A 72,089-nucleotide genomic window follows, 5' to 3' on the forward strand; every position below is an offset into this window, starting at 1 on the left:
CAGATTAAAAGAATAGTATAATAAAGCTTTAGCTACACTTTCATGATTGCATATTTAAATACACAAAAGTAAATGTGTAAGGTTAAATTGTTAAAGTTCTTTTCAAATGCTGTATTAGGACCTAGCACAATTTCCATAAAAATATCATGGGAAGGGTTTTTTTTAATATTAGCTTAAGAAAGAAAGAAAAAATACTCAATTGGAGAAAAACTGACAAACTTGTAACACAAAATGCAGTTCAACATCAGTCAATGCAAAATGGACTCTCTGGTCTGGCAGGTCTTTGCCTGTGTATACATTTATTATTTTAAACTCTTTATTATGCTAGGGTTTGCTAATGGATACTATCTTGAGCTATCTTTAATCTGCAGAGCAGTCACAGCAGATTAAATCAGTGAGGTGTGCTAAGTACTCTGCTACAGTTACACTGAAGGATGGGTAGAGCTCTTTAAATAGCGGTGATCTGTTGAGTTGTGGATGGGGAATTATTTAGCAAAAACCCAGGAGAGGAGCAGTCCTGTAACATCAAGAACACAGGAGGTAACGAGTCTGCCCGCCAAGGACACATTTCCTTCTGATTTCTGGAGACACATGGGGGCCACCAACATTATATATCTATATATATTAATGCATATGCTTACAAAATATATGAGTAAATATAACCTAAATGTGGAAGCTGTAGTGTGAAAGGAAAGTCCTTTCTCACTGGTGCTCATGGTTGCATGGAAGTGGGCTCCAAACTTCTGTCTGCAGTGAGTCTCTCCTCCAAGCAACCACAGCAAGGGAAAGGAAGCCCTGTGCACTCGGAGGGGACTTTGGTGGCTTGAGGTCCAATATGTTTATCAGTCACACCAATATGAATAAAATCAAGACTTATAGACATGATGTAGAACATGCAGAACCGTGATAATCTGAAAATGTTGAATACTGTTATTATGGCAAGGCCAGAATCCACGTTGTCTGGTAGATAGGGATGTCCTTGCAGGTTACCATGTGCAATCCTGTGTGGAGAGGCCAGAGATATCTTGGATATAATATTCTGGTAAATGGATAAGTGCTTAGCTAACTTCTGAAAGATCAGATTTCCATTCTGTGAGATACCTCTAGCAGAAAAGAGTGAACTCTAAGATGAATAGAAACATTAGAAAAGTTACTGAATATTCATTAGCGGTGCCTGTGTTTGTCTCTATCAAATGACACGTGAGGAAAAAGTGTAGTACAAATAACCTCTTTTAAAAACAAATGCATGAATTTAAGGGAAATGATGTCAGTCCAGCAATTCAAGTCCAAGGTCATATGGGTACTTCGGATGTTCTTCAGCCCTCCTCCTCCAAGCATAGCTTTCTGCAAGGAATAATTATGCAGTGTGAAAGCTGATAGATTATTCTGATATCAGTGAAGTCTTCATGTATTTTCACCAGATATAAAGTGCAACCAGAATTTATGCAGTTTTCTTGGCAGCATTTGGGAATCCGTTTCACGTCATACATGGAGGTACAGAGACAGTATTGTAAAAATTCTACTTTTCCTTACTTTAGAAAAAGCAAGAGAAAGCTGACAACAAGAAACGAAGGGTGGGATGGATATCAGATGTGTAATGCTATGGGGACTCCAGTAAGCTGGCCGCGGCTCTTCCACAGCCTGGCAGTGCCAGGTTGTCTATTATCTCAACTTTTGTTTGGTAATTAAAACCTATTTAGTCAAAAGCATCATTGCATCGCTTTGCTCACTAACCGAAAATTTCGGATCAGAGGCGTCCCTTGCCAAACGTGGAGCGCGTGCTGCGCCCAGCACCTGGAGCTTGTGGTTTGCAACAGCTTCCTACACCGAACAGAGCAAATATTTGGATTGCTGTTGAGGACTCACAAGTGGGAAAAGCAGGGTTGACAACGGAGTGTTGTTCACTATGGTGCCAATGCAATATCAGATCTGAATGGGGAAAGAGCACAGTAGAAGATTGCTAAATTATTTTTTTGTAGACAAGGGACCTTCCTATGCATATCATGGAGAAGCTGGTGGCCAATCACCACCTTGCTGTCTCTGCTGGACCTTTAATGAGAGAGTCTTACCACTTTTGATAGCTGAGATTGCATAGTTAATTTAGTGCTGGTAGATCAACTCTGTGAGCTGTTGTCATGGACATTTGCAAGACTACTGTGCCAGGTCATAAARAGATTGGCAGTGCCCAGCAATACTTTGAGTTTTACACCTGTAAATCTGTCAAACTGTCTGTAATATACGCRCTCATTGCCTTATAAAATAGTCAAAGAAAAAGCTTTATCAACGGGAAAGTTTGGTGCCGGCCTGCCTACTCCAGGAATAAAAATGAGAGCCCATATTGGCAAGATCTTTACCAGCTCAAGACTGGTTCTTCAAATTACGAGTATTTTGGCTTCTCAGAGTTCACTCTTACTGTCATTCAGGGAGACTGAACGTGGTCTTTGCTTCMCTTCCAAATCATGTTTCTCACTGTGTGTTTGCTCACAGCAAAACAGGCTCTGTGGCTGCAGGATGTGAGCACACAGTGGTTAGTGGTTTTTTCTCAAGAACCGAGTACACAGTGAGGGGACTCGGGATGAAGCTGGAAAGGTCTCATCGTTCTCTGTGTGGTATAGAATGTCAGACTGTATCTGATGTTTTGGAAAGAAAGTGTTAGCCAGAGTACAAGAGGAAGCAGAGTGTGCTGCATCATGAACAGAAAAGGTAGATCTGGAAAATAACTCACTGAAATAAGACTAGGAATATTTTAGGTGTTTCCTATTTGGATTACATGACTTTGGTATCATGGAAAAGTTTGGGGTTGATTTTACTAGGAGTTGAATCAATTGGATGGTGGTTGATTATAATGGGTGGTCTCCCATGATACTTTTAAACAAGAAACAAACCAACAAAAAAGCCTGTCAAATAAGACACTGCATTGGTAATGAATGAATAATGCACTGGTAACCATGAATAATGCGACTCAAGACCAACTGAACCATTACAGAAAGTCCTGGCATCTGGGATAGGCCTTTGGAGTGGTTAAAGGCCCCAATATCAGCCTGCAAATTCAGGCACAAAAGAGGACATTCGGCACCTTCTGCTCCATCATTCGCRTGATGTCAGGTTAGTTTGCTTAAGCTTAGGAGCAAAAGCAGCCAGAAACAGCTGCCTGCCTGCATGTTCTATACATAATGCAAACTCCATGAGATCTCTTTCAGGACCRCATGCCTTTATCTGAGTCTGCCAAATTGCTCCCAAAACACAACCCCCCTATAACTTCTCCTCAGCTGTGGCACTGTTTTAAGACAGAGCCTCTTATTTACCTTGTATGAYTTTTCTCCCAAAGGTTTAGCCTCTTTCAACACGTAAGACAGCTACAGAAAATGCAGCATTTCAGTGCCAACTTAATAATAAAAAAAAGATAATTAACTATTATTTCAATATTAGTATCCATAGCACACAGTGAGACATTGACAAATTAGACAAATGCAGTTCTGAGTATGCTTTGACAATCTTTTTCAAAAAAAAAAAGCAAAATATTTTCTAATATTCTTACTTCTCCTTTGGAGCTGACCGCTGTGTGAGTGATATTTGGGAGGGCAGATAAACAGAGAATCTGTGTATGAATGAGATATACGGGTTAACAGCTGCATATAGGTCACTGCAAATGGCATTTAACCTGGGGGATGCTCTAATCCCTGAGCCACAGGACACAGAGAGCCCTTGTGCCAGTCAAAATGCAAGATGTGCAATACCAATAACAGTGCTATTAGAAAGATAATTTCTACGCCGCAACTTCAAATAAGTTTTAAGTAAAATTTAAGTATTTCTTATGGTTATCTGCACTCCTGTGAATCTTATCAAGCTCTGATATATTTATTTTTCATTTAGAGATTGAGCTTATAAAACCCTAAGATAATAGTACTTTTTCAAGAAATCAGGAAAAACAAATTTTTTTAAGCAACATGGGTCTCTGGATGCTTCTTGTTGCTTTGTGTGACATAATCCTCTCTTAAACACCCTAAAATAGGAGAATTTTATTTTGTTTTATTTCATTTTGTTTTAAAGTAACATTTTGACTTTCCCATTTCCAAGGCGCCTAAGTAATATACAGGCAAGTAACCTAATTTTGATTTTTCCAGACCCACATACCGATATGAAAACAACTACAGTGTCAAAGTCAAGAGGTTTATATACTCATTCAGTAAGATTTAAGCTTATATCAAACACAATTGCTTAGTTCAGGTAAGCTGAGTACCATCCAATATCTTGTCAAGTACAGTCATTTAATTAAATATCTTTTTTTTTTTTTCTGCACTATTTCTATAGTAGTGTGTATGTAATCAGTGAAAATTGGTAATATCATTCTCTTTTTGCTTATTTGTACAGTAAAGACTTACGGTTCCTGTGCCTGTGAATGTACCCAGGAGCATCAGGTGCCACTGCTCAATTGCCAGGAGGCAAAACAGGAGGAGGAGGACAATGATGTTAGTGTAGCTGTTCAAGACACTAAAGAAAAAAAGTAGATCATGGGAACAAAGTGATTCCTGTTCTTCAAGAGATATAATGACTGTGGCTGCAGAACACAAAATATATCATTGGATTGAAAAGAGAACTGCGGTACAAATACAGATACACATACACATGTGGCTAATAGAAAGGCAAACATAGTTTAGATGCCATCATCGGGTGGAAGCTGAACCAACAACACCACTGCCCTACCAAAAGGCTAGGAATGCATGTAGTTGTCTCTCATTGCTTGCTGAGGAGTTTTGGTTGTCTATGAACAAGAAAAAAGAACAAAAATGTGCGTTAATTAAAGTTGAAAATGGGAGAAATAAATCAGTAAGAAATAAAGCAAGGAGGTAATCAATGAGGAGGGAGGATCCTGCTGGTAGGATGCAATTATACTTCACAGGGAAGGACACAGAGAGATTGATCAAAGGACAGCTCCCTGGTTATCATGAAATATTTTGCTCCGCTTGCTGTGAGGACAAAAAAGTGGTAATTGTGTCAGTCTTGTAGTCAAAGTTTTAAAATAACAGAAAGTTGACACAGATAATTGCATTAGCTGGAAAAAAATATTGAAAATCACATTTTTTTTTTTTTCTATTAGGCATGAGGAAAGAGAGAAAAACGAAATAACAGACCTAAAGCACTGATGTCAGGTCTCAAAAAATAAGTCTAATACACATAAATATAAACTGAATTGTTTAGGATGATCTGAAATGAAAAGACAAGCAGAAGTGTGGATAAAACTGCTTTTAGTAAGCTCAAGAGGAGCTGGAAGGTTATTTGCTTAACAGTGCTGTATTGCCATCTCCAGCTGTGCCTGATAACTTACCCAGGTATGCAGGATTTTCTTCACCTACAGAGAGCTGGGAGAGGTAATAAGTTAGTTCCTATTTTTAATACTTAATTCTGTTGTACCTGTACCAGGAGGCTGGGGCACCCATGTAGTAGTGCCTGAAAAAGCCTTATACGTATGGTCTCAAGAGGTTATATATAACTAACAGTTGGCTTAGTTCAGGCTTAACAATTAATCCAAGCCCTCTGTTTTTTCACAATTAACTGGATTAATCTATTTTTCAGTTTCATTGAGAATTTCATTTCAATTACTTTACAATTTCAATTACTTACGAATACTATATTACAAATACAGAAAAAATACTGTAATATTTTGATGAATCCTACCACTGCGTGGTGAGAAGCAGATATAGCCAATAGCTGCTTAAAGAAAAGACATTAGAACGGTGTTAAATCTAGATTTAAGAAAACCTTTGTCTCGWACAGCACTCATCTCCTGAAAAAAGAAGGTAAGGAAATTTTTAGCTTAAATATTCTCTGCTACCAAGAGTTGTGTGAGCTTCACTYTCAACTGAAGATATAGCTATTTTTCTTTTTAAATAGGTGGGAGAGGAGWTTAGCATTGTTGTTTCTCCCTACTTCATAAGGATATTGCAGACTTTTCATGTGCTGTCCCAATGCTCAGGTCCACGTGGCAGGTTCCTGTTCTCATCTCTACTCTCCACACACTGGATAAAATTCCACACAGTGCAGAAGAGTAGAGATATAGGTGTCCAATTTTAAGAACCTTTCTTGCTGAGGGATATGGGCTCTGCCATCCTTCGCTGGTGGAAATCAGGATGCTGGAAGGATACACAGAGATGCCTCAGTGCAAAACCCACCTACAGGAGGGAAGAGCTAGACCTATCTCGGAGAAGCTCCTGGGAACAGGCTTTTGCYTTTGACAACAGCTTCCTTTTGAGGTCACCCTTCTGAAAAATGTTCTTTCAACAACTTTATGCTGCCTTCCAAGTGGGTGGAATGCATCTGCCTCAGTTCAGAGGAGCCAGGAATATCCAGGGGAATGTGGAGACAACCATACCTTTCTTGAAAATACTAGTTTAAACATATTTTTCTGCCCAGGTTCACGAGTAAATGTACCTTAAGCTGGATGTATATATCAATGTATGCATACATTTTTAGACACAGAAGTTTGAAATAAGTTTCACAATATTCAGTGTGAGTGTGACCTTTAATAACTATATAAGGAAGGTCCAGGCCAGGCTGCGTCCACCTTCCAGAGCGTCCCACCGTTGCTGGAAATCCAGCTRGGCACCCAGCATGGCCAATGCTCTCCCATCCACCCAGCTTTCCTGCCCCAATTTCCTGAAGGCTGCCCTGCCTCCTCCTCCTCGCTGCAGAGTATTTGCTCCAAAGAAATGGGAGCATCTCAGTGAACATCAGGACCAAAACCCGCAATAAGAAGGCGATGATTATGGGCTCATTAGGCAAACCTTGAGTGAAAGTGCTGTGACCAAATGTTCAGTAGTTACAGTGCCATAAATTTTCCTAAATGGCAAAGAACCAGCTCTTAAGCCAGCTCTCACTTATTCTGGGTCATGGTCATTAGGGGAGGAGTCCCTGCTCTAATGCATGTGGCAGAAAGAGAGGGTGAATATTCTGAAGGTGCTTATTTTTTCCTTTTAAGGAATGGTCTTCAGCCAAAAGCCTGGATCTGAACTAAAGCTTTGATTGAAGGTTCGTGGTTCGAAAACTTCTTTGTTCCAGGCACAAGCAACAGAGCATGGGAAGCTTTTCTCTTGTATTTGAATTTAATACAATCAGCTTAAAGATCTAAATTCTTGATTCTTGGTCCATTAAGGATGGATGACATTTGTACACAGACTCACAGTTTTGCTTTGCACATTTTTTTGGATTACAGGAGCAAATATTGCTTTAGAAAGAAAGAGAAGCTGAGTAAATTCACAGTAGCAATTAATATTAAATGTGTGGTATATATAATTGATGGTGATGATGACTGAGTAAATTAACTCTGAATTTTATTTTTCTTGGAGGGCTTGGTGTGTTTCATAGAAAATTGATTGGTTGCCTTGCCTTGACTTTATTGCACAGTATTGAACTCGCTGGCACTGAACCTGCTGCACCTGTGTCTTTGAGGGAATGAGTAATGCAGCCTACAGGAATTGTTTTAAGGAAGGAATAGGAATCCGAACAAGCCGTTGCATAGAGAAGCAGTTATTGATGTCAGTCTTGTGGCAGGCTAAAGGATCAAGATGCGATACTCGCTGCAACTCCAGCAGACCTGCCAGTACTGGAGTGCCCTGGAGGTCACCCAAAAGTTTCCTTAAAGGAACATCCAAATGGAAATATTGGCCTCCTACAGAGATGGCACAAAACTCTGCATAATATAAAAGGATTAGTCTTTGGATACAATTCTACTATAATTAATGAAAATACCTTTCATAACAGTCCACATGATTAATAAGGTTGACACAAGAGTAACTGAATGTTAAATTTGGTCATTTTTTTCCCCATGTACTGCACTTTTTCTCAGCTGTCTCACGAGTTTCTACTTAGCTCTTGTCACCAGAGGGGTAGACAAAACAAGCTGCACAACAATAAAGAAATTTGTGTGATTTCAACTGGTCTGCCTTGCACTTGCTCTTTGAATGACAAGTGGCAGAGAGCCAACTCTTAAGCTAATGTTTGGAAAGAAGGGACTAGTTCATTGTACTTTGGTTCAAAGCATGCCCAGGGGTAACGAAATGGAACAATTCAGCATTGTCAAAGGGCTGAGAAGGCATATGATTTCCTTTCTAAATACATCACGGAGCCTAATGCCAGGGAGGGAGAAGAGCTATTTAAATTAAAGACAAAGTTGGCACAAGGATATAACAAAAGGAATAAAGTGTTCATAAATAAATGGAACTGGAAAATTGGAAGATTTTTAACCATTAGAGACGTAAAGTTATGGAATCGTCTTTAAATTTATATCCACTCATCAGCGGGGTCTCATTCATAGAGATGACCATGCAGTATTTATCAGACATATTACTCTCCTCTATTGAAAAAGAACAAAAAATGATGCCTAGAAGTGATGCATTGACATGGAGTCAGTCACATGAGTCTGTCATATGCTGTGCAGAGCTAACTATAGCCCTACACTTATCCATTAGACTTTTACTGCTATATTTGCACATTTGGTCTCTCTCTTTTTCTTATGTAAGTCTCTCTCAATTATTAAATAAATTACTATTCAAAAGGTAACATTACAATTCTATTTATACATCCAGGTACTTCACTGAAACTCCGTTCTCTAGCACAGTTTCTAAAAGTGAAAGGATTTATTTTTTACAAAAATATGTTAACAGAGAAAGGACTTTGAAAAAGGAACYCGGAACACCCTGCAATGCTCTTTTATTATCTAGTCTTCGAAAAGGAGACCACGGCAGCTTACCTTGCTTGTGGTTCATACAACTACGTAATTTTTGAATTTTAGGGTGTTTAGAAGGAAATTCATTAGATTATCATTTTTTTTCACAAGACGATCCTAGGAAAAGGAAAAGAATAAACCTCCTCTGTGGATCTCCCTGAAGTGCAAGTGATTAGTACATATACTGAAAATGCACTTTTCCTGTATAATGGCATTTTTTAAAACTATTTTGCCCTAAATAAACACGCAGCAAAGGGAAATTTTTCACTTTTGCTGTTTTGATGCTTGCACAGAAACATATAGATTATATATGTATACATAGGTAAAGATAGAGATATTTATAGAGACACAGATGTAGATGAAGATGCAGTTATAGATGAAGAGGCACGTGGAGATGTAGATATTAATCAGGCAATGTAAGACACAAGCGCCCTGCCATGGAAATGTCTTAGTCCCCAAAGACTCCAAAGACAGAAACCACATGCATTATTAAGAGAAAAGATGAACCAACAACTGTCAGACCCTCAGGAAGGATTTTGTGGATGCATCTGGAGAGGCAAAGGCGAACACAGTGTGTCCATCAGAGGAAAGCTACAGCTCTCTACTCTGAACCACCTTCTTGTGGCAGCGCAATGGCACCAAGAAATGATGGGATAAAATATTATTCCACCGCTCTTCAAGCACTCTTTTGCTTGGAAACAAAGAATACAAGTAAATGTTCAGGCATCTCCTGCTCTGCCTTCTCTGAGAAGATTATAACACAATGTGGCTCTGCATGGATCCTAACTAGTCCGTTTTTGGTATACAAAATTGAAAAAGGCAGAGCTTTGTAATGCATACAGGTTTCCAAAGCACTTTATCCTGGGGCCCAGCGTGGGGTAAGGGAAGCCTAAAACAAACTGGGGGGGAAAAAACACCTCTTTTCAATCTTTTTATCATGCCTCAATTCCATTTTAAGAAAACTACACAGTGCCAGAAATCAAGGCGTGAGAAACATCTGTGATTTGAATTGCTCATTTTTGTAATACGATAACTCTCTGAGTACTGCCTGATGCACATCCTCCACTTACTTCATTTTTTACACCTTTTTAATTAAAAAATTGCTTCTATCATTTTCTTTTAGACTACTTTCCACTTCTGCTCCTGCTGTTGAAAACGTACTGAAATGGTAAGGACAAAAAGTAGTAAGCATGAGATCTTGGGGTGAGCAAATGAACAAAACCATGGAAAGAGTCTGTAATAAGGTAATATAACCCAAATAAGCATGAGACAGCCATATTACCCCCGAGAAGTTAGTAGAAGCAGAGAAATGACAGGATGAGTTTAGGCTCTATAAAGTAAAACATAGGGAAGTTCTGATGAAGCGTCTTGAATGTCTCACGAAATAAAAGGTCACTAAAAGAATGTTTTTACTTATGTCAGCAGAATCCCTTCAAAAACAAATGCCTGTCTCGGGCTGGGATGATGATGTATCTATTCCTGCACTACTAACTTCTACATTTTTGCATTGCATCTCTGTCAAACATTGAACACAGCATCTTTACACATTATCTTATAAATCTCCTGTAGCAACCTAGAAGTCATAAAATTGCCAATGTATATTTATTGAGTAGGAGTATATTTTATCAGGATTTTTTTTGTTCTGTATCTTTCAGTGGCAGCAGACTGTTACCTATTGRAATTCAGAAACATTTTGTATAAATAGATGTTTATTTTGATGTTATTTAAATATACGTAGCCTTGCTATACCTGTGGCTTCTGATACTTACATGCAAATTTCTTTTAAAATGATGACTAAGCCAATATAAGCTGCATGTAAAGAAAGCATTTTTTTTTCTGAGACTTGCATGCCAAATTTCAGCCAGGCAGAATTTTAATATAGAACCTTTAGACATACAAACCCCTCAGAAACAATATTTATAATGGAAATTTTGACAGCACCTTCAGCACAGCAGTGAAAGTAACACCACCGTAATGGAAAAGAAATGATGATAAACAGAATATATTATAAAGTAGGGTCTAACAAATTCTTAGCCTTTACTTCTGTCAGCGAGCCTACGACAGGCAGTGAAATAAAAAACAAGCCTTAGCTTTTAAATAAGAATAGCCTGAACAGCAAAAGGGCTCTGTAAAATAGATGAAGAAAACATAATACTATTCATAGGGTATAAGCTACTATTTTCATTAGAAACCGTAATTTACAAATTAACACTGAAAGTACTTACCTCTAAAGAGGTGAAAAATGGGGCTATCTGTCCTTTTAGGAACATATTTTCTTCAGAAAGGATATTCTTAATGGATTTCCCAGGCRGGTTTGTTAATGCCTCACACTCAGCCTCCGTACATATGTGGGGTTTGGAGTCTGACCTCYAGGAGAAGAGGCAGAGTGTGGAAGCTTGGAAACTCCATGGAAAAATGGAGCGATGGGATGGACAGATGCAGTGTCCTCCTTGGCAGAAGGTCCTCACGGATGCAACACATGAGTGTGGGCTAACGGCTGTTCTGCATTAGCTCCAGAGAAATACATATGCACAGACATATGTGCATCATGAATACATGCTACACAAGACTTTGAACATATCAGAATGTGTATAATAAATAATCRTTTATAATTTATAGTAATTTATCATTTATAATAAAGACTAATTTCCCCATATTTTCTAACCATTTCCTGCATTGCAGCTTTCAAAGGCAGGCACAAGGGTGAATTCCTTCTCTTGCCTAACACGATCAATGCGACAGCTTCATACAAGGCATGACAGCAACTCTCCCAAAGAATCAAAAATTGCTTTTGATCACCTTTTTTTTGGGCATAAAAGTAACTATTATCCAACACAATGAGTCTGTCACTGTGCAAAATTATATTAAAAGTAGTATTGGCCAGTCTTCTATTGGAAGAAGCTATCTTTAGTGAAAAGGTATGTCTTTATAAGAAAATTTAAATTACTGGGATGTAGATGTAAAAAAATATATTCAAACTGTACTTGGTGTCTGTGTTTAATCTCTCTAATGTAATGCAGTTTTTTAAAAATAAAATGTAGGAAGAAAATTTCACAACAATGATGTCCTCTCTGCTTGGCATGCTGTATGTAAATTAGATATTCTCAAGGCTGTAATGTATTTCCTCCTCCATTCATTTGAGACAAATATCGAGATTAAACCATTGCAAATGTGTATTGTTTCAGCTCCCAAATAATTTCCCTGTAAAGCATTGTCATTTGTTGGCTAATGTGAACTGAGCTGATTAAAGCGAAGAGATCAGTAACGCCTTCTGTAATTTCAAAGTCGTCTTTGCAAGAAATGTGATTCCTCACGTGGGCATGCCCAGATACCTACATATGTCCCTGCATATCTATTACTGCCTTATATTAAATGCCCCATCCTAAAGATTAAGGTGCAWTTTATCTATTCTGTGCAGTAGATCTCTAGTCTTTTAAGGGCTGCTGTAAACAGAGAAGTTATCCCCACCTCTTTGCTCATTTAGCCTTGTGTGTCTCTGAATATCACTCTTCTGTGAAACAGTTGTCTGGATTTGACCCAACAGTTATTCTTTCCCTGCCCAGCACAACTCACGGGGAGCCACTTCCMTTGTCACTTCTCCTAATCAACATCCAAGGATAACAATTAAATGTGAATAATAATAATAATAATGAAATGGCTTTATCCCGTGCTTARGGGACCTGTGATTTGTCACAATGCAAAAGGAAATGTGATTTTTTTTTTAAATAGGAGCTCACATACTGTACACCAGTCACATTTTTCTAAGCCTGGCTGAGGTCTTGAAATATTTTACAGGCATAAATGCCCCGATAAATAATAATGGTTAATTAAACCTTGTTTTTCTGCTAAGAAAACCATTTCAGGTTCTTTGCTTGAACAACCCTTTGCATAAGAATCCTGTGTAGAGTAGTTATTAGAAAATAGGGAAAGGTGGTGCTATTTTTTTATCATAAAGTGAGAAAAGTTATCACACATTTTTGTTTGAAGAATAACATTCACTTGTTCCTTGAAAATAATTTATCTTGCACCTCAATTTCTATAATGTCTATCTCTCAAGTTAGCAGTATATATAATAACCATATWGGTCATATTTATATTGTTCTCTAATTTTGCTCTGAGGAGCATTTTCATTTCATTCACCTCTGAATCCCTCAGATTATCTGAATTTCAYGCCTGCTGTGTGCCACATGGACTATTTCTGGTCTTGACCCCCGTCCCAAAAGTCCTTGTAACCTTGGCAAGGCATTTCCAGCACTTGGGAAGTGCTGCATCATCAGTCCTGTCCATGGATTTAAACACAATCACCACTGCTATTTTTGGCCAACACGTCAAGACACAGAGGACAAGGCACTGGGATGGTGATGTCCGGGCCAAGGTCACATCCAGACTCCTGAGTAGTCCAACCCAGGCAGGAGACACTGATGAGCTCGTGCCTAGTGGGTTTAGTCCCTCCTAGCAATTTCCTTCAGCATTAACCACATATTATTTCCTAACACTAATTTTCTATTGGCACATAGCTTTTTAACCCCCAAGGGACTTATTCTGTGTATGTGATTCATCTGAACAAAAAGCTTTCTTCTCTGTGTTCCCAAAGCCACCTTGCTGTCATGAACTGGTCATGGACACCATATTCACTGTATGTCCCTTCTCCAGATAAAATCCTACTGCTTTTCACTGCTCATCATGGCTAGAATGGGTAAGTATCACAAATGTCAAAAGAGCTAGAGCTTAACCCAGGCTCTCCTCATCATGAATCCAAGTTTTATCAATATTCTCCTCTTTGACATTATCAAATACAGACCTTCCCTGACCGGAATGCTCTTCTTACGCCATTATTTTGTTCATAWTWTTCCTCTTCTTTCCTATGCTCTATGAAACATAAACCTATTTGTACTCCCAGAGACACGTGCTGTCCTCACCTCTGGTCAGATCACACCACTAACTTCCAGTGTTAAAGTGGTCATTTTTCAATTTGGTGCTTTTATGCTTTCTCCCATATTATCACTCCCTCTTTGCAGGATCTCCCCATAAATGTAAGCAAAAATAATTACTCCTCCTCCAAAATATCCCTTGGACAATTCATTTTCTGAAATGACTTTTTTTTTTCCCATTAGTTATAGTACATACATGTTGATCAAAATTATCTCATTGCTTTCTCGCATTCCTCCATTTTTTTCATTTATTTCTACATTCTTGCCTGTCTTACACTGAGATTAGAAAATCATCTTTTAGTCCTGTGTTTTCAACTTATTTAGACAGCTGCCAACACCTACGATATGGCCTCATAGGCACTAMAGTGACACTAAAAATAAAGAATTATAGGCATATAAAGATGCCTGCAAATCAGAAGCATTCTCCTAAAGGGAGTACAGTTGAAATTTACTGGTGCACATTAAATCTCAACTGTTCCCTGACTTTAAAAAGATGATGCACCCAGGCATGGATGGAGACACACCGAAAAGCAGCATGTGGTTTCTCATTATGTTCAGAGAAATGCTTTGAGTTATAGGTGTACTTTGGCTCATTTTTATGGAAGAAAAGTGGGGATCCTCCATAGGATTTGCCTCTAGGTGGGTACGTTTGCCAGTCCAAAGGACGGACAGTGATTTTGCAGCCTGGCCCTGCAAGGGGTCACGCTTTGCTGGTCTGTGCTGTAGGCAGACAAGGAAGCAAATTCCAACAAAGCCTTTTTCCCTCTGCCRTTGGACAGATGTTTCCTTTTTCAGCACTATCTATAATGCAACATATGCACTTGAATATGCAGSAACAACTGATACAAGACTCCCTACCTTCCACCAGCCACTGCCTGCAAACATTAGGATGAGAAATAGTAGCTGTTTTCCTTTCCTGCGCTGTTCTTCATGATAACTAGCACAGGAGGGGTATTACAAGAGACAGAAGATGGGTCACTAATACCTTCTAAGGACAAAATTTTACAATATATTATTGATTAAAATGCTTTTGGTGAAATGGTGATGATATCACTTTTTTATTTCCTTTTCTTCTTCACTTAAGGACAAAAAAGCAGTAAGTCCTCGTATCTTTTAATACTTCTTTTCAAATAGAGATGATGGAATGCCAAAGGAAATCATGCAAACAAAACCTTCATGAGTCTGTCCTGGACGCCAGCCAGAGCCTAGATCATTTGGACATGACCATGAAGAAGGGCTGGCTGAACGAAGAGGAACAAGATGCTGCTTCCAGGCTTTGTAAAATGGCTGAAGACAGTCTGTCCCTTTTCAAAATRTGTTTCATTTTTTTGTCAGAGTAAAAATAATACAAATAATAAAGACTAGCTTTTTTTTTTTTTTTTACTGTGTTCATTTGAAAATAAACTGTTGAGAAGAGGAGAAAGGAGAAATCATGTTTTGCTRTAATGGTGCTGTCTAGTTCAGTCAAAATCTTATGGTACAGAAAGTAAACCACTTAAGAATCTGCTTTTTAAGAGCTGCCAGGATTTCTAACCTCTTCTCAAAATACATGAAAGACCTCTTAAATGTATTGCCTTAGTCCACTGCAAATCTATTCATTTAGCAGTTGTATCAGATATATTTCTTTGTCAGCTACCCATTTAAGAAAGGATCATCTTAAAAGGCACTGACATAAATTGTTGTGGGGAAGATCGATTAGTTTAAAAGGTTTTTCCTTTTAACAGATCAGAGAGCTATTATATCTCGCCGTTTGGTATGTGGAAGTTTTGTTGAACAAATTCAGTATTTAATCATTTATTAAAACTTATATTCATTTTRAATGATTTTGCCCAGATTTCATGATTATGACCTACTTAAGAAAGTTTTCCACTTGTGTATTGCATTGAATGGATGTGACAAAGTGGTGAGGAAATTCTTCCCCCAAAGCCCAATAATTAGCAAGGAGAGACCACAAGAAGGAGAGAATCATTCACCCAAGAAAAGTACAATGAGTTTTTATAAGGAAAGAGGCAAATTGTCGACACTTTGCTATGAATTATAGAGCACGCAGGTGAGTACTATAGATCCCTACCGGTTGTGACACTGGCAATTTGTTGGGTTCCAGATTAAATCACTGAATTAATTCCTACAGGTGTGTAAAGGAGTATACATGAACTGCTACTATTTACAGTTCTGAAAAAAAATCACACTTTTTGACAGATATGTAATTGCTSTTATGTTTCTTAAAATTAGTTCCTAAGAAAGATGCTGAAAACAGCAATCTGGTAAATAACTTTAATTGAATTCTAAGGGCAAAATTCTGCCAATCTTTATTCCTACCCAGTAACACTTTTCTTTGCAATTAATCTATTGATTTTGTTGAAACTGGTTATAGGTCGAGATCAGGTGCCATGTGATTACTATGCAAGTAAGTGACAGAGCAGAACTTCATTTTAGTGCTGAAAGATGGTGAGAGCCTTTTCTTTCCTAGGGTCTTTTCAGCTTGTTTAACGTGAAGGAATCCATGCGTTATCCATGGCCACTCTTTATCATCAGCCTGGACAACCTACAGAGACTATAATGGAAGCATAAATTCTCAGTGATAGACTTTGGTTATGTGGTTTCTTCTGCATGAATCCCAACAATGTGTTTATTTATTTTTTTTTTTACTTGACTTCATGAAGAACAACTTTTGATAGCTCCAGAAACTTGAGGCACATTGAGAATTAAATAAAGTAACCATGGTAGATCTCTGCTTTCATCAGCCTCCCACACATTTACTTTTGTGTTCTTGTTTTTGCTGCATGCCTAATTARTCAGGAGACTTCACAATTACAACACCTAAACTACCAATAGGTTTTCTTATGTTCTTAAAGCTTAGGGAAAGGGAACAAAATCAAAAGGGAAGGATTTTGAATCAGAAACATGCTGGAAATGGTATTATTCCAATCCCTTGCATTCACCTACCTTTTCAGGCCCACAGATGAATTTCCAAGCCAAGCCTTACAGCAAACCCATATTTATGCCACTGTTGAGGGATTTTTTTTTATTATTATTTATAATATATTTTCTTGTGAAAGCCTCCCAGAAAGTAAAAAGCATTTCCATCTTYATTCCTTCCTTTTAGCATACTTCCCTAATCTCAACAGGAACAAGATGTCACATTTCAGATGAGTTTATACACATTCATGGAGTTTGGGAGGCAAGAATATCTCCATATGAATGGCATTTCAAAACTGAATTTGAACACTGTGCTGTAATTCCCTCTGAAGATTCTGTTTCACGTACTGCATGTTGAGGAATAACCTGAAGGGACATCATGTTTCTAAAGCTAAAGAGTATTTTTATTGTGATAACTATTTACAGAGAAGCTGCACACACAACACACTGACTTTCTGCCTGTGCTTTAACCTCTTCTGTCTGCTAACCTGTGCTCTTGCTAAAGTGCCTTGTTGGCTGCTAGAGATTTAATGCTTACTGTTATCTATTTCACACAACAGTGTATGGGGGACAGGAGTTATATGCCAGTGAAAGGACATATTTTCTAAAGCCACAGACCTCCCAGGTGACAGATGAGACACTTGTGTCTAAAATTATGAATTTCTTTTCTCTTACAAATTTACTTTTGTATCTTTAACCTTTCCAGGCTTCATCATTATTTACATACAATTGTGCTTGCACAAAATCTGCGGGCTGAGAGGGMAGGAACGGGGCTGCTTTMAAGCTTTCTTCTGTGGTTTGCAAGACTGAGCACTTCAGAAGTCAGCAGATGTCCAGCATAAGACACCTGCTTAAGAAGCAGCAGACGATGTTGTTATATTCCTGTATTCTTTCCTCTTTCAGCCAGCGTGACACTAACTGTAGCCCTAAAGCTCAGGAAAAACAGAGGTCATCCTAGCAAATAGCTTGCACAAGCATTGCTGGGACCTGTAAGCAGGTATGCAAAAAGAGGCAGGCTGCAAGATACTGTCAAGTGGCTAATGGCTCAAGAAGACGAGTATTTACCCTTTGGATTTCTTCTAGGAGTCCAGGTTTTCTCACCAATTTTAGAATACTTTTGCTGTACTCATTACAGCTCTTGTTAAAGTTTCTTTACTCTATTTCTGGGCTTAAATTGTTTTTTTCCTCCCCAGTAAAGATGAAATCAAATGGTTTGAGAGTAAACAATTGCAAATGTGGCTTCCAAATATTCAGAAGCCTTTTCTCCATACTCTACTTAGCCTCTGTTTCATTTATTATATATATATTTGTCAATCATTGTATATTTCTATACATTCTGTATAGTAATATTAAAAATATAAAAAATACGTGGTTACCGAGGAAAGAAAAGATTTGTGCATTACTTGTCTGCCTGTCTGGCACTTCACTCTAGCCAGGAGCACAGAAACCAACTTGCTGAAATCTTTTCCAAACCTTCCTTATCTGCTTTTGGCTTCAAGTTCCACTTAGCTTTCAGCTGCTTCTTGATTTGTTTATCAGGAAAATGGAGTAAATGCACTTGGACCAAAAAAATGTCTAGAGACATTTGGTTCAGGCTTTAGGGACTTCAGTTATGCACCCAGGCAGAGTATATATCCTAACAAAGCAGATAAAGCACTGAAATTTTGAATTAGTTCATTTAGCTGGCATTCTTTATTGGCATATGCCTTGATTTCGGTGGTATTTCTTGTGCATTAATTATGATGAGCAGTAATTTCCTGTATATAAACAAGGTGCTTTTGCAAACCATATGCAAGATATAAATAGGGACTTGAGTTTACAGGTTTGTAGTTTCCATTCTAGCTATGCTAAAGGTGCGCAGCAGGACACCTTTCCAAAACATGAATTAGGTGTATATGCTAAGTTCTGTCTGTGTTTGAAGGAAAAGCAGGTAATAGTTCCCAATGACACATAAAGAAGAATCTGTTGTGTAATTGAAGGCAATTTGTGACTGCTCCACATATTAGGGTTATTCCTAAGCATGATGTGAGCACTAAGGAATAGGTGGGATACTGTGATACACAGGCAAGCTATGAATTCATACCTGTTTTTTAATATATATACRCCTACAAATAAAATAAGAATTGAARCATTTCATGTATTATACTGTAGGGCATTCAAGCTCCTAGCTGATGGGTATAATGAGAAACTTCCCATTTAGGTATTATATTGTTGTGTGGTATAGGRTTTTTGCACCTTTCTCTGAAGCATCTGGTATGGGCTATTTTCAAAATTCCACTTTGAGCATCTTTTTGGCTTAACAAAATAATTTCTATGCTCCTGAAACTGGGACATTCTAATTATCTTGCAACGTTCCAGTACTGTACTGCTAAAACAACTTTAATCTATAATAATAACTGAAAATAATCATAAGCCAAAAGACTGTTTACAAGTTGACACAAATGACCTAATACTTGCGAAGGGCCATAGTAGAAAAAGTGTGAAAAATGTACTTCACAGAAGCATCCTTGGCAGAAGAACAGAACTCAGTGAAAAGGTTTAATACATTTTAACGAATGCCTGAATTGGGTGACAGAGCTATAAGAGAGTATCTTGTGCCTTAACAGTGGCTAGAAAAGTTCTTCAAAGAGACAGTACATATCTGATATGTTATTGAACACTGTGAAAAATAGCAAGTATACTAAACAGAAAAACAGCAAGAAAATATCTAAACACAACAAACCAACCTCTGAAAGAATCTTCACAGCTTAATCCCCTTGAATGTGACTTGTGATATGAATGTATATTAATATTCTTCTAGCAGCTGTATGGGTCCATTAGCCAAATGCTATTCTTCATAACAAAACTATTAGAAATATACGGCCACAAAGTGCCATTGGCCTGAGTCCAGCTGAACCCATATTTCAGCAAACAGCTCCAACACAGGGAAAAGGGAAAGAAAAAGGGAAATCTTTTTTTGAGCATGTCATCTCTCCAAATCTAATAATGCGTAGTGGGACAGATCAGGCAGATTTCTGCATTGTCCAGAAGTTATAGGTTAAAGCTGGGAGYGACTGTTTAATGAAGTATGAGTGCTTCCTGGCTTCGGTACCATACGAAATACACGCTGTTAACCTCAATACTGCTGTCTCAACAGCATTTCRTTTTCTGTATGGCAAAAGGCAAGATATGAAATTCTGCACTCAAGAAATGTCCAGTATGCTGCAAACTTGAAGAGAGTACATCGAAATAATTATTCATAAAGTATTATTATGAACAATTTTTTTTTTTATTTAAGAGAAGTGAGAAAAATAGCCATCAAATGGCAAAGCAAATGTTGTTTACAGCTCTACAGCTTTTCTTAAAGCAAAACTAGTGCAATTTGCCAATACTTAAGCTCTGAGAAATGATCTTTACTGGCAAAATAAAGGGTAGGGTTGTCTCAGGCGGCATTTGTTATGGCATAAGTACAACTCAGGTGCTGGAAGGGAGAAGTTGATGTGGATAAAGCAAAAGGCCAAGACCACCTTTTCTTGACTATCATTTCCCAGATTTATTGCTGTGCCCTTGTATAGATTCCTTAACTTTTACTGTGTTTCAACTCCCACATCTACAAACTAGGGCTAATTTGCCTTAGCACAGCTATTCAGTCTAAGTCATTTTCATTGAGTAGCCAGGACACGTGAAGATGAGTACTACCAATGGAAGCCTTTTCTGCAGAGCTGATATCATTTGATCCCTCACTATTGAATTTTGATCTAATTTCCATAGGAATCACAGGCTGAGCTCAGAGGTTATATACTAGCCAGTGCAGGCTGAGCAGAGGCTGCCACTCCTCAAGCCTTAGTAGCAGCAAGACTATTAGGCGTGAAAATCCTTTGCTACTTTAAATGTATCTGACAAGCAATCTAAACTTAGGAAAACATTTGTTTTCCCATGTTAGTTAGCATATGTTATCATTCTGGCATAGACAGCATGTAATTTTAATTGCTAACTTGTTTAAGTAAAATTACTTTTTTTTTTTCCTTAGAATTCAAGGTAGAATATGAAATCAAATAATTCTGGCAGTGTTAACAGGATCATGAGTGATCATCTGACTGCGCTTTTCATTTGGGATTTTCCCTACCTAAGGATGCCAAACATGGCATGGATTAAGGCAGAAAAGTGGTTGCAAGATGCTTGTCAGCAGACAGACACAGTGTACTATAATGCTAAACAGATGCAAATAAACTTGATTAGAAGTATGAATAAAAACAAGACATTCTGATACTCTATGACACAAAAATAATAACAGTAATAAAAAACAGAACCCCTTGGAAAAGAGACATTTTTTAAACTGTCTGAAAACTTCCTAAGGTCTCCTGTATTTTCCTATTCCCTCTCCTCTAGCAAGCAGAAGAACAACACGTACAACACACACAAAACAGCACAAATAGCATGGACTGCAAAATAACTCGCGGGATTGAAGTATATCTCGTTTGGCTGGAGTAAAGCACAAATTCCACGATTCAGTAAACCAACAAAAGGAAGGTATCAGCAGGGGCTTAGCTAGCTCCRTCCAAGACAAAGACACTTTAGCCAGGGGTCTCGGAATAAGGAGAGATGCCACAAAAGCAATCACTGCGAGTAAACAAATATTTGAGCCCAAAGTAAAAGGGGCTTTGCATATATGTGTGACAAGAAACCTAATGAATAAACAAATTACATATAAACAATACGAAAGCTCTCAGCTCTGCAAAAGAACTTCTAAAGCAATTTGCAATTGCCAAAGCCTTTGCTGAGCTGGAATCCCTTCTCTCCGGCCAGGTTTGGGAGGAAGAAAGCAACTCCTCAGTGRTCAATGATCTGCAGGGAGATGGCATGGCATATCAGTGCAGTTATCTGGCAGCCTTGGTTGAAGCTCTCTCTGGAGCAAAAAGGTCTCTCCCTGGTCCCTCCATAAGCCTGGACATTAGGGTCCTAAGTTTCTTAGGGTGCAGGCTTGTCCTTTTGGAAATTATCTCCCAGAAGTCCAGATACTGGAGCAAAATAAAAATCAGGTGTCCTGGGCTAGGTAGGTTGCAGATTACTGAGCTCCCACCATGCGCTGAGTTTCAGATAAAAAGAAATTATTTCAGCTCTCTGATCCATTGTGTTAGGGCCATCTTCCCTGATTCTAAGACGTGAGGGAGCAAAAAAAAAACAAATAGTTTGATGCATGTTTTTGCAGCATCTGTTTTGGTTCTTTTTTATTTTTTTATCATTGACATTTTGCCAAATATTTCCTATGCCCCTGTTTTTCCTCTTCTCAGGCATCTCTGAATCCAAGCAGGACCACTACTACCTATTTTCTSTAATTAATGAAAAATAGGAAATAATAAAGTTATTCAAAGTTTCCAGCAAAACAAATAATCACACAAAGCTCAAGTAGGCTGTATGTCTAAGTAGGCTGCATTCTTTAACAGTTTTCAGAGTCACATTTTTTTTGAAAAAAGGATACATTTTTCAAAACACTTCAATCCCATTTAAAAAAACACACCGCTCAAGTCCCAAACTCCACTGTGGCCTTAGGTACAGTAAAATTGTTTTCACACCTGTAAGGTCAGTCTGGTGATTCAGCTGTGTTGCATGAATGAAGTGGGACTTTACACCAGCCAAAGCCAGGGCTCAGTTCAAGAGATATTCATTTTTTTCCCTTTGGAAATGCACAAAAACATGACACTTAGATTGAGACACTCATCTTGAGAAACGGCTCTTTCTTTTCAAATCTGCAAAAGTTATTTAGATAGAGTGTACTTTCCGCTCCTTCGTATTTAATGGCAACAATCCTTCCATTGTATGTGTGTATTAAATGTAATTCAGCCTTCTGACCTTTGAATCACCACTAGAAGCAACCGTGAAGAATTTATTTGGCAATCTTGATTTCCAGAGAAGGCTCAGGGACAATTTTTGTGGCTTCTCCTTTTAAAATGTCCAGATGTGCTTTGTATCAAAACAGAAAATAATACACTTGCAAAGCACTTACCATCAATTACAAATATTTGCTGTGAAGTGAAGTTGGTGGAAGGTTCTTTTATGTCCTGAAACTTTAAAGAGCTGCCAAAAGCTGAAATCTGTGAGACGTTCTAACTAGGTTTACAACAGGATGCCGTATCCTCAGCTCTAACATATCACGAGTATAAAGCTAAACTGACAAAAATTAAAGCTATTCATACTGGAGAAAACATAGGGTGGTTATCAGACTCCAGGGCTAATATGCATAATAAGTAAAGTCACAGAATCAGAAGGGAATTAAAGTAAAAGTTTTTTGAGGAAAAACTCCTTAAAGGATTGATCTTCATGCCTGATATGTTATTAGCAAATGTGGGTGCTATGCGCCTTTCTAGACCAAAGCCTAAACGTGTTAGATGTTTCAAATGCCTTCTGTAACCATTTGAGATTGTATTCTGTATTCCACTACACTCTGTGAGCCCCTTGCTTTTTGCACAATTGTCTTAGTAGAAGCTGTTAGGACATAATTTTTTAAAATTAACCTTAGTTTTAAGCCTTCACAAATGTTTTTGTATTATTGGTGAAAGGCTTGCTTCTTTTTCTTCAGTGTCTTTCCTTTTGTCCATCTACACAAACCCTTTTACTCCGTTTATCCTGAAGAACAAGGTAGTAAYATCTTGTGTCTATATGAACAAGTAGGGCTCTTTTAAGCATTTTTGGGGGCTCTACCTCATATCCGTGAGAAGCTGGAGGACACTGATGCTTGTACATTAGGCACTGTGCACTGCCTGAGGGATCCCTTTCAGATCAGAGCACAGATGAAGATCCTCATGGGTCCCTCCCTTAGGACATTGCTGCTTACGAGCATGAGAACAAAGTAGTTAGAAGAGCCAAAAYGCAACTGTGCTCTGCATATTTTATGTGGTTTAATTGTATTATATTGATTTGAGTCCATTATAGCCTGGTTTGTTACTCTAATAAATTACATTGTTCTTGTGTCTGACTGGTGTGTCTCAAATTTGTCGTTTACCAAAGGCTATGAAAAACATATTCCTTCAAAGGATCACTCTTTGATGAACTTTTCTAAGTAAGATCACAGCAAATTTAGAAATTGTCCATAAGCATTGACTGGAATAGCAGAATAGCAGGGAGAACTGTCATTTTCTTTAGGCTGAGCTTCTCAGAGCAAAAAAAAAAAATTTTTGAATGTTTTATGTGGCAATTCATATGATGCTTGAAGCTGAAAGAATATGCAGGAGGCAACATTTGAAGGTGTACATGAATATGTTATGAGGATTGTTTTAGTATTAAAACGTAAGTGGAAGTAAACACTTTCAAAATAAATACAAAAATCATATTAAGAAAAATAGATTAAAAAAATCTGCTAAAAAGCATACATTCTATGTGTTCTGTGTCTAGCAGCATAAAATTTGTTTTTTTTTTCTGGGTAGAAAATAAAGAGGGAAAAGAGTTACTGCTGGAATGGAAAAATAGTGTAAACAGGAGCTCAGAGTAGATTAAAAATTTTTGCATGCTAATGATTTCCAAATGGACTTGGGGATTTTAAAAGCCACAGCTTCAAGTTGCCTAATTGAGATAAGTTAAGACAGCCTGGTTGTCAAAGGCTTTTCTGAAAACCAAGGCTTTTAAGATATCCTGCATTAAAGGCAGAAAAAAACGCATGTTTCCTTTCTAGCCAATTTTGAAAATTTGTGACGGTAGATGTACTAGGAGACAATATATACTCTTACACTGCGTTATATGATGAAGGTGAGTCATCAACATAAAATGAATAACTTATCTGTTAAGCCTATGGGATTCCTCTTTGATGATTAGCAACAGAGTCACGGCGAGCAGGTGCCTGCTGAGAGGTGCTGCTGCATCAGCTCCACGCCGCTGTGCTGGAAATTCCCACTGTAGCACTGAGATCCCRCATTCCAGCGGGATGGAGCCCAGATGTCATTCAGCCCTGGAAGGAAGGAAGTCTGGTGAGGAACCTCTACAGATATACAGGGGTTGCCAGAGAAAGTGGAATCTGTGTAACATGTACATATAAAKATATATATGCATGCAAACACACATACAGAGTGTATAAATTATATCGTTAATATATGAAACAGTAATCTCTCATTTTATAGTCCAAATAAATTATTGGACACTACCTTTAGGAACAGAGAGTTTCAAGCCCTTGTGTAAATTTATTCCTGCAAAAGAACATTTAAATATTCATATSCAACTTCTGAAAAGACTCTAGAACTACCAGAAATAGACTTTTAAAGTCTTTCACATGAAAGCATATTTTAGTGCTTATTTAGACAAAAAAAAATGTATGTCTATGTGTGTATTATCCAGTGGTTGTAGGGAGCCTAATGTCCCCATCATGCAGACCAGACAGGAGGATGTCAGCACTGGCTGTGGCCACACGGTCCCTTGCCCGGGGCTCGCAGACAGCGCAGGGCACGCGGAGCCGCCGCAGGAATTACCACGGGGCCTGGCATTACGGAATTGGTCATTCATCATGTTTGACACCGGGGCTATTTCCGAAAGTACTGCTTTGGCACGTTCAGGAATAATTACATCAAAGCCAGGGCTGTGCAGGGCTGCCGAGGGAGGTCAGGCAGACAGCACTAATGCATCAGGCTCCTGCGCGCACGCCCGCGCTCTTCGCCTTTGGAGAGGATGCATTCCAAAAGGAGGGGAATGCAAACAAAAACAGCAGCAAAAAAAGTCTTTTTGTGGAAAAAAAAAAACCCTCTGATTCCTGTACAGACTAATGTATGTTTAATATATTCACAGGAATCAATCTGACTTGCATAAATCTAGAACTTAGAGAACAATATGCGAGCTACCATTATACACTCAAAACAACATACTATGTTTCATTTATAGAGGCATATTTTAAAATCACAGAAATAGACATTACAAAGTGACCTGATTTACCCAAAGAAGACTATATGCAAACTGAATTATAAATAAAAAGGGTATTTTAAATGCAAACAAAAGCTCTATCTGTATACTTATTGTACTAATAGCAAAACTGTGTTTGCATTGTGCGTACGACTGGCTCATAAAGACCTAATTGAACCCGTGTTACTTACCTTGGCATAGGCTAATGTCAACCTTATGAATAATTCTGCATGTGTCAGTAAAGATGCAGCTGTTAAAATGGTAAGCCAAGCTGATCATTAGATTAGCCTGAAAACAATGACTTAAAAAATGGGAGTTCACATAATTGACTTTTTATGGTAAGCCTTTAGGATCACAGAGACCTTTCACAAGCTTTTCTCCACCAGAACTTAATTAGGATTTTCTTCCTTTTCCTTTCCATTCTCTTTTCTTTTGAAAAGCTTGAATTTCATTATTAAGTTAGCTCATAAACTAGAGATTTAAGGGAAATATTAAATGACATGACACTTGCAATAAGCACGCAAGAATCAGCAACATGTACCTTGCAATAAAAAGTCTCAACTACTGAGTAGTATCTGGAAGATATATTAGCACAAAGTGAATTTCAAGATCAAGAAACTGTGTGTATGTAATTATATTATATCCTATTCACAAGTATTATTTACTTGACAGCAAAACCAGCAGAATCATGAGACTATTTCAGTCTTTGCATGCCGTATTGTTTTAACAGCCCATGTGCATTGCTGAAAAATAGTACACCTCAAAATACAGTTAATTATATCTATTGTAGTATGCTTCAACAATACAAACAGTATAAATTTGCTTATTAGGAAAGGCAGTACGACTTTGACCTATTGGCAGTTTATGATGAAGATAAAAGATCAAACAGCCCTCCAAACATTTAAAGATCATTTTTTTTTCTCATGTTGAGTAATAGCAGCATGAAAAGCACTGATTGTTATTTATATGTTTACCTTCCTTATAGCRAGAATGAGAAGTGAACATTACAATAACATCAGAAAAAAAAGACTCTAGGAAATATCCTAACATAGTTCAACTTTACAGCTGCGGGTTGCATAGTGAATACTGTGCACTATGTTCCCTGCTTTCACACTATGTTCCCTGCTTTCTTAAAAGCAAAGCACTCCTATGAGATAAACTATACAAAATGAAAAAAAAAGTAAAAATAAGGAAGTAAAAAAGGGGGGCTGGACTGTACATTTTTCACTGTGCTGGTAGGACTATTATAAAATTTGCTAGGGAATTTAAGGCTGAACATACTCGTAGTAATGTGAAGGAGGTGTTGACGACTGTTCTCTCTTCCCTTCTACTTCCAATGCACACACATGCTCCCTATTTTTACTATAATCAGAATAGTTCATCTGTGACATTGCAGTCAAACAAAACTTTCCCAGGAAACACAGTAACATGAAAGCTATTCTTTGCTTCTTGCTTTTATTTATTTTATTTATTTATTGAAGAGGAAGTGATTTTCAAAAGAAAGGGGACTGTGCCCCACTTTGTCAAAGGGGACAAAGGGGAATATGTAGTTCCCTACACTCCAATTTGGCAGGTGAGCTCCTGCCAGCACAAATATTTTCCTTTTGGCTTTACAGGATGTATTTCATTTCAGTAGCTCTGGAAGGGGCATTGCAAGAGCACAGGCACTGAAGTTTGAAACTAGATGGTTAAGATGGGGAAAATGATCTCCATACTACATCTCGATCATTAACTGAAAAGCCAAGCAAAAAAGATATTCGTATCCTTAAAATGGCACTTTCTGTTCCTGATGTCAGGAAGCAATCTGCCTAACTTTCTATCTGGCTTCACTGGTTCTAACTGTGATCTCATGGTGGTAGCCAACCGAAGGTGTGCTCGAAGCCATCTGTTCCCAACCCGTTTAAGACCCTATGTTGCTTTGAGAAAATGAGAGTCGTCGTCTTCTTTTCACTATTTCAGTGCAAAGTTTGAGTATAATTATCCTCAGACACACAAGAACCAGATCTGAAAAGCGTTCACATGTTTTGAGACTTAGCAGATACTCTTAGGTATCAGCTGGGGGATTGTAACTGCTGGGTGCTCACCCCAAAATACATTTCACATARCAGTGATCATACTTGGCAGCAATCAGATTTACAGCTAAACTTACACTTTTCGGAGCTTGCTAGAACTGCATAAAAACAAATCAAACAAAACTGATTAAAGTGTTATTAAAGAAAGAGTATATTATCCTCCTCCAAATTGGAGATGATAATGCTTTTCTGTCTTTACCTACAAGGATAGCCTAAAGCACGCCTCAGATTTTYCCCAGTAGCATTAGGACAGGCAAAGAAAAGTTTCTGGAATATAAAAGATACAAAACTCACAGCTACCACTACACATTTGTTAAGAATAAAAATCTTGTGTCAAGATGCTTCAAAATCTATTTGGAGTAATTCATATCTACTCTCATGTCAAGCCAAGTACTTAGAAAAGTGGAAGTCTGGAATAAGACTATAATACCTGTAACTTATTCAAGAGTTAGCAGATAGAGAAYCAGTGACTTTACTGAAACTGGAGTATGTATACCAAATAATAACCCTTCAGAACTTGATTCATTGATTAAGTACTATTGTATACAAGMAAGAATTTTTGCAGGTGGATTAACTGGCTAACACTTTTGCTTAATGCTACCACAAAACCAGTGGCAAAGCTGTATCTGCAGGTCTGGAATCCTCCTGTTTCTATCCACAATGGTGCACTCACAAAACCAGAATACAATTTAAGATTTCTTGCCCTTACACTAATTGAACTGACACAACTATATTAAAATGAATACAATCTAATAAATTTTCAATGGATGGAAAATACTTTTGCTTGTTTTTCTTGAAAGAAAAGGATGGGAAGAAGATATTTTGGGGTTGGCTAGGCATCTATTCTCAACCCATAATAAGGTTGTTATCAACTAGAAAAGCCTATTAAGCTAGAAAATGAATACTGAAAGCATTCTAATTAAACACTTTCCACTTACATGATACAGAAAGAATGGAGTGGGAGATGACGGCACTGATACTGTGTTAGTCATTGTATCACTCATATCACGATGTTGTAATCAGCTTTTGGGATAGTGTACATGAATAACCCAGGTGCTCAAGCTGTGCTGCAATTTGTAATTGGAAATATCTTTCGATAATAGGTGTCTCATGAGCTGTTTTCTGTCCCTGACATATTTTTAATGTTATATGACATATAATTGAGTTTTTTATTAACTGACATGGATTTTTTTTTCAAACTTGATTCTGATCCTGCCAAGCTGCTCTGTGCAGGTCTGTCCTCAATGGCAGTGGAGAATCTCCATGGAAACTGTAGGATATTGGTCCTRTCCCTCTAATGCAGCTTGCAGGACAGGGCTTGCAAGCTTTCCATTCTTTGCTTGGGGATACAGTTAACATATTTATCTGCAAAGAACACCACAATGGGGTTTATACTCTGATAGTGATATTAAAATATTCTAATAGTAACACAGTAAAACCAACAGCAGCATTCTCCCATCTACGAGAGGAAATCTCCTATCACTTCTCAGCAAAATTCTATGAGCAGAGGATGTAGTGAGTTACAAAGATTTCCTTACAATTGAGAGAGTAATGCAATATTCAGAAATGTTACTTTTCCTACAATCGCCATTAAAATCATGACTCCATATATCTGGTTTGTTTAAAACCTGGTAATGGCTTTTTTCATTCTGAGACTTTCCTGAAAAAGGATGGATTTGATGGCCATCCTGTTTTGAAATGAGCTTGAGGGATGTAGAAATTACATCTGGTCTGCATGGAAGGTTAAAAATCCTCCTTCCTCACAAAATGAGAACTACTGGTGTGCTCTACAGTAAAAATAGGATCATAACAATACCCATATTTAAATGTATACCATTTACTTCTTTCAAATTTAGAAAGGAATTTCTACAGATGTACAACACAATTGATGCAGACTTTAAAGTGAAATAGCACAAGACTTTAGAACAAATAACCCAAAATGAAATAGAGAAATCATGATTAGCTTTAATACTCTCAAGTGTATGCTGCTTCTAATATACACCCTTCCATATGTTCTAGTCAAAGGTTCTCAAATTATGCAGTAATTAGGATTCAACAGATGTACCAGCAATGACTTGGAAGTGGGACTAGCAGATGAATGAAGTAGATTATTTGATTAAAAAGTTGGATTCAAAACATATTGTAAATATATTAAATAAACTAATCAGTTCATTTTATAGAGCCTAATTAAAGACCTGCTACAGCAGGAATGCATAGCAGTCTGCATGTGGGAGAAAAGCCCTCCTGCAGCACAGTTGCTTGTAAGGAGAGAATGGCTTTGAGATGTTCCCACTTGTTGGGATACTTTCCAACCCTTTTCTGATGGTGTTCGTTCTGCTTGACTTTTGTGAAAGTTAATGTATAAAGCAGGTCTTTATTCTCTTGGCTGATGATAGGTTAAATTACAGCTTGGGTTTTAACTATAGTATCAACTTCAGTACTAACTACAGACAATATGCCTGTGTCCTGTTCAACCAGTGGTAACCGTTTGGTTACACACAGAGCTACAGCTAATATGGCCTAAAGCATTAACAGAGACTGTCCCAAAATTTGTCTTCACTGGACAATTTCTATGAGGAAATGTTGCTAATTCTCATCCTTAATTTTACTATTATCACACAAAGTCATTCTCTCAGTCCTTGTGAATTAAAATACAAGAGAGAAACCAAAATATGTTATARGGGCCCATGTTTTATGACTTAAATTGGAAGAAAGCAGCTATTTTAGTCCTTAAGATGTGGGTAAAATACATAAAATGAAAATCTCTCAATTAGACACAAATTCTGCTAGGTACTTGCCATGCAATACGTTCCTTCACTGGCATTTTGGGAACTTTAGTTAATCATGAACACTGCAACTGTGTGGTCATATATTCTAATTAATGAGAATTTACCAAATTTGCAAGTTCAAAAAGAGCCTTCCATGGTTTTAGAGACGTGCCCRGCACAGCAGAACCTGTGTCTTATGTAATAACAAAAATAAGGGGACTTCTTATCAGTGTATAGACATTCATATGGATATTAATAGCTATGGATTTTATTTCTGATCTATTCATAATCAGAATTACTAAAGAGAGATCAGGAAGTGCTGCAGAATTGAAAAAAAAAAAAAAAAGAGAGAAAAAGAGTGAGCTGTGGCTTGAACATGAGTTGAAAGAACAACTTATAGAATAGCAGGGGGGAGGAAGGACAAACAAAGCAGGTTTTTGACTGGAAAGAAGCAYTAGGAGACAAAAGTTGCAATTTCAAAAGCTGAAGAGGAAGGTTTCATTCAATGCACAAGGTTGAAACGCCAGGAGCAGACAAGAGCAGGTCTGTGAAYAGTTACAACACCTGGACATCCTTTAAAATCATAAGCCAGGGAGAGCTCGTATGAGAGGTGGTATGAAYTGGATATAAATTAGATGTATTGAAATAGCATAATATAGCTGTCTAGCTCCTCAGTACAGCAGCCATGTAGTAGAGGTTTCCAAAAACCTTTGACCAGTGGCAGACTATAGCTCCTGTATAGTACAAGTGGAAACATTTTTTTCTGCCACAGAGATTAGAAACTTGAAACTTCTGTACTTAATATATATATAAAGTACAGAAAAGAAGGTCCTCCTTGATTCTGGATGAATTAAAGCGACCTGCTCTTTGTGTTGTGTTCCTAGTTGCTGTTAATTTCTTCTACAGACAAGATTTTATCTCAGATCTCATAGGCTCTTAGTTAAAACAGGTTTAACCATTTAGCATCAAATCCACCCACCTACATAAAATTCTCCAACTGTTGTGAAAGTTGTTAAAGAGACACTGTCATTTTTAAACCTGAGCATCTGTCTAAAAATCTTTTACCTTCTGTTGTTAGGAGTGAGTCCTAAGATTGTGTACTCAAGAGGCTTTATAGAGAAAACATGTCTTTTTTGACAGGGCTTTGAGTGCCACCCATTTCACTGGTTTTCCTCTTACCTCACTTAGGCCAGATCCTACACTGACATGCACTGATGTCTCGGTGCAGGACTCAGTTTTCAGTGTAATCCCTCTTACTTTGAACATTTTTTTTTCAAATGACTGCCTGTCAAGGTGATACTCTTCTGTTAGTTCAAATTCATAGAGAAACTGTTGTGTACTCTTTTATTAGCATCAATCAAAAAGAACTGTAAGAGGCAAAGAGTTAACTTCAGCACCGCATCCATTAGCTGATACTGCATCCTCTCCTTGCAATYCTGACCTTGATCAACAACTTCATATTCTCTGACACTTACCAAGAATTAATTCTTCTCAGGAGTGGCAGGTACTGTGGGAGTCACAGCAGAGGCTAAAAGACAAATTCTGCAGGCCTGAAACAAGATTTCTGAGTAGCAATTGAGAAGGCTACATGACAGTGGGAAAGGTCAGCAAATATTCATGAGGTAGGAGAGGAAGTGAGAAAGCAGGTTGAAGGAAGTAGAGGGAGAGAAAAGGACGGGAACGTGGCAGAGATTTCGATGGTTTCAGAGATGTGGAGAAAATAAAGAGTGAAAAGTAGAGATGAATGAAAAAGTAGGAAGATTTAAGGACAAGTGAGATAAGGCAATGCAGAAAGTGAATAATGAAGAGAATTTCTTTGGAAAATGGTATGAAAAGTTATTATTAAAAGCAGAACTGTATTTCATATGTAGAAGGAGATTTAATTTGAAGTGGCATGAGGAAGCAATGTTTACTATGGCTTTTCCAAGCTTCTAAGCATTTGATTTTTCAAACTTCACATTCTTTTAGTGTAACTTTATACATATATATATATATAACATATAGATTTGGGATGTTTGTTTTTTTGTGAATGTAATACATCATTCTGACTGACTCTCCTCTTCATTCAATTCCCTCTCCATAGTTCACTGGGAGGACTTAAATGAAGCTATGCACTAGAGATGAATTTATCCTTTAACTGCAAAGGCATGAAGGATTTTGGAAAACCTCGCTTTAAAATAACACCATTGACTCTGCCAGTATCTCTGGCAGGRTAAATGAAGAGAAGAGCTGTGGGAAAGAGGAAACACAGGAGGTCCTCACATGCTGCCAGGGAGCACCCACTGGAGACAGCGAAAGAAACCCCCAGGCTAAACTCACGCAATAACTTACACCGTATTTTGTATATTAGCACATGCTAAAGACCAGAGGAAGTTTTGTTGCTGACTCCAAAAGGAGGATGGTGTGACTTACTTCCTTAAACCAATTTTGCCCTCAAATGATCCTTTGAAAATTTATAGATACCCAAACCAAAGCGTCTTAGCAATTGCATTTTYGCTATAAAGTGTAAGTAGACACACAATTTCTTTGTACTCCTATTTTCTAAGAGAAAGTGGATGGGATAGGATGTGTATTCAAAAATTCACATAAAAAAAAACCCAAAAACATTTAGTTACTTTCTTATCGTTCTTAGATATCTTTCCCCTTTATATTTTTCAGCRTTGTTAACTATAATGATTAAGGAAAAAATCCTCTTCCACTGCCTAATTTTAGCTAAAGAAGAAATCAGTAAACGAAGAATGGCTCTGATGGACCATAGATAAATATAACTGCTATTTAGGTAAAGACAGAGAAATGAACATAAACATAAGTAAAGTTAATAAGGCCTCAGYTGCACCCACAGTTCCCTATTTGTCACTTTAACTGCCTGCATAAATGTAAGCATTTARTAGGAGCCCTCTCATGAGTAAAGTAACTTTGTCTGTAAATACCTGCACACCAGAGATATCAGTGGCAGCCATCCTGTATTTGTCTTCAGGACCGTAGCAAGGAAATCCCATTCTGATTTAATTATCCTTTTCTACATGGTATTGGAGTTTTCAGCAATATCATTATGGTTTTTTCTAGAAACAAAGTTCATGGAAGGGGAGGCTTGAACTCAATGTGAAAATCTTTTGCTCAGACTCTGGCCTCAGTAAGAAAATTAACAAATTTTCTGAATAAAAGGAAGAAGTTCTGCATTAGATGATATTCCCTTTTCTGAAAGTCAGTGAGAATGAGGGACGTTTATAGGGGCTGTGATGGGAAAGTTCATGTGTTATTATTACTTAAATATGTTATAGTTTTAGTGCAAGGGGACAAGAGAATCACACAGAAAAACACAGTCATATCCAAGCACAGAATGCTGAGGTGACAGACACTACCAATGAACAAAAGAAATAGATGTTATTGCTATTTGCTGATCTTCAGTATTAAAGAATAATATTCTAAACGATGCAGATAAATTTAGAAAGAACCATGCTGTTTTTCTTGTTGCCATTTTCGTTTGAAGTAAGATTTGTGTATTTGTAAAGTTAATTGGAACATTCTTCCCTCTTGTACCTTTATGATGTTATCTCTTTTAACAATGAAAAAAAGAGCCAGCTCCAGAGGTTTGCTTAAGAGCCATTAGAATAYACAGTAATTTGCAGCTACTCAAAGTAATGTAATGAGTTACTAAACTACCTGCTAATGTTGAGGTGCTTGATTGGATGCTGGGTTATGTGTAAAATTCATTGAAAATTATTTTGTTTCTTTCTGCGCTCTCCATCTACAGTCATTAAGTCAAGACACATATGCCAGGTAGTTATCTCTCTCTCCTAAGGCCTTGATCTTCTTAAAAGCCTCCTACTGACTAAGACCTTTGCAGACCATATAATCAGGATATCCTAAAACATGTGTGACTAAAAATAAACAAAATAAAACATACCTGTGTCCTATCTTTCCCCATGGTTTCTTCCAAGGACATGAAAAATGCCAGCAGTGCTCAATGCTTGAAGAATTGTTTGAAGATTTAGAATTGTGTTCAGTTTAATAAAAATATGCTGAAAACTCAAATACTGTATCTGAGCAAAATAATGTACTGTAATAAGAATGCTTCAAATTGATTTTTTTTTTTTTCCATCTTGAATTTTAAGTAAAAATCAAGCAAATGTGTCGAGTGTTTCATTCAAAGACCCAATGCGCAGGTGAGGATTGATGAAGGGGTCCRTGATAGGAGTGTCAACTGCAAAAAAACATGTCAAATCGGCACAGCTTTTGATTGTCTAAACTTCATTGAACYGTCTTCGAGCTGCTTCATTACTCGTACGAGCAGGTTTAACCTACTGTGCTTTGAAATCAGCTGGACCATTAGCTGTAATAGTTCCCAGAATCTTGTAATCAGATTGGKAGAGTTGCAGGGGCCATTCGTAGTCTGAATTACCTGCACAGAATTAAAGAGCTACAGGTCTCAGCTCCACAATTCACTCGGGAGGCAAAGAATATAATACCCTTGGGGAAAGAGCAAGCCTTAAAAGAAAGCTTTTGTGGATGGCACTGTGTGCTACTGCCCGTGTTGGTAGTGATAGGATGTTTGGGCATCTTTTCTTGTGTTGTATGTGTTTCAAGATGTGCTAAAAGTGAACAGCTGAGCAAAAAATATTTGTAATCCCAAAGTAATTTTAGATATTAGTTCACGTATATTGAATCAACAGCTGGAAAGCCAGCTCAGGAGCAAAACACTGAATAGATTATTTGAGTTCTGGCTGCTGGGGGGAAAAAAAAAAGGTGTTGTTTATTTTCAAACATTTTAGAAGAGTGTTTCAATCATTTTGAGCATTGAAATAGCACTACAGTTCCCACCCAAACAAAAGGAATACTTTACAAAAGCCTGGTCTTCATGCTCTGGTCAGCTGAAAGGGAAAGAGGATTGGACGTGAGATAGGGGGAATCCAGTATCTGTGACAAAGTCAGAGCAGAGGCCAAATAGCATCCTTTGTATTCAAGACTTTAGAAATGTGCTTGTGCTTTTATGTTTGTGGAACAGTGTGTTCTTTGCTCTAGAAGGAAGCCGAGTTATCAACAAAATTTGGCAGAGTTTGTAATTTCCTCTCCTAATGCAGGATAGAAAGAAAAGAACAATTTAACAACTTAACGAGTAAAACCCATTATGGGAGAAGGATGATCAAAGTGTCTCAGATGAGGCTTATTTTGAAGAAGATGTGGGATTGTCTAACCTTATATTTTTGATTACCAGATTAATTAAAAAAGAAAAATGAAATCCTTATTATCACCAAGCAAGAAAACATGTTTCTTAAAGTCTGCAATACAAAGACATTCATATTTCTTTCTGGAGCTGCCTTTTTTTTATCAGGATCCTTTTGGGAGTAGGTATAAGGATTGGAGCAGCTATCTCCGCTTTCCTGAGGCACTTAATGCTCTTCCCACCGAGGGCTGTGCACCTGTGTGCTACCCAAGCCCCTTCCACTGTGCGGTGGTGTGGCAGTAACTCCCCAGCAGCACTCACCAGCTTCTCAGGTGATATCCCAAAGGAAAAGCTGAATTATCCCTTGGAGTCCAATTCAAAAATGCAGCCTCTTATGGTGGTTTCCATGAGTTTAAAGTAGCAACTGTAATAGTTCATGTGGATATTTTGAATACAACATTTTGCCAGTTACTGCTGTAGCAGTTTCCTTTCTAAATATCCCATTCTGATCTGTCATTGTGTTTGTTTTTAACCTTTCAATGGCAAAGATGTGCAAACAGCAGTGTCAGTATGTCCAAATCAGCTTACATAATCATGAGTAGAGCTAAGCAAAAGATTTAAAAGGAATTATGTATCTGGGCAACCTATCCTTTTTTTTTTTTTCCCATTATGTGTACTTTTGAAAGTTCAAAAATTCATGCATTTATTCACATAATATTTTTGTGTGAAGAATTTTTGGCTTAGAGTCTCACCTTGAATACCTGTTCATGCAGTTTCAGTAATCCAAGTTTGGCTGTCCCAGTGCTTCCTGCTGCTTCACAGGAACTGGGAAAATGAGCTCCACATCTGGGAATTAGACCTCCAAGGTGTTAGGCCTTAATCTCTCTGTGCCTCCAGTGTTCTCCTGAAAGATCATGAGAATATCACCACGGTTTCACAGAAGCCATTCCCCTTGCTAACCGTGTACATAATGGACTGTGCTTTACATTCTTGGATACCACCTAGTGGCACTGCCTCTGTTAACTATACATATAAATAACCCCAGCATTTGGTTACCACAATTCTGATATTAAATTTATGTCCTTAATAGCTGCTCTTTGTAGCATTTAAGGAATGTGACCTGAAATAAATGTGGCAAATTACAGAAAAGAAATAGAGTAGATGTTCACAGCAATATTTATTCCAATCTTGCAATATTTATTCCAACCTATTCATGGTAATCTCTGTCTATCCATTCTTTATAGTGGTCGATATAATAAGACAATGTCTTTTTCCTTAAAGTGGAACTGTTTTACTAGAAGCTAAATCTAACACAACAATCTAACATAATTAACCACTTTTAAAGATGGTTTGTATCATTTTATTCTTGCACGTATGTTATTATTCCTGTGGAGAAGAATAGCTTCTAACTAAATAGCAGAAGCAAACTAGCCTGAGCCTGTTGGTTAGGTAGTCCATCTTGTCACGACCTGCAATATAAACTATTTGCAGATGATGCAAAATGCCTTCATTTCATACATTCTGTTCCCAGTGTCCTGAATGAAATGCATATCACTAACCTATTAAGTACAAATCGCTTAAAGATGTAAATTTTTTATGACTTGCTAAATGTTAATGTATGACTTGTAAAATGTTAAAGTAGTAAATAGCTTCTTTGAGCTCATACACACTAAATTTCATTTTGTAGCCCTAAGCATTTAAGGTAACAGTCACAGGGTATTAGTCAGAGAGATTTTCATAATCCTCATTGACTTTAATTTATTATTGTTAAAAAAAAAAGGTAATTAATAGTTAATGTCAGTAGAATAGAAAAATAGGGCATTGTTAAAGGGAAATAGTCTTCCACTAATAGGCGAATGCTGAGACATTTACTGAGAATAAATGTTGTGAAATACAAAATACAATACCACAATATGTAATTATAGCTATTTTATGTCAGCTCTTTTGAAGGACTCCAGAAGACATTATCAAAACCAGATTAATGTGCCTGCATTTGATATTTATTGATTTATTGGTATGTTAACCAACTGGGAAGTATTGCTCACAAATACAGTTTATTTAAAGCTTACCACAGAAGCCTGTACACATACCGCTTTCCATTTGGCAGAGTATTTCCTGTATTTAGAATAATATATGAATATAAATGAAAGCCACCAAGTGGAATTTGCTCTGGCTGAAAATATCACAGGCTGATATGGTTTCTTGTTGAAAAGGGAGCTGGCCGGCTTCTAAAAAGTATTGATGAACGGTCTCCAGATACACAGCAAAGAGCTAAATTCAGAGGTGTGAAATTAATGCCTGTGAAAACTAGCCATGAATTTGATCCAAAATTATATGTTATGAATGTGGGGAGATATCAAAGATAGCCAGCGCCTTGGATATCAAACAAATGCTGCAGTAAATCATGAGGATCCTAGCATAACCGAGGAAATACTGTTATTTTTCATTCCTTCATATAAGTATATCAAAGTTATATAAATACCTAGCACCAAATTTCAATTCTGATATTCATTCTAAAGAATATTTAATTTTCAGGGACTGTTGAGGTACTGCTGCTCACTATCGGTACAGGTTTTCCCTTCAGGTCTCAAGTGAGTAGGTGTGCTAAATACTTTCATCTTCTAGAATAAAGATCATTCTCTTTCAATTTTTAATAACATTTTGAGATATAATCCAAATGTGATTCATTTAAATAAAAATCAATAGGTTTAGCTGCTTCTTTTGAATCATTTAGGGCAACATTTTTCCATCAGATCTTCAGGAGGGGCCAAATTCTGGGCTGACTTATGCTCTGATTTACATTACAACCCAATGACTTTAGAGGATTTGCACATTGTATAAATTAGCACAGATTTGACTCCAGGGATCTCTGATAAGTGGCATAAATTAAGAACAGAGAAATTCTGCTCTTTTTAAAAACCCTATAAAGGTCAATACAAAATTGAGAACAAGATACGGCCCCAAGTCTCTTAGTTAAAATGTATTAAAAGGTTTCACAGAGCCCTTTAATGTTCCCAAGTACATTTTGCCTCCATTCTCCTGTCCTGCAGCGTCTTATTTCACACCCACCACGGCCGTATATGGAGAATAATATGAGCCAGGTTTTGCACCCCCCCAAGCAGCATATTTAGCATGCTGTGCTGACTTCCAAATTAGATGACAGCACCTGGCTTCAGTTTAAGTGGAGTGACTGTAGGTGAGACGATCTTTATCGGTTGCCATCCCACAGGCTGCAACTTCAGTCTGAGAAGGGATTTATGCCATTGCTAAACCCAGCATTTTATTACAAATATCAGTGTTTGAGGACATCTGAGACTTTTCCTGGAGGACAACTGCATTAAAAACTCAGCACTATTAAGAAACTTTATTTTTACATTTTTTTTCTCATTTTTGCAGAAAAGTTCCCTTTCAATGTGAGCACCTTCTCTCCTTGTACTATCCAGTCTTTATGGAGCTAGGTGTTTGTGGCCAGTGCTTAACAAATATCTCCTTGGTCACCAGGAGAAGTAGGGCAGATTGCCGGCTGCCGGTTGTGTTGACAGGTGCATTTTGACAGAAATAGGAGACACTAAAGCAGGTTAGATGGCGGCTTTTATAACCACATAGCACATAAGCAGAATGAAAGCTGTGAAAAGCTATTTTGGGATAATTTAGGATATTCTTAACAAGTAGCAGTGCTGTTTGCTGGTAACACACTGGGTCTTCTTGTTTTTACAAAGACCACAAATGGTCAAAACAATGCGCAGCTATACTCTATATATCTGCTATTTTTATGATACATGTAAGCAATTGGGTAAAAGAACTAGTGTGCAATTTTGATAGGCAGCGTTTTAGGAGCTGTAATCTTACATGATACAACTCATATTGTGCCCAAAGTTTATATCACCTGTGAAAAAATATCATGCTAATGTGTTTCATGTGAAGCTGTTGGTTGTGCATCAGCTCAAGGAGCATCTTCTACCTTTTCTTTGAGAGTATGGTAACTATAACTGTGGTGCACGAGCTCCTTTCAATAGAAGTCACAGGATGCAGAACATACTTTGGTCACTATAACCTATGATTCATAGAAAACCAAAATTTGAACCTCAGACATAAAACCTGAAATTAAAATGGAACCTGGTCTCAAGGCTGCAAAAGACAAGACTTCAACATGTGAGCAGGTAGAGAAAAGAGTCGATGTGGCTAAGTTCCTCCAATATGGACAGAGTTAATCATAGTGGAGTGATTTTTGTGCATTTGATAGATTAACAGGTTTCTTTTAGGTTTGCAAAGGATAACTGTTTTGCTACAATGATTAAAGAAGTGAAAGGCTTATTCTTCACGTGGTGAGTAATGCAAATTAATGAAAATGTTTTTTATATGTCCTAATAGAGGGATATTTTACCTGTAAAGGACAATACCTATCCCAGATGTGCAGCTATTTATCAATTGCAGCACTCAGGACCCTCCAGGCTCAAAAGTGCAAAATACTTCCCCTGAGCTGGGGAGTTTGAGTGTTTACCCTCTTCCTCCACACCCAAGATTCCCAATGGTCAACCAGCCTGTGCAGTTCCTAACATTAAGTCCAGCCCTCCAGAGAACTGAGTTTAACTTTCAGAAGAAACTTTTAGGCTATTTTTCATTTCCTAAATCATGCTTAACACTTCTACTCCAAATTTTATGTCATTGTGCACAGAGCTCCAGCATAGCTATGGTTTCAAGCATTTGACAAATTAAAGAGCTATTTTTTCCTGAAAATAGAAGTCAACACTAAGAACTTTAGACTTCCTACTGTTAGACTTCAGTAGTAGTAGTATGATAACTGCATATTACAGCTACATGTATACCAAATGCATTTATATTGGATATTGCAGTGAACAGCAAAACAATTAACTCTGATTAACCTTTTCTTGTGAAGTGTTGCCATTAATTCTGGCATTTACTGTGGAAATACTTTTAAAATTTTACAGCAGATTTGAATAAGTCTATTGATATTTTCACGGTCTTTTTTGATTACTAAGAAATGAATTATCTGAACATTTTAAAGTCATGAATATATAAGAGATGACAAAATGTGACAACATATATCAAAATGTTCTATCTTCTTCATTAAAACCAACTTTAAGACACAGGACATAGGAATTAATAAGCTGGTCTTGCTAAGCAATTTATAACTATCTGATACTCTTTCAGTCACTTCAGTCAACATTAGGTTATTTTGACAAAGACATAAAATAAAATCCTTATTAAAATGAAATTCACTGACTTCAAAAGCTCTGGATTTCAGCTATCTTCTAATATTTTTATGGAATAAAAATTGAGTGAAGGATAAATTAATTAATTCAAGTCCAACTATTCAATTATGCAAATTCTTATCTAGTTTCCCATGCTTTCAGTTTGGGTTCATTTTCACAGGTCTGTTTGGAACTCAGTCAGAGTGGATTTTATGGATCCCCAACTTTTGTAAATAAGTCCTTCATAAAAGTGATCCAGAGAATGAATGGGATAAGAGAGGGCCCACACTTTTCCAGAAGTTTTTTTTTTTTTTAATATCTGTTATTGTCCAGAACTAAAGATAGGATTAAGTTTCAGCCAGAATCAAGATTTGACCAAAAATTTCTTTTCTGCTCTTCTACAAGTGGCAAAGGACAGAAGTACTTGCCAGTCTCATTTGCAACCCAAATGCAACCTAGAACTTATCCTTTGACTGCATAGTCCAGCAAAGCATTAGTGACATACGTGAGTGAAACCTGGAACCTTTTTCACTCTTGCACAGAATTTTGGTGCAATGAAGTTTCTTGTTGTTTCAAACACATAAAGGAAAAAAGTGGATTTTAATCTACCAATTATCTAATTAGAACATTCAAAAAATTACCAAACCTGTCACTTTCAAAATAGTATTAGATAATCTAATGAGAAATAAATGATATAATTTAGTCAGAGGGTACAACATTTTGTGCACCACAAATTCTCTCATTTAATAGTTTTTTGTAAAGCTTCACTTTAATTTGTTTACAAACAGCAATAAAGTAGAAACTGTCTTCAAAAAGCAAACACAAAATTGATTCACTACATGTTGATCATTTTCCAAGTGTAATTCAGCATTTCTAAACTAAAGCATATTTAATAGTAGTTTTGTTTTGATTTTAAGTAAGGATCTCAGTAAATAATTACTGATTAACATAGTTGTAATCTATAACCTTGGTGTATGTTGTTTCTGGTACAATTATTCATTATGTTCAGTTTGCTCATAAGTAAAAGTCATATTTGGAACATTTTTGTGCTATTTTACATTGATTTTTCTTTTTGGTCACCTTAAGTAAACTACTGTATAGACAAAATAAGAATCTCAATATAACAACAAATTACAAGCAATTCACTGCTCTATTGCTCATTTCAACTTTTTTTTTCAGTTCTTTGAAAGGAATGCAATTTACATTTTTTTTATTAACGCTGATAAAAAATTGGACATTATAGTTATTGGAAACACAACTCAATTTGGTTTGCCCTTCAAACAAAACATTCCTGTGCTAGGAGATTTGGCAGCTCTCTGTTAAAAGATTGATAGGTCTGGACACTGAATTCTTTGTAACTGAAAGGTTACCAGCAGAGACTGTTTATATTAAAACAAAGACAGAATCTGATGCTACTTGAAGAGAAAAAAAAATGAATATGTGTGTGTGTGTTGTTTTCACTTAAAGTATTTCTGAAACAAAGGTGAATTTTAATTAGTACACTCAGTGTACAAAAGATTGCCAACTCAAAGTAATTAATAGAGAGATGTTGAAATAGAATGGTATAAAGAACGAACAAACCACAAAACAATAAACCAAATCTCTTCAGAAATGGATTTTTTATATAGTCCATGTAGTAGTTTTTGGTAGCCATTGTGACATAATTTTATAGATATTTAAACTAAAGTCAAGCAGATTATAGACTATGTTCTGAGTCTTTCCCAAAGGTGGTTAAAATACAAATGGTCCTACTTTTCTTGACATGAAATTGGATATTTTATTTGATAAGTGTTGACAGTAAAAGTGGGTTTTTTTTGTTTTTTTTTTTTCATGGGAGGAGTTTCTTCTCACTTTKCATCTAAGGACATAACTTGATTTAGGAGTAACATTCATCCAGACTTCTCAAGGCGACATTTTTTTTAGAAAGTTTAAAAAATCATACTGTTTTGTCTAATAAAAAGGTGAGAGACCAATGAAAGAGCAAGAGAGTATGAGAGAAAAATGGGACTATAAAAATCTTTTTTTATGTCTTCCTTCTTGTTTTTGTTTTTCTTCCATGATAAACTTAGATTTCTGCAATGGCAAGAGAATTATCCACCTTTAAATACCAATTTCTTCCCTCTTTTAAAGCAACACTCTACTGTCCCATTTTCACTTTCCCTCTGGATAAAAACCTACCCATTTTAGTGAGAGGGGATTACTGCAAGCACAGCCCCATAGCCAGTAAAACCACTCAGAGTTTAGCTCTTGGCCTTGATAAGAATAGGGCTGATAGTGTATCCCAATATTGACACCTGCAAATCCTTTTCAGGATTTATGTTTTGTAAGACTGTACGCATGAGATGTTAGTAGTATCGCTCAGTGTAACAGACAGGTATAACAACTAAATGACWCAGGTTTTTCACTTGCACACAATTTATGAGCAGGTCATGGATTACATGGATTAGAGTTTAGCTTGGACTGTACTTCACCATATGGAGAGTGTCTTTATTGATAAAGGTTCTTTTTTTAAGCCCATGGAGAATGAGAATGAGAGAAAGAGAGGGAGAAGGAGAGAGAAAAAGAGAGCGAGAGGAAGGAAGGAAGGAAGGAAGGAAGGAAGGAAGGAAGGAAGGAAGGAAGGAAGGAAGGAAGGAAGGAAGGAAGGAAGGAAGGAAGGAAGNAGGAAGGAAGGAAGGAAGGAAGGAAGGAAGGAAGGAAGGAAGGAAGGAAGGAAGGAAGGAAGGAAGGAAGGAAGGAAGGAAGGAAGGAAGACTCTTTGGTGTCTAAAATAGAATTTGCTTCTGACTGTGAGGGAACACATTAGGCCATATGACATCAGTCTGATTTACATAAACTAGTTCCACTATTTGCCTTTGTAGTTGTACTGGAATTCAAGGACAGGTTTTATGTTGGAATGACAGGATGGCAGAATTCGAGTAAACAGAAGAGTTAGGGTGCTTTTTTTGTTTGTTTGGGGTTTTGTTTTGTTTTTGTTTTTGTTTTGTTTTGTTTTGTTTTTCTTTCCTATTTACTATAATTGATAGTTTTTTGGGGTTTTTTTTTTCGTCAAAGCAACTCTGAAAGTCACCCCAGTGGTAATATAACCCAGCTGCATAAACAAAGCTGTCTGATTTGAAAAAAAAATTAAGGTCCTAGTTTTTCACAGCTGAAGAAGCCTTTCACAAACTGATCATTTCTTTCTAAATTGACCATATCCAATTGAATATATGCCTTATCACAGAAATCACTACTGTTTTCTTAATTAGTAGTTATAAGAGAGAGAAAAATAGCTTGATCTACTCTGTTTAGTAACTTGAGATCTCTGAGCTCCCTACCTTGGCTAGTCTTTCTCTCCTTATAAAACCTTATCAAATCAGGATTATCTGATAAGCATAGCCAAGCTCCCATTCACTCTGTCCATGGGACTTAAARGACACTTGAAGATTTGAATCTACCAGGTTGTCAATCGATCACCTGTAGGGAACATTAATAGCTTTTTATATAGCTATATCGGATATAAGACAGTTTATCTACTGCTTAATACGTAAGTAGTTTACCTAACAATGTGAGTATAAAGTTTATGCAGAATAAGATGGAAAAGTAGCTATATTGCCCTAAATGTTTTATCGTTGCTACTCTTTTACTCAACCTCTTATAAAGAATAGGCAGGAATCTCAGCCAGGTCATTCCCCATCTATGACCAGGGGGCAGAGGTAGTGAGGAAGTACAACTCAGGCACAAAGTAAGCTCCATAGGGTACTAAGGCTTAATTTAGATGAAGCAGAATGGTTCAGCTTTTGATTTTCCATTCTTTGCTTCATATCACTCCCTTGCTCGTCTACGTAGCATATGAGCATAGTCTACAGCAGTTGTGGTTCAATGGTGAGACATGGCAGGGGACAGGTCTTCTGCTGTGCTGATCYGCTACTAAAAGGTGGCACTGATAAGACCCATCTCTTGCAAAGATGCTAGTTCTGTTCAGGGCTGGCCCATTCACTATGCCCAGTGCAGAATTACAGGGACTTCTCTGCCCAGTCACAGACCTGATCACCCTGTCTGAAGCATCATCTGGGAGTCTACTATCTACTGAAAATTATGGGAGCTGGAAAAGACCCAGCAACTTGACGGGTCAAAGTAAAGTGAGTAGCATAAGCAAACGGAAAGGTGTCTCCCCAGCTCCCCAGAGTGCTGTGCAGGAACAGCCCTTCAGCGTGTTTGCGATAACTCCAGTGCCTGCAGTTACCTCCCTGTGTGCGCTCCTAGAAGGCATAAATGCATTTAGTGTCTATCTTCATATACATAAATAAGTCTTTTATGAGGAAGGGAACGTGCTGCCCAGGATGTGATCGTTCATACGATGTAGCCTATTAGAGCTTTACTCTAGAAATGGTGTAGGTTAGGCCTTATACCTAATTTCTCTAACTTTGGAAAGAAAGAATATCCTTCCTCATCCATTCTCACTCTTGTCTCTTTATAATTCTGCCAAGCTTTTCTTAATCTGTTTTGTCATATCTGAAATGTTAATAAACAAAATTTGGTGCTATTCACAGTGAAATCAGAGGATGTTTTGCTGAACACAGGAATATCAACAGTAGGTAAATCAAACCAATTATTTGTAAAATACTGCTCTTGAATTCCTGCTATTCCAAGCATTAAATTTTTACTGAATATTGTTAATTAAAAGTACCTTTAAGTAATACCACCAGTTTGCTTTTGGGTGATTTTCTGGATTTGGACATGTGGTTTTTCAAAACACAACACAATAGCCACTAGTTACTTCTGTGTTAAGTTTCATGCAGTCATGTTTTTTTTTTTTTCCCAATATCAATCAGAATCATAAAGCAGACAGATAGCTAGAAGCAGAAGTCAAGATTTTGATTGACAGCAAATAATATTTCCAGCTCAATAAATGTCAGTGAGCTCTTGATAAGGAAGCTAAACTAAAATAATCTCTAGAGTAGAACAGAGTACAATAATAGCAATAAAAAATCTAAAAAAATTGGCTTAAGTGAAAGAGCCAAAACCAGCTATTTGTAATGTTGCGTTTGTTTCTTCAAAAACATGGTTACAATTATATATTAACAGATGTGTTTCGAAAAAGAAAAGATAAATATATCGTTTTCTTTAATTCTTCAGATATAGTAAAGTGACATAAAATAATTCAGCAATTAAAAGAAAAAGGTTAGTTTTTCATTGCTCAAATTTTCAATTTTCATAGCAGAACTATTAAAACAGAAAGTTAATCACTTTATGTAGGAAGTCTAAATATGAATAATAGCAGACTTCAAATTCCAGTTTCTGTGAACAGTAAGAATCTTTAAGAATGATTATTCTCAAAAGTTGTACATTCAAAAAGAAAAGACAAAGAAACAATCAAAAACATTTACAAAGCACACATGAAAGCCTTATTTCTGCTTATTCATTGTGGCTGAAGTTAACTTTCGAGGGTGGGCACATTTGGACCTACAGATATTCTTTTCAATGTTGCATATATTAAACGTCTGTAAAAGTTGCTAGAGCTTAGTATTGTAATGTACATATTTTTTCTTCCCTTTTGGGGCAGAAGAGGGGAAAAATATAGAACACTGATTTCTTGTGCTCAAAGGCATTGTGTCATCTTTCCATTAATCAGTTGTACGCTTAGTCCTAGACGATTACAAATTTTGTAGTTCATCCTTATATTTTCAGTCTCTAGAGATTTTTTCAGGGAGCACAGCAAAGCAGTAGTCAATATCTGGATCTGGATAGACCTTGATAAATAAACAGAATATCTCTCTACTGAAACCTGTCATGCTATACCATAAGTTTGCTTCAATAACTCAGCATACAGAATTCTTCAGTTTTTTAAAATGATCCTAAATCTTGGAGGGCTTTGTGGTTTCCTAAACTTCTATAGTAAACTCCTGATTTAAGCAGTAGATTCACAGTTAAACAACTGTTTATATTTTTCCCCAACCTGCCATAGCGAACTGTGGGCAGGAAGGGTTCAGAGTATTTTCTGTGTGCAAGGTGAGGTGGGGAGGTAATGCATGTTTGGCAGACAAACAGTTTTTGATGAGTAGCACAGTAACATGTATAGATAATTCTGTGGTAAGAATACATTATTTATTTCCCAATAGAATAATTTTTGCACTGTGCAAATGAGACTATGATTTATGTGCCAGGTCAAAGTCTAATGGAGGTAAAAATCTATAAAGAAACAATGTCAATTAGGCTTATGATGACAAATTATTATTTTGGTAGATTCAGAATTGTGATGGATCTGGATTAGAGTTTAAAAGGGATTTTTGTCAAGTATTTCTTCCTTAAAAAATGGCAATACTTGAGAAGATTTTTTTTCTGTGAAACACAGATGATAATTGTCAAGAGGATGATATTAGTAAGTGGAAGACCTCCTGAATCATGAATGTCCTCTTGAAAACTTACATGTATTATCAAATACATTTTCACAGCACTTTAGATACGTTTCTCAATGTTCTCTCGTTCCCTCATTTTAGTTGCCTTTAGTCACCTTTCCTATTTCAATGGCACAAACCTTGCCGCTACAGGTTGGCCTTGCTCCTTCCCATCCCTCAGCTATTTGATTGTCCAGTATCCTCCAGTGATGGATGGAGGCTCTTCAGAAATCTGTTTATCAAAGATGAGACTTTGCCTCAGACTGAGCTTTACTTGTATTCTAACTTCTCAAGATCTGTGTGARACAAATTTTATTTGAGAGCCTTTGTCCAAAAATAGAATATAAAAGACCAATCTTTTAAATGTTCACTGATTTTCCATTCTGGGGGCTCATCAAAGATATCTCAAATTTGTGCAGAGATGTAAAAAATGCTATAATCAATCTCAATTCATAATCAGTTTGGGTAAGTAAGCATTCAGCTAATCTAAAAATTCGTTTCAAGACTGCCTTAAGTTGCATGTTCAAGTGAGACCAAAATGAATGAGGACCGTGGTGATGCTGGGTGTATTGCTTAACAGAGATCATTCAAGGAGGGATTTTGCAGAGGAAAGTTTAGTTTTAATTCTGCAATAAATCCTCCACTTCTATTCAGTTGTTCCACTAGGTTCTGCTCCTATTTATTGCCAATGTTACCTAATGCAGGCATAGCTTCCAGCATGTAAGTATATAAGCATATATACAAAAATATATATATTAACTTGAAAAAAAAAAAAAAAAGAAAAAAAAAAACTTAACAAATAGCACCCAGCTCCTGTGAATGATGGCCCTGGAAAATTGTGTTGTCATTTTACTGCAAAGAACAGCAATCACTGGGACAGTGGCAATGAAAGGCTATCTCCAAACTCTTTTATCTCTCACGACACTGGTTTGATGGCATCCATCTCAATAAGGAGTGGAAGTCATTTTAGCTAGGAAATTCTAGCCTTTCTGCAAGGCTGGCCACTAGTGATTTTTGGTGTACACAGCTCCGAGTTAAGAGATGGGATGAGAACATCATGAGTCAGTGTGGCAGAGCTCCTGGAACAGGTGAGCTGTACTGAGGAAGGGCAGAATATGGATGCCAATTGTGGGCTGCTCTCATTTATATTGAGGAAAATAAAAAAAAAAAAWAAAAATAAAAAGGACAGCTTTTTATAAGTCACTCAAGTCAAAATTACCTAAAGACTTTCTCTTAGCTATGATTTTGACAGATTTCTTTCATTTTAGGATATGGAAAATTTTAAACCAAAGGATAGGGACATCTGTTGCAAGATGAATTTTCTTTCATTCTGTTACCTATCTCTTCATTTACCTTTACCCRGTTGCCTTACAAGTATCTTCATACTTACACTTTTCTCCTTACATATTGAATGCCAGCCCTGTATTGATCTGACAAGCAAAACCCCAAACTCTCCTAATTTAAACCCTCTTCCTCTGTCATGACAGCCTGGGGAAAGTATCCAGCAAAGGGGAAATAATCTGGATGAAGAGATGCATAAAAAAGTGTATTTAGAAATGAAAAGAGTATTTAAGCCCAGTGTTCCTCCTCTCTTTCAACCTTATGTTGGTAAGCAGGCAGAGAAACTGTCTCCTTTTCAGGAGCTTTCTCTCAAATGCCAGGCAAACTAGTGGGGAGGAGCGCTCTGGTCCTCATCCCTTGGTAGGAAGGAAGGGAGAAAGGACAAGGTAGCTAGGACAGGAATGGTGCAGCATTTCTGTGCGGCTGTGCTGCCCCTCGCAGACACTCCCAGGGCCAGATGTGGCAACATCTGCAGCTCACCCCTGACTTATCAGATGAGGTAGGAGAGTTCAGCTAATTGGCCTTCTTCCTTGTCCCAATAGCCTTTCTTTGGCTCCGGAGAGCAACAGGGAAAGCCGAAAGCAAGGCCCAGTTGGATAATTCTGAAGAGGGCTGGTGCTGCTACTGGCAGAGCTCTATCACTGATACTCAGGAGTGGAATGTAATATGGAATGTATTGATTGCAGGGAATTAATCATTTCACAGACGCCTTTTAATGTCATTGCTCAATCAATCTGGAGTTTGCTTGCATCTTTAACGACTCCTAAGTAATTGCCAAAGTTATTTGGGGAGGAATGTCTATGTAAAAGATAAGCTCTCTAGAGCCCACACATGGGGATGGAAAGTTTTTCCCTTGGGATGTCTCGTGTAGAGCTCTGAGACAAATCTTGTTGTTGTTATATTATTGTGCTGCAAATGCTGATTGGTGCCATTAGAAAAAAACATATGGGTGGGGGCGTTTCTTTTTAAAATTTCATTCTCCATCCCTAAAGAYATTTCTCAGTTGGATGCATAGACTTCCTAAAGGAAACTTTTCAGTTCCATTATTTCTAGCGTAGTTCTCTTGCTCTGCATCTTGTTCACTTCATAGAACCATTAAGTTCTATCCCTTTTCTCCTTTTTTTGCTATGATTTTACCTCCACATTGCCTCCAGGAAGAATCAGATTCTAAAATAACTATTTTAAAGATGACTTTAGAGGACCTTGGAAAGGATCCTGAATTTGAAATAAATCATTCTGCCGTCTTAGAAACACAATTTGGCACTCCCTTTGAGGATGTCATAAATGGCATATATGATCTCCTTTTATTCATAATCTACAGTTGTAGCTGATAGAATTAGATTTAAGTATGTTATTTATTTCATAAGAAAGTGCACTCTTTAAATGGSTTTGAACCATTTTTAAGAACAAACATACCATACAATATGTTGTGACAACTGGTTGATTATTCCTCTTTTTTTTTTTCCCCTTTGGAAGTTTTCCTTTCACGTGCATAATAACCTGTTAATGCTTTATACTTTGGAGCACCAGTGATTCAGTGATATCAAACACTAAAAAAGCTATTCACACAATTAGCTATCGAAAGGGTTGGGGGTTTGGAGGGTCTCTTTTGCATTTGCTTATTTACCTTTTTTGACGCATTAAAGAGAGAAAAAAATAACTATGTACATCAAACTGATGAAAATAGATAGCCTCATGTTACCATATGTATTTGGTAGTCTATGTTTATTTGACTTTTGGGGTGCATTTTGTGGAAAGTCAGATTTTACAAATTGGCAATTTRCAATTAAAGATTGCAAAGCACTGATGGGAAGCTAATCCTGGAACTATCTTGAAGTTGCTTAGCTCAGTGGTAGCTGGATCCACAGCAACATGAACTAGGCTTTTGCTGGTGCCTGAATCCCTGAGGGGCTTTCATGTTCCTCTTGTGTATCTCCATCCGTGCATTAGAGCAGTAAAGATGATAATGAAATGGAACATCTGTCTTATGAGGAAGGACTAAGCAAGTTGGGCCTGTTTAGCCTACAGAAGAGAAGACTGAGAGGAGATCTGATCAATATGTGTAAGCACCTGAGGGGAGAATGGGGGAAGGATGGGGGGAAACTCTTCTCGGTGGTGGCCAGTGGTAAGTGGTAATGGGTACAAGTTGAAATATGGGAAGTTCCTTCTCCACATGAGGAAGAACTTCTTCACTGTGAGGGTGACAGAGCCCTGGCACAGGCTGCCCAAGGAGGTTGTGAAGTCTCCTTCTCTGTAGATCTTCCAAACCTGCCTGGATGCCACCCTGTGCCACATGCTCTAGGTGCCCCTGCTGGAACAGGGAGTGGGACTAGATGAYCTCTAGAGGTCCCTTCCAACCATAACAATTCTGTGATTCTGTGATTCCTGCCCTTTCTCAGGCTCCTCCCTGGGAYGTGGGATAAGCCTTGTAGGAAGATATTCAGTTTTGCTGCATTCATTTTCTGTCTTTCTAGCGCACTGAAATGCTCCTCTGACAACTGTTAGGAGGTCAGGAATGGGAAGCGAGAGGAAACGAGGGATGGTACCGATTGCTGTATGATCAGAGCAATCAGACTCATCCATCTGAGTCATCGGACTCAGACTCATCCTCTGAGGAAACACCAGTTCCCAYTCCACCAAGGAATCAAACTAGCCACCTGGAAGCTTGTGTGCTCATGTGGTCTCTCTGAGTTAAATCCTTTCTGACTGTAACTGCAGCTGTAATAATGTAGACACACTCTAAATTATTGTGGAAACTGCTGTCCTTAAACCTACGAATCTGTAAGAAATTTATGATTCATGAAAGTRGTTGCATACATGAATAAGACAATTCATTTAATCGGTCTCAGTTTTAGTGCTATTGATTGTATATTCCTTTGGAACAAGTAAATCCATATATCAATAGTCATCATCTCCAAAACCCACYAAATTGAATTAGTGTTAATTAACATATTGTCATAATTTTGCTTTTGTCTATCATCTAGGTACCTTTCATGTAACACAGCATATAGAAAAAGAGTGCCAGGAAATGAAATCAGAAAACCATATGAAATACATTATCTATATTAAACATGTGATTCTGTACACATATTTAAATCCAGCATAAAATTGATCCACTATATTTCAGAAGAAAGACTACATTACATTTCGGTCATAAAAACGCTCAAATTCATCTCTCTCATCTCACCATTMCAGCTCTAATCATTCTTTCCCTGCAGGTGCGAGGAACAGGGGATGACAGCAAATGTGTGCTTCCCATATATTTCTGAATACCTTTCAAAAAACAAAAGTGTATTACCCAAAAGTAAGGAATTTCGCACATTTCCATTCTTCATATATTGATAATAATAATGTGTCATCACATCCTGAAGATCTTTGGCGGATCCAGTGTATACTCAGACAGACTCCCATTCATGCAACTCTTCACTGAGCACATGAACTAATAGCTATAAATTCTTGCCTTTGACATATGGATCTTAGATATGTCAGCTACAAGTTCCATTTAAATGAAAGCATCTATCTCCTTCTATGTAAACTGCTCACAGAGTTTCTTACCAATTGTGCTTAAAATTGGCTCTCACTAGTTTCCAAACTTTTGAAAACATATGACCTCACATAGCTTGATTTTCTCAGACTGTGTCAGCTATGAGTCATTTCACCCTAGTAAAATTGAGCCAGACACAAATAGGCCCCACTCTCTTCTGTTATTCCTTGTTTCAGGAAAACATAGGAGAAAACTGACATTTAAGCAAGTTGTGTTTTTATTTGTGAGGCCAGTGGTGCCAATTCATTCTGCAAAATGAGCTTGAATGCTCCTTCTTCTGGTAAAGTTGAAAAACTAAGGCTGTGTTTTGGAAAACAACTTCACTAAATGTGTGCCTGGATTCTGATGCATTTAYCTCACTCATATTATCTTGGAAATTAATAATTTACATTGGTTTGGCTTTTTATGATACTATTCTTTTAACCTCCTGCATATRCACATACCCCCACCAGCACACCCCTGTTCAGTGCATATTTTGTTGCAAAAAGCATCTGAGCCACCAAAAAGCGTTTGAGCCACCACTGCTGTGCACACAATCAAACATGTCTGAGTTAGAGCAGTTTAACAGATTACACTTATTAACTGAGTGACTCTAGCTGACTTTGTACATAGTTTCCCCTTTTTTACGATGACAAGCATAACGCTTTAGCTTAAGCCTCTGCGGAGATGATTTAAGAAAGGTCTCCTGCACTATGATTTYGGCTTTGAAAGTGCCTTTCTGTGGTCTTTGTCAAATAATGGAATTTCACCTCATGATGTTTCTTCCAAAACAGGGAAAATATTTGACAAGAAAGAGGGGCCATAAAGTAATTAAAGCATTTTGTAAACCATTTATTTAAAATGCTAAAAGGAAATCAATATTTGCATGAGTAGATATTTGACAAGGTAAATAAAGCAATAGCAGTCTTTCTGAACTAATTAATACCTATAGAATGTTAAAAAACAATAACAACAGCAACAAAACAGCACTACAAGTCTCTGAATACAGAATTTTCAAGGCCTGAAATTGCCTTCAGCTTATTCAGGCAGTAACTGACAAAAAATTACTTTGAAAAGGTACAAAGGCTTCACTGTGAMGGAGTCAATGCACTTATCAGCTAGGACAACCTGAAAAGTGTCCAATAACTGTATTTTGGGCCCAATCTGAAAATTAGCCTGACAAACCTCATCACATGAAACATTTTCAGATTGAAAAAGTTCCTATTCTGAAGTGAGCTGTAACAAGGAGGTTTCAGAAGTTTTCACAATAAAGCAAAATAATAAAAATTCAGTATTGGAGGCATTCACCTAAGATATGACCAAGCCAAGTTCAAATCTCTTCCCATTTGATTCAGGAACTACAGTCTGGGCCTCCTACTCAAGACCAAGGACTGCCAGCTAATAARTATTCTAAGGCTGTGCTTCTCGGTGACTTTTCCTGGCTGAATCTGCTTTTTACAGATAAATAAATAGTTTTTGAACAAGTAGAGGTGTAAGGGCGAGGAAAGGAGGAGGCTGACTAACCACTTGACGCAAAACAATGACTTGATCCTTTTCCCAGGTGGGGACCACAATCAATTGTTAAAGTCTCTTACAATAGTTCTTCTTTGTATAAACGCTATTTTGGAACAGTGAAAAAGAGTAAGACATCCTTCAGTGGGCATACATGCTCATATGATATTGGAAGAAAGTCAGGTTCAAGTTTCTAGCTTGCATCAGATGAAAAAGGAGACTTGTTTCTAGACACTGGTTTGTTTTTATAGACTTAGAATCCAAAATTTTCACTCTAATTGGTAAAACATTTATAAAACTTTCAGGGAAATTTTTGTCCAAACTATATGTTTCCCTGAAACATTTTGCTATACTACCCTGAGTCAGAATTTCCTAATTAAAACATCCTGCTTAAGAAAAATCCTAACTTTATCATAAAACGATTCTCCCTTACATAATACTATTTACAGAATTCAGTGCATGCTGGAGAGCAGGTTAGAAGACCTCAATCTGTACATAAAATAAGACATTTAAATAAAAAGACCGCTGCACAGAGAAATGATTGTGAGATAACCTGACCTATCTTTGGTGTGGAGAAGTAATAAACAAACATCGTGGTAATTAAAGAGCATCTTTAGAGAATGTGGTAAAATTCTCATTTTCTTCTTTCTTTTACAGCTTTAGGAAATTATTTAGCATGATTGTGGACAAGATTTAAAAAAAAAAAGAAAAAGTACCTGAAGTTTGACCTAAGTGATACTGAATAGTCAAACTCAGGTATTTTGTTTAAAAGATGCTCCTAGCTAATAGGCACCTCCTCAGCTCTGCAAAGTCTGGTCTCTTCYGCTGCATAGAGCTATCCCCTTCTCAAGACAGTAGTCCTATTTCACTCATTGGTCTCATCAGGACTCGACTTTCTTTTCCCCGAATCTCCTGAGGAAGCTGATATAATAGCAGCTCACATATCATTGCCAACAAACATGAGAARGATACAGATGGAGTCACTTTGATTTTAACCTTGGCCCTCAAGAGCATGATTGGTAGCAACATTTATGTGTTATATATGCTTCTATTTCCTACAGTATTTGCCTGAGAAATGGAGAATATATATTTAATTTCACCTTCTTCCAGAGGAAGTTAACATTTCCAACCCCACAGTACAGATCCTTAGCTGTCAGACTAGTCAGGGGTTTCTGATCTCAGGATTACCAGGTATTTTTYCAAAGACAGTTTAGTCTAGCAACATGCTTTGAAGGCAGAGACTTTAATTGCTGCTGACTCTGAAGGGAGCCGAACTCTGGGCATTTGCTTTCCATACGAATAATCAAACTCGGTGACTATTTCACAAACACCATCCGTGATCATTGGCCCTTCCTAAAAGAAAACACCAGTGTTTGAAGGAACAGCTCGAGGCAGCTCCCCTTTGGCTGCAGGCTTTTGGGTGACCAAGGCCAGTGTCCCTGAATGTTTCATCTGAAATAGCAATCCTGCAATAAACCCTGCTCTTTGGAAATGTTCTTTTTCCTTATTTTTTTCTTACTTACTTAAATAGTCCATTACTATAGCAACTAGCGCCTCACAGTCGTTAATATATTAGCCCTCATTGCTCTGTGTGAGGCAAGGGAATATCATTATTTTACTTTACAAAGGTGGGAGGGAGGCACAGACACTAAAACATGTGTTTAAACATAGCAAGAAAAAGGCTATGATTTCAGGACAGATGATGTGCCTATGTTATCTCTAATTCAGCCATCTCTGGTAACAACAGGAGCAAAGCTAAACAATTTGCACTTTACTTTGAAYTAGTAGCTCACAAATGTAATCAGTGGGCCTGAATTTTACCCTTGCAGCCCAGCTCCATATGGCCCCTGCTCCTTGGAATGCTACGTGTGTTGGAGCAACCAGCTCCCCATCATGTGTCTTGGGCATGTGCATGTGTCCTGTGCGTTGTACAGTGCTGCACAACTTAGGACTTCAAGAAATCAACTGTTTTTTACTGGAAAAACCTATGAATTGATAGCACTTTATTAGCATTTCTGGCACGTTGCTCATGGAACACACAGTGGCAGACGAGGTCACTCCTTTATGTGAAAAAATACATTGCATTATTCCAGTATTCGTTTTTGAACTTTAATTTATTTGCTTCATTTTTTTAAAAAAAATAAAAATCTTACTGACAGATGCATTGATTCAGAGTTGCTGCTAGCACTGATGTTCTGACGCTTATTGAAGAAAGATGTGTCTGAAGAGTGAGCTTTATTTTGAAAAAGAAAAATCAGAAGTCAGATATAATGCCAAGATATTTTTGCCTAAACCCTGTCTGGCAATTATCCTCAGAGCTTTAACGGCAGTTGTTGCTTCAAATAGTTCATCTAACATCTGAACTTTCTCACAAGAGTAAAAAAAACTGTGCAAGGCTAAGTTTAGGCTGAGATTTCACTTTACAAATTAATYAATATTTACCAAATAATATACTCAGCTGAAGGATCTAGCCCTAACATGAGCAGAAGTTGTCCCACTCACACAGATCACCATCTCTGAACTAAGAGCTTGAGACACAGTCCACTGAAGACAGTCACCTGAAGTGTTATCAACTTGAGCAACCTTGGCACAAGAAATACTGAGTGAAGCCTGACTGAAACGTGTCTGAATTCACATGGAAAGCTGTCATTTCCTGTGGAATTATCTTCTAGAGGCTCAGATTGTGATTTTGAAATGCTCTACTTCTGGCCGGGATAATTACAGAGAAAGGCTTGAAAATGTTAACTGAAGGTAAGATGCTTCAAGAACGTATTCCTGAATTTTCAGAAGTCTGAAATAGTGTTTGTGAAAAGCAGGAAAGCAGCATTTATCTGCAAGATTGATAAATCCAAATTCCTGGGGCAACAAGCTGTAACAGGCAGGGCAGTGAATGTGTGGGGACCTGAAGAAACTGAAATTCAAATCAATATAAAAATATACAACACAACTGTTACCATAACTGAATTCATTCAAATTCCATTTCCCCTTTGGCCATATTCTTGTTATTACTAGCCTAAGCAGCGGAAATTTTGTTAATTTCACTACTCTGGTAACTAATTTACAACCTGAACGTAATGTATGTACATCAACTACTGACATGAGTAAGATCAAAAATTGTGTTTAAAAAGAGGTGTATAAGGTTGTAAAATATATATATATATATATATAATTTCCATGAGCACCTCTTTCAGTTTGGAGAAAAGGCAGAGCCATAATGAGGGAGCATAAATGCAGATAAGGAAAGCCCTTCCTGGAGAGATTAAGCCTCCTTCCACAGGCAGCAGGTCCCTGCTGTTTGTAAAAAAGTGGGACCGAGGGAACTACTGTAACACAGGAGAGTGTTTTTGTGAAACAGGTAAACCTTCTGGACCACCATTCCCATGAAAAACATCAAATACTGGGGAGTGGTTGCACGACAAGACCTTTATGTTCTTCTCAAGTATGGAAATAGTCCATCCACTGGTGGGATTTCTGGGAGCAATCAGGGAAGGAATCCTGGTAGGAGAAAAAGTTACCCCAAGGTTGTAAAATTGTTTCAGCTTCCTTTTTGTCTTTTAAAAGAGTATTAGCTGAGGGGGTCTTTTTTAGTGTTTGGGAATATTTTGAATTCTTAACATTTCAGAAATAGTCTTGAAAATATAAATGGGATAAAAATGCCATACGATGCRTGGTTGAAGGAGATAGGCTGATGGAAGCAAGATACAGCAGTAGGAACCTACCGAGCTCCTATCTATCTCCCTTTCATTCACCTTTTGACACAAAGCAAGAAACATCTGCCTACCCAATATTCATCTCCCTGCCCTTCTTCCAAAGCTCTTTTCTGGCACTTCGAAGTAGTCCATTTAACTCCGTGCACTGCCTGTGTACTCTTAGTTCACTATATTCATCTTCTGTTGCTTGATATAGAGTGATATGAGATGTAGTATTTGCTGCCTTAAAAGCTGTACTTTCTGGAATCATGCGAAAAACATTTTTTTAAAACTAGAAAGATAAACAAAACCACAATATTTGCCATCAAGTTTATAGATAAAAGCTTGGAAATATTTGAAAATAACCAGCTTTATGGTGCTGGAGGTGTCTACTTTGGATGAAATATAAAATCCTTCCTCAAATATTTGAAAGCACCTTTAATAACAGATATTTAATTGCTGAAATAATAGTTAAAGCAAAAATAACAGAATGATCTTTTCTTTTTAATCAGGTTCTCTGTTCAATCTATAACATTAATATTCCAGTTAATGACTTTAACTATGATAGCTTCGTTATATGCTAATAAACTTAATATAGTCCCATGTCTAAAGAGCTTTTCAAGATTATTGTAGCAATTATTCTTGTTTAAGTCTTCTGATAATCCTATGGGGTAGATCATGCAAATTCGAGGTACATTGTTATTATGTTTCCCTAACCTTTTAAAGGAAACCCGTGTAGGTGCTAAAATCTGGGCATTATTGCACTGACAGGTCGCTTCTGTGTATTACCGAGCGCTTTTGCAGCAGCACTGCCAAAGGAAAGTAATGCTATGTTAGCTGTACATTGAGCAAACTAATGGATCTGAAAGAAATTGCATTGTGGTAAATAATCTTCTGTCTGCTCTAATTAAGGATGCAGTTGAGGAGAGAAAGATTGCTTATCCGCTAGCATGCAAAGAAAAGGCCACGAATGAAAATAAATGAGGTAGAGCCCTCTTCAGCAGACGGGACTGCCCCTGGACGCTCGCTCTGGGAGGTTTTTGCATTTTCAGAGACTTTCCTGCATCTGCCACCTTTCCCGCGTGGATCCTGCCAGGCTCCGGCCGCTGGGCTGGCAGCAGGGAGGAGGGAAAGCTGGAAGCCGAGTGCTGCTACTGCTCTTACTTGCATCCCGAGAAAGGGTAATGCAAGAGTAATAACAGCACTCGTCTCCTCACACTGCAGGAGAGACCTAGCACTTCATTACACTACATTAGCAAATTCTTCTCCATTCAGATGTTGCAAGTACTGACACGAGACTTCTTTGGCTGATACGACCTGTTGTCTGCCTATATATGTATCATGTCATACTGAACAATGSTAACTAAAAGCTCCTGAAAACTTGGAAACCTTTAAGTAATCCAATAACGAGTACCCTGTGACTATAGCATGAACTTTCCTGCTTACACTTGACCTGTCCCTTGGAAGTGGTTTATGGACAGCCACTACCAAGCCTTTTAGTCCTCGGTGTGTGTTGTTTTATAGCAACAACAGTGTGGAGTCAGAGAGTTGTCTCACCTGGATCCCTGTCCATGTGAGATGATAAATAATGGAGATCATACAGACTTTGATGACCAGAAACAGGGATGAAGAGTGTGAAATGGGAAAACTGTTGTTGAAAGYGGGGTGGTCTACATTTCCCACTGATCTGGAGTCTGTCTGATTTGGGGGACATGGTCTGTGAAAAGTTCATCAGGAAATAAAACCTGTGAAAGAATCACAGCACAGAGATCCTTTCTTGAGGCTACCTCACTTGGTGGTGTGGCAGTCCTACCAAGGCTTTGTTTAGTCATTTCAAAAACTTGACTTGTCAGGCCATTGCTCCTGACAACATCCGTTGGTTGGACATCAGAAATGTCTGTGTCTAATATTTACACTGGTTTAAGTCAGAAATATTTTCTGTGAAGTCAGAAGAAAGTACTAGGATAAGACAGACTAGAACTGACATTCTCCTATGAAAATATGAAACTAAATCTCAATCATTGTTTTTTATAATGCTTTGATTATCTTGAGTATATAACATTATTACAACTGTTATTGGAAAAGAAGTCCTGCATCCCATGAAATATTTTATTATTCTTATTTATAACAGTTATTATTTATGGCCTCTATGCAGTAGTGTTAACTACTTTTGAGGCAGAAAAAATCATGATTGCTTTTATCATATTTTAAGAGATATTGTAGTTTCTTTAGGAAACTTGTCAAAGATCAAAAAAGAGGAATTCACTTTCTCTGCTACTTGAAAGAAAGATGCAAGGGCACCTCAGAAAGGACAGCAAGGTTGCACAGGGATTTGTTCCKAACTCAAATATGTGGTTAGCCACTTACATGAGTATCTTCTGAAACTGTAACTATATATTCAGCTGTGGATGCTCATATTATCTCTGCAAAGGCTAATTCTTTAACATCTGAACAATCTCTAACAAAGAGCACCATAAATTAATAATGTAAGAAGAGGATGGGAGAGAAGAAATATAATTTTATGTTTTCCTACTTGCTTTAAGAGTGGAAGMTTTCTGTTTTATGGAATGCTTATTTCTCTTACATTAGGTGAGCTTATACGATCTCAGAGTTTATCTCATGCTAAGTGATATGCAGAACTTAATATTTTCTTTACTGCTTCTTTTTATCATTTCTACACTAAAACTATTAATACCTATCTATTAATGTTAAGCTATCTTCTTATTATCTATCTATCCACATACAGAAGCATAAATTCATCAAAAGTTTTATTTTCAACAATCTGTGTTTTTTCTCAGTATATCCCTTCATTAGAGCTATACAATTTATGAAATAACCAAGATCAAAGACATAATTACAGGTGAGGGCATAGAACTGACAAATTATTGGTGCTCTGACCTCTCTGCTAATGAAAAAACATAGGACAGAAAGACATCCCAATAGTTTCTTTACCTTTCATTCTATTATTACGGCCAGAAATGGTGTTATACCTTCTACTGTATAACTCAAAAAAATCTGAGAGAATAGATTAAAGCACTTTCATCCATTATTTTTATTCTTTTGTCAAATCATCATCTATGCTGACAAGCATCCTGATTTTCATGACCATAATAACATCAGCAACAGGACTCTGGTGTGTGGAGTCACCAGACGAAGCCGTGTCAGATCCCACAGTCGGGCAGGGATCACACAAGGATCCCCAGGAAAGTGAGCTCCCTGCTTTGCAGGAAGGACGAAGCTCAAGCTTCTTCTTGTTATTTTTCTTCTCTCTCTAATTGTTAGCATTTTATTTACTTTTTTTTTTGATGTGAACATTGACATCTGCAGAGAAGAGATTGCTGCAAACATCTCTCTCTACAAAGTTATCCCAGTACTTGGTACTGACTGTATGATTGTCTAGTAGTTGATGCAGTGAGAAAAGCTTTTATTTTTTTTTCAAAGGGAAAAGAAACCTCTTTCTACATAGTGATGGGTGATACATAGAATCCCCTGGATAATTCAGTTAAGAACAAATTTTGAGTTAAGTGAAAAAGGCTCATTTTCAGTTACTCCTTTGTAGAGAAAAAATTACTTTATTGAAGAAAATGAATTTATTTTTGTGTTACCTTGAGCTAAATGATCAGAATTTAGCCAAACTGCTGCACAGTGTCAGTGTGCATTTCCCTACTAAAAGGGCAAGATATTGTAAGTTATTTTTAATGCTGAAGAAGGTGGCATTAGCACCGTGGTTAGTATAGGAGGTTGTTTTAGCTCCTCTGTCGCCTAACTGCCTCTGAAGCATCACATATGAGCTCAGGACTGTAGCCTGCCTACTTCTCACAGTAATTACTCCTCTGGCATGCGATRGCTTGGTAGGTTTTCTCCTAAAGACCTTTTCCATATAAATATGGAAACACACATATAGATATACACACATATATATGTATGTGTATATTTTCTGGTAATGAGAAAAATAAGTGTAGAAAATACACAGCCTAAGCGGAATTTCTCTAGTAAGGCCAAAAATGAGATTGACTGAAAGCAGCTCTAATAGCATATTCAAAAAACAGAAAACCTAAAAAATCATGAGAGGGACTTTCAGTGTGTGAATTACTTATCCTAAAGTCAACCCAATTACTGTCTCCTCCGTGTTGATTCTAATTCCTTCTGGATATTTTTATTCATTTCCTTGAGCTTCCCTCAGGCTGATTTCTGAGTTTTCAGACTAATTTTTAGGTTTGGGGTTGTTTGTTTTGGAAACTTCATCATATTTGTAGTTTTCATGTAGCAGACCTCATGGCTTAGGGGGCTAAACCCACGGTTCTCTATTTCACAATAAATGAAGGAAAAAATAAGAATCTATTAATCACTTTATAAGAACCGCTAAATTATATGAATTACATTTTCTAGTAAGAATAGAAACACTTTCAAAATCAAAACTGAAGAAATGATCAGTATACTCGKGATGGCTCTGAAATCAAAATATTGTTTTGCTTTGGGGCTGTTCTTTTTACTGTTGTGAGATCTATGTATGTAAAGTAACACAGTATCTRTTTCAAATCTGGTGAGTTTTATAGCAGATCACGGGTGTTTATTTGAAATGACTGTGCTGCAACTCCAAAAGTCTATGGCAGCGTGAAGACAAAGTTATTAGGCGAGCCAGGAAGACTGTTTTGATTTGATGCTTATTCTATAATCGCTAAAAACAGAAGGGAAAGTTAAAAGAAAATATACTGAGATCTCTGTGTAATAGACAGAAAAACAAGAGATTAAGGGAGGAGAAAAGGATAGAGCTGATTATAGATTAAAACCCTATTGCAGTAGCAATCAGCTTTGGAAAAAGTTCATGGAAACATCAAGGCTTCATAGAGCTTTAAAGAGAAATGGAATAAGAATGATCGTTGTGAAATTGCTCGCATATACACTTGCGACACACAGCTTCCCCTCATGCCAAATGTAGTAGTATACATGCATCAACAGACCTGCAAGACAAACAAACTAACAACATTTTACACAGAGAGGCATTTTCAACATCACTCAGTATTATCTTTGTAATTCTGCAGAAGGACAGATGTGGTCTTTCCATAGCAATATTTCAGACTTATTTTCTCCGTTTATATATACTCATCCACTCCAGGAAAATACTAAAAATATGTGTGATGATTGTGGCATTTCTTGTACATCTGAATTTAACATTATTCTGCAGATAGAATCCCATATTTTAATGCTTGTCCTGCAGTTCAGTCTTATAAGGTGTACAGTAGCAGGACCTTATATAAATCTAAAACATGTCAATGAAAATTGCACCTATGCTCATGAAGTAATAATTTGCTAACATTTTCAACTTTTCTTAATGAGCAGAAGACATAAATGTGGCTTGAATCATGACTGCGTGTGATAACTGCATACTTTTATTGCAGTCTTATATCCCCTTATTGCTTTAAACAAATTTGAGCTACATGAGTAAAGATGAGATTGCATCAGAAATGGGATGTAAGGAGCAGCAGCTATTTTTCTGCACAATAATGCTTTCCTGTGTATTCTTGAGGATGGCTTTGTGGGGGTTCTTTTTGTGTCGATGCACACAGTTTAAGCTCTCACCTTCAAGTTAATTTTATACTGCTGTAGGCAGAGGAGCCCTTACGTAGGAGCAGAAGGCAATTCAGAGAAGCTGATTTCACATGCAAACACATATGAGCCGTGAGWGAAGAGACAGAGGGCAGCTCCGTGCGAGCACCAAAACCAGGACCGAGGCAAATGCCTCTCCTTAGTCAGCCACAGATTTCCCTCATCATTTCACACAAGTCACTTAAGCTTAGATTAAAGGAGGGAGGTGCTAGAACCCAAAGAACTAGAACCCGAAGCTCAAGATGGTTTATGTATGCTCAGCACTTTATGTAGTTTATTCTTTTTTTTTGGGAGGGGGTGGCTCAGGAGGGGGTGGAGGGGAATGATACTATGCTGGGCTTCTGCCAAGCTGAGCATGTTATTAAAACTGCATTTTCKGGTTTATCTTTTGAGTGCTCTTTTATGTAACTTCAGATTTTGSCTGAAATGTAGTAATGTTGGAGAAATGGCTAAAAATAATACTTTGTAATTGCACCGCATAAATCTTAGATAATGCTAACTTTCAGCAGAGGCAGGTGTATCTGCAGCGGGAAGCTGAAGCATTAGGGGCTTCCTGCTGCAGCACAGACTGAGCTGGCAAGGAAGAAAGGAGACATCTCACTTTTCCCTGCACGCTGTTGTTCGTTACTGCTATCGGTGTTCGTGYCTTTACGGCGGCACTTCAAAATCTCTCGAACAACACACTGACCATGGCACAAACACAAAGCACAAGATCTTACAAGCCACATGGCAGGCAGAGCTGAGAAAGATGGCAGCAAATSTGCTACTGATACCATCTTTTTTTTTCCCTCCTAGGCTTGACTGAGGATTGATCTAAGTGAGTAATAGGGATGGGCTGGGGCAATGATGGGCAAGTATGAAAAGAAGAGCTAAAGTGCAAAGGCTGAAAGAAGATACAGGATCCKTTGGAAGTAGCACAGGATCATTTTGCTTCAAGGGGAAGAAAGTCTGAGCTACAAACAGTCAGTCCAAAGCATTTAGCAGGTGGCAGCCTTAGGTTTGGGGCTCRTGATTTCCTTTCTCTTGTCCTCCTGTTCATATACTAAAGCATCTTTCTCTGAAATTTAATCTATGGTTGGAGGGAAATAGCTGAATTTTTTTTGTAAGTTAAATAATTATTAGACCCAAATTAAATAAAGTTTATCTATTAAAAAGCATGATAATAAATCAAGTATATCTCTGAATTTTGAAAAAGAAATCTAAACAGAGCCATTATTTGTGTATCTTTGCACTCAGAAGCAACAGATCTGTTGCAGAAGCAACAGATTTTCCATGTGAGCGAGTTGTGAGTTCAATTTGTACAATCTTTGGATCCACTTTTTGCATGCTCTTTTTTTGATTTAGTTAAAAACATATATATAATGCCCATAAYTATGGCTATATACTTGCAATTTAAGGATCAGAAGATGCAGCTTTGATCTTGAAATTATGCACATTTTYATCTTTCTATTTAAGGCTTTCAGTTTGTGATTGTACAGGTGTGTACTGACTTTCTTTCTAATAAGGGCTATCTAATGCTAATCCCTCTCAGATTTATTTTTTTCAGCAATGAAGTAAAACTAACAATCTTTTTTTTTTCCTCACCAACCTTAGATAGAAGAGAAAACGAGACAAGAATGAGACACCTGGTTATTGCATTGAGAGATATTTTCATATTTCGCTACTRAGCATGTTATGAATAATGGCTTTTGATAAATTTCTCCAGACTTATTCAAGAAAAAATGTCAGTAGAGGCAAAAGAAATCTTTTTCTCTTTTTCCTTTTGCCCAGATCTCATATTTCCGTGGTTACTATAGAAAGCTATTACTGGAACTCATATCTAATAAGTTTTCTTCTCCATCACCAAATAACTCTCTAATACCCAGTATTCCTAGGTGTTTGTTTAAGATATTGTTCTCCACGATTTCTTTTTCTTTCTTTTTTTTAACCTGTAAAAGGGTCAAGATTTTGTTTTCTCTACAGACACCTTCTAACTTTAAAATTTCTGAAATTCTTGTACTTCCTCTGTAGTGTAGCAACAGTCAACWAGAAAGAGCAAAACACTCTCAGTTATTTGCTCTGTTGTGAGGCACCGTTTCAGACATATGCTGAACATTCATGTTTTCTACTGCAGCCAGCAAGGACCAGCTTTCCTTGCTTCCTATTTCCAGGTGAACCTGTTTACAGGTGTCTGCAAGTCCTTACATCTTTCTTCCATTGTAGCAGCACTRTGGGAGCTGGGATGAGAGTGGGGAGCAGGGAGTTAGGAAAAGGGGCATGGTGCAGGACTATTGCTTTTTGCATTTTGAGACGAAATACCCTGTCTTGCTGCTCCAAAGCAGATGTAATGTGGGGGACAGGAAAAGGGTGAGCTTAAMAGTTGGGAGGGTGGCTCCTGCAAAATATGCAGTAGCTCTTTGTATGGGTGACTGGGAGAGATGGAGTTTTGCCTGGGGCAGTGGAGCCCCTGCAGTCTGACCTCTGTGAGGGATTATTCAAGAAAGCTGCTTTCCATTCAGTGTCAGGTATGTGTAGCAGATGATGCATAATTTAACGATGCATCATTTATGCTATTGTCTTATGAGGGTTATGAACTCCAAAATGCAAAAGCTACTGTATGAAATGGATCTACTTTCTCACTCCTTCTAGGGAAATCCGAGAATATAGAGATGTAGCAGAAGCAGAAGGGTTAGCTGAATTATATCCCATCACAAGAGTTTTATATATCAAACAAAATATATTCATACTGTTAATTATGCAGGGTGAAACKCAATAGTAAACTCAAAGACTTTTTTTTTATCTTAATGCTTAAATGTAAAGCGAAATATAAAAAGGATCCATAAATAAATGATAAATTGTTTATTACTTTGAAAGCCTTCTTGAAATTTATGTACTGTGTTGCTAACACTGAATGTCCTGAATTGGCCTAACAGATGCAACTTAACGCAGAGAACACTCTGATGGCATGTATATTCATCTGACAGCTAGAAAGCAGGGTTTCCAAAACACTRAAGTGATTCTATCCGCATGAAAATAAAGATATTACATAATCTATTACAACCAGTTTGTGAGATTCCTRCCACAAGAACAGGGAGGGAAAAAAAGTTGAGTCATTAAATAGAGTGTGGCCTTGAAGAATGCATACAAAATTGATTTTCTTGTGCACCGAGCTGCACTGTGAGTATTTCAATGTGGCAGAAATCTGTCTTGTTGGTTCCCTACTCTCTTCCTTCCATATGTTGTGTTTGTGTACACATACACATACCCATATATACATATACACACACACACACTTCCCCATATGTCCACATGTTCCACTCAGTCCACTGCTTTTTTTAAGATGCCTGAAATCAGTTCAGTTATTGGCAAAGCTGGAGTTTAACAGGCTGACTTTGAGATTACACCTGTTCTTCACGCACTGCCTTCGCCCACTTCAAAAAGGGGATTTATTGTCCATCACTTACTCTTTTCTTCGGTTCTCATCACATCATCTTCAATCTGCTCTGAGGCTCAGGCCCTGGCACTCCAGTGTTTGGCAGACATGCAAATCTCTCCTCCAACCAGCAAATCCAGCCTTCTCGTCCAAAGCAGGGGCCAGTTCCAGTAGGAACACATCTCTCTCCCCGCAGCTGGTGGACCAGTCAGGTGTTATCAGGAGCAGGATGAGCAAATTGGCCATGGATAGGGATGTGAAGCTACTGTTTGTATTTTAACCCTCTTCTGCTTGATTAGAAACTCAAGGTTAGCCAATTCCCTTGGGAAATCCCTTTCCCTATAGAGATATGGAGACAACTGCCAAGCTGGGGAATTCTGTGTGATACATTGACTTATGCTGCCTTTCTGTCGGGGTGGAAACTTGTGAAGTGCCACTTTTCCTTATGGCAGGGAAGAGCCAGAGGTGCATGCTGATGCTCTTAGTATCTGACGCCGCTCCGTGTGTAGAACACAGGTCGTGTTTCCTGGATGGCTCCGCTGTCTCGTCCTGGCCCATCCRTCCCTGGCCCATCTGCTGCATCTGCGCTGGCTGCCTCCTGCACCCTGCAAGGAAGGGCAACATGTGCTGCGTGATCAGGAGCATCTCCCCTCCAAAATTCAGGATGGGTGGCTGGCCAGCAGCAGCGTGACAGGCGACAGACCACGCAGCTCGTGCAGAGGACCTAAGGACGTGTGGCATGAGGACAACTCATGACACAATCTGTAGGGTTTGGGTCCGCTTCTCGTGGGTTCTGATGTTGAGCCTGAATCGCTGCTCCCCCAGGGGAAAACACAGTGGGTCTGCCTGGCTGGAAACCTCCAGTGAGGCCGGGGTGGCCGTTCTCCTTCCCCCAGCTGAGCATCTTCTTGCAGAGGAGCATACGGTTCTTCCTGACGCAGTAAGAGGGCAAGCAGGTCCCAGGAATTGGGATGACGRTGCCAAATGCCAGGCCTGACACCCTGCAGCCCCAGGAAGGAGGCCAGTACGTTTCTTGAATCTGAATTTAAAAGCCTGAGCTGCTGGGGCTTTGCTAAAATAGACGGTGTTCTTGGTGCCCCAGACCAGATCTCGCACTTGGAGCACATCACTCGGGCTGCTGACAGCAGGGTCAGCCAGCAGAACCTGCAGGATCAAGCTCTGTCCAGTATGAAAAGTCAGAGCTCAAATAACAGCTTGAGCTTTAAAGGAAGGAAATCTCATATTTATTCATGATTTAATTAAGAGAAATCAGCCTTTTCAAACTGTTTCGAATACATATGAAAACAAATATGCAGGAAACTATCATTCCTCATATCAGCCCATGCTTCTGAACAAAATGTAGTGGTTCTAAATATTCTTGATACAGTGATCTAATCCATCACCAGGTTCAGACCCTTCTATTTCCATATATGGATTTGGAGCATGGAGCTMCAGGTTTGTATCCTAAACGCCAAATGAAAGACACAAAAAGTAAATATTCTTCACAGATTTTTGTTCAAGCTTTGTTTGAACATAAACCTTTCTGTGCTCTGGGTTTTATTCATCAAAATAAAGCACACAAAATAACTCTCACCTACTATTATTAATCGTAAGGATTTAGTCAGGAAAACAAATACACTCAGGCTTTCAGAACAAATCAATTCAGAAGAAGGGAATATTTTGGCAGCCATGGCAGCCCAGAAGATGGTAAAAACAAACATCTTTGCTGCAGACAGTTTGGAGCTGACTCCGAGATGGACTGTTGCTGATGTGTGAGGCTATTTTTAAATAGCAATTGTTTAATCACTTCTCTTCCCCTGGGCTGAGGCTAAAAATGATACCTCCTGAACACTTTGTCTGCAAGCAGGTAGAAATAGTTTGATCACATCCTTTGCTGGCTGCAGAGGAGATGGAGTTGTATGAAATATTGGCAGTGTGTTTCACAAGGAATCTAAATATTGAGTAGAAGTGAGAATATGTTGATCATGACATTTAAGTGACATAATGTCACCAAGTGATACCCTGTGAAAAGTATCATATCAAACAGAAAAGAGAATCATCTTTTAAAACTCTTCTGTCTCTTCCGGCTTTCTTTAGTGAACTCGAGACTCATGCACCCACTTTACATGAAGGGTGCAGCTCATGTCTGAAGCACATATGTGATTGGATATAAGTACGCCACACGTATTTCTGAAAGTGTTATTGAACTTACTGTTGGCTTTTAATAGCTGACAGATTTATTGCTGACTTCCACCAGGGAAAACAGAATTAGACGGAGATGAACTTGCGAGGAAGATGGTGGCTCACCAACCAGATCTGAGCTGTAGCCTCCTTATAACTCCCTGCAAATGAGGAGGCACCGTATCTCTGTATTTGGACTTCCACAGCATACTGAGATCTTCTTTGTAATACAGAAATAACCCCTGTTATTAATAGTGGGAGCAGTAACTCCCTTACAGTAAAGCATTAATTTCAGAAAACTGGAGACACTTTCTTGGTTGAATTCTTCTGTGCTGCAACTCTTTGTAAATCGGCAGTTAAGCAAGCGAGAAACCTGATCTAATAATCAGAACAAACACTTAAACCACAAGCTCACAGAGCAATAGCTTGGCTTCACAGATGTCAATKGGAATTTTACTGTTGACTTCCATAGGGCCAAGATCTCACCCATATCTGCATAGATGATTAATAGCCTTTCGATACCCTCTCTGGCTAACAATAAATTATCTCTACTAGTGATTATTTTTAAGACGTAGCTCATAGAAATGCTTGTGAAAAGCAAATAGTTTTGCCTTTGGGACATACTATATTAAAGGAAATGTTGGATATTTTGAAAATCTTCCCCACACAGATTGTCATAGGGCATTATGAAGTATTTTGTGTCCATTTGAATAATCCCATGAATAATGCTGGTCTTGCATTATCCTTGGAGATTTTTCAGAAAGAAGGAATGAATCTTTCTATCAATAGCATTTAATATGTAGGCCTGGCAAGGGGTTTTGCCTCCTTCTTTGGTTATGGATTTGCAGAGATATTTTTATTTATTTTGAGAAAATAAATACMTTCTTTCCCTGGGATCTCTATCTTTTTTTTTTTTTTTTTCCCTTTATACATATGAAGAGAAATAGTGCTCTGAATCAGCTGAYGGGCAGTTGTTGAAATTTTATTCTCATCTTCTTAAAATATTGGTCAAAATATTGGCCAAGAACTCTAGTTTTGGGGTATAAGGACCTAGGAAGAAAAAGCCTTATTGGTAAAGCAGTCAACGATCTCTGATTTCGAAAGAAACATTCAACGACTATTCTGCAATTCTTTTTAAGTAACTGTTATTCCTGCCTCTCCTTTCTTTGTTTTGACTGRAATACACTTTTCAGAGAAGCTGCAGAAGGATTTTACCTGGATTACTCTTCCCAGCTGGTCCAACTTGCTGAAAAWTTTTCTTTTCTGTTTATTTCCTGCTTCCTGTATCATTTATTAACTCTTCTTTAATCTCTTGCATTCTTATCCCAGGGAAGAATATCAGGTTATGGATGACATAACCTTATGACAAGACTCCAGAACATGTAAAGATGGTCAAGTGGTAAGACATAAAGAGATGGTTTTTTCACTTGTGTGGGAGAAATATTCAGACTCCTTTGGGACTTCCACTTTCTCCGCTGAGGAAATGAGCATTTCTGGTCATCTTTTGATTCCTGTTTGTAGGCAAAGGAGTAGTCATGTTGTTCACAAGAATAAAGGCCTACAAAAGGGAAGGTTTGAATTCATATTAATATCCCAGAGACCAGACCTGAGAGTGAAGTCTCCATATCTCAGGTCAGATTCCTCACAACCAGCAGCCAGAGACACATATGCAYATTTTGGTGTCATCTGCCCTCTTTTGCTGTTCTTCTAGTGTTGAACAAAACAAATTTTGAATTCCTTAACATTATTTTGCACTTACAATTGGCACCGGATGCTGCCCAGCATTCAGTGAGTGCACGATCTGCTGCTATTTTCTCTTTAGAAAGACATGTAGCACATGGTTATGAAGGAACTTCTCAGTTTATGGAAGTGAAGATCCACATGATCCAAGATGACTGGAACAAGAATCAGTTCATCATAAAGGTCTTTTGTGTCTCTACTTTCCTGCTTTTCCTTCTTCTACCACTGCCTGCATCCTCACATCAGAATTTGTGCAGTCCTAAGGAGGATGTCCGTCCTTTTCAGCAGAGCAGGAGAGGGGWAGAAGAGTGAAAAAGCATTTTGATTTATGGCTGCATTTTCAAGAGGAAGCAGCCTAAAGCCTAAGCAGTGATCATGACAGTATTACCAGTGAGGTCCTACATAGCAAGCTGCTGAAGTAAACTGCACATCTGTTAATCTGAGGTTWCTTTAGAGTTTGGGAAGGCAAACAGAGTTTTGAGTGTTCAACTAGACCTTCAGCGAGCAAAAGTCCACCATGAGGGAGAAGGCAAATGGCAAATGAGTTAGACTTCAAACCAGTAAGCCATTCTACAACAAGAGTGAGTCTGCAGTTTCAAGACTGGGATTAAGCTTAATGCACAGAACCATGCTAGCCTCATCTGCACCCTCACACTGCAAGCGGATCTACCCGCTTCAGTTGTAAGGAAGAAGACTTATACAAAGATGAATATGATCTTTGTGCAGAAGGTGAATGTGACTTTTCAATACCTTCTTGTTTCATTCAGCATCTCTCAGTGTATTTCCTCGTTTCTAGCTCTCCCTCTCCTCAGTGTAGCAATTCTCGAGTTTCATTGTTATCTCAGCTACTGCCACGAAAGAATAAATGCAGGGATTCTCTAACAACATTAGCAGGACAAGCTGGGAGAGTTAACCCCTCAGAGGCTCTCTGTTTCATGTTATAACCTGTTTCACACATTGAACTTTTTTCTAATATCATAGCTGCATATTTTCTTCAGTACTGCCTTTGTTCTGCAGGAAGTTCAGCCCTAGCTGCTTGTAGAGGTAGGTGGGTTCAGTGCAATTTGGTATTGACAAAGCTTTGTTTTTTTTTTTTTTCCACTCTCCTTTCAAAGACAGCGTATGTTCTCCAATATGAACATGTCTAATGCACAATGTTAGTTCCATGAAGTTAGGAGGTATCTAACACACCCTGGTTTATACGAGCCAAGTTTCATTAGCTATTAAGTGCATTAGCATCTGAAATGCATCTTCAGATGAGAAGACAATATATTTTAATGTCCCGCCAATGATAAATGGAAGGCACTTATTAAAGGAGAGAATATTAACACAGCTTTAAACTTACCACCCTTTACGTATTGCCATAACTGGAATGTTTTCTTCTTTTCTAGTAAAATATTTTATGTCAATTCTTTTATTCTGGGCACTGTCACTGCAATTTGTAATACTCACATGAAGTATCTACCCCTAAAAATGTTTAATTCTTTGTTAATTCTACTGGAAAGAAACTATTCCACTTTTTAAAATACATTATGTCTATGCAAGATGATTTAACCACGGAAATGATCATGTTTAAATTTAAACTTAACTGGAACTTTAACCCCTCTTACACACAATTTTCAAAGAAAATAATTATTTTGTGAACAATAACTGGCATTATAGTTATGTTAACACCTGTTATTATCCTTTGGGAGCTGTAATTGGGACAGAAGGCTGTTCTTTTAAGGCTTTAGGCTGCTTTTCCTCGAGATAGAAAGATTTTCCTTTTTGCATCTAGCTTAAAACAATTATTTGTGAAGTAGCCTATGGGGGGCACTCAAGTACTGCAAACGGAAGCTGCTCTTCCTAAACCTAAGCTTACCCGTAGATGGAAGGGGGCAGACCCTGGGGCTCATTTCCACATTACCTTTTATACAGAGAACAAAAGTGAGTAAAATAAACTAAAACATTTTTTTGTCACGGCCTTACTATTCCCCGATGAAAGACAAAGTGATATTAAAAGGTGCATTTAAATGACATTCAGAGCCTGATTATGCTAAAAGCGTGGAAATATAGTGTAGAC

The sequence above is a fragment of the Nothoprocta perdicaria genome, unplaced genomic scaffold, assembly GCF_003342845.1.
Source record: "Nothoprocta perdicaria isolate Ctin4 unplaced genomic scaffold, notPer1 scaffold_27, whole genome shotgun sequence".
Taxonomy (NCBI): domain Eukaryota; kingdom Metazoa; phylum Chordata; class Aves; order Tinamiformes; family Tinamidae; genus Nothoprocta; species Nothoprocta perdicaria.